This window comes from Chionomys nivalis, chromosome 1 (genome assembly GCF_950005125.1).
Source record: "Chionomys nivalis chromosome 1, mChiNiv1.1, whole genome shotgun sequence".
Taxonomy (NCBI): domain Eukaryota; kingdom Metazoa; phylum Chordata; class Mammalia; order Rodentia; family Cricetidae; genus Chionomys; species Chionomys nivalis.
This window is the reverse complement of record NC_080086.1, coordinates 21,375,672-21,447,760: the sequence shown is the minus strand read 5'-3', so window position 1 is coordinate 21,447,760 and position 72,089 is coordinate 21,375,672. Positions and strand designations below refer to the sequence as shown.

General features: G+C 43.0%; 2 protein-coding genes and 1 pseudogene across 2 annotated transcripts; all 3 read left to right on the top strand.

Annotated features, from left to right (window-relative positions):
* The first annotated feature begins 23,859 nt into the window (after positions 1-23,859).
* Positions 23,860-29,794, top strand: LOC130885902 (C-type lectin domain family 2 member E-like). The gene is made up of 5 exons (XM_057787750.1): positions 23,860-23,986; positions 24,408-24,539; positions 27,908-28,092; positions 28,643-28,749; positions 29,650-29,794. The coding sequence occupies exons 1-5, from the start codon at positions 23,860-23,862 to the stop codon at positions 29,792-29,794; spliced, it is 696 nt and encodes a 231-aa protein (XP_057643733.1).
* An 11,660-nt stretch (positions 29,795-41,454) lies between these two features.
* On the top strand, positions 41,455-57,958 carry LOC130885868 (C-type lectin domain family 2 member E-like). The gene is made up of 6 exons (XM_057787682.1): positions 41,455-41,586; positions 43,054-43,276; positions 52,967-53,098; positions 55,650-55,732; positions 56,287-56,393; positions 57,352-57,958. The coding sequence occupies exons 1-6, from the start codon at positions 41,455-41,457 to the stop codon at positions 57,494-57,496; spliced, it is 822 nt and encodes a 273-aa protein (XP_057643665.1). The 3' UTR covers positions 57,497-57,958.
* On the top strand, positions 45,039-48,530 carry LOC130876121 (kelch repeat and BTB domain-containing protein 2-like; annotated as a pseudogene).
* Positions 57,959-72,089: the final 14,131 nt, after the last annotated feature.

Sequence of the window (72,089 nt, the reverse complement as noted above, 5' to 3'; positions counted from 1 at the left end):
CTTCAATCATTTCAAGTCTTTTTATTATTGTCTCTTTTGAATCCTGAATCTCCTGACCTGCATGAGTTTCTAGTAAAGATAGTATGGTTCTTAGGAGTGCCATATTCTTCCTAAATGATAGAATATGTAAAAGAATACTGAAACCTAGTAACCAGTAAATTAAGTTATCCCCATAGTCATATAAACCTTGCATGATATAACCCATTGTTTTGATAACCAAAACAGTAAAATTTGTGTTGGAAACAAAAACTGCCATATTACCTATTATCCAGCAGGTGGGGGTGTGGCCAAGTCATGACGAAAACGGGGTCCTGTTTCAGTGTCCGCCTAGTATTTGTTAAAAACTGGGAAATGCAAGTTGCTCAACAAAGTAAATGTAATTAAATCAATTCCATACACGGAACCATAAACCCAGAATCCAGGGGTAGAGAAGAGTAACCCAGAAGCCGTGTATGCCTCCACGTGACAGAGTCACCCTAAGGGGTTGCAGATTTCATCAACCTGCAACCGCATGCTCTGGTTCATGCCACATAAGAGCTGTGCTTGCAAGGGAGATTTAAAAACGACTCAGAAAAGAGCAAACCGCACGGGCAGAGACTACGCGGGCCTGTGGAGTTTAAATTCACATGGGGAGGCAGACGATAGGGTGCATGGGGACTTGAAGTCAATCTGAGGTGTCTAAAGGGAAAATATAAGAAACTGCAGCAAGAAAAGCCACTGCGTGATAATTTATATTAAACTGCTGGCTCCATGCACAAGGCACAGGCTGCAAGGCACAGGCCGCGGCTGAGGAAGGGAGGGCTCGCGCCAAGCCAAACTCGTGGCAGGCAGCCCAGCAAGGGAAGGCAGGGTCCTAAAACCAAATGTTGGGCACCAGATAAAGGCGTAAGTCACAAACAATGCCACACCAGTTTGGAATTATGATTAATAGGGTGGTATTTATTTAAAGGGGAAAAAACTTATAGATAACCATCCCAGACAACAGCCTTCTGCACAATCAGCAAGGAGTCTAGTCGCCGGAAATGGAGCAGGAAGCAAAGAGAGAGAGAGAGGAGGGAAGTAGTCGCTTTTTTAAAGAGAGAGACCATGCCCCGATGGGCTGGTATCTCAGCAGCTATTGGCTGGAGGAGCGGAAGGATCTCCTGCAACAAGTTGTTATCTCTGATGTCACCACGGATTAGGTGTTGATTCTGATAATTTTATAAGATAAAGAAATGAGGCTGCAGCTGTAGATAACATGTTACAGGGCTCTCATAACTGCTTTGACACAGGCTCTACACAAGCTGTGAGATAACTGGACACTGTAAAATATATCTTTAGGGCTTGCTACAAATCCACTTCCTATGTATGTAGTTCCTGCCACTGCTGATCCCATTGTCACTCAGGTAGGCATGTTCTCCTTCTCCTCGGATGGGAAACCTAAAACAAAAAACAAACAAAATTTCTGCAGCATCGGCCACTGCATTCCCCCAGCAATAATATCTCACTCATGTCCACTGCTTGTTTATAGCAAGAATCACAGAAAGGCAGAGGCCATGAGGAATCACCAGCGCTAGTGTTACACCCAGTGACTTTTCCATTCTCAGGGTTGCATTTGGTGACCACACCTTTGTCACTCATCCATGTTGGACCCTGTACTGTGTGTACAAAGCATTTGACTGCAGCTCTCTGCCATGTTCACATGAAGTTCAGCCATGAGTAGCATTGCAAGGATGGTTTTCAATTCTATCTTGAAGAATCTCTCACATATATGAAAGGGGTAGAAAATGCACTTAGTAAATGATAAAGGTCTTTGGTAATGGACATTCACCATTCCAGAGAAATGGAACTATTCAAAATGGCTGTGCTCATAACAAGTGCTGTCTTGGGTGTTCTTTGATGATGAGACTTTAGAAAAGGATCCCAAGGTCCGTGGAGTCTGCTTCAGTGATAAGAGCAACTGTGCACACAGCTGTCTGACAAGTCCTGTCCAGCAGTTGTGCAGTAACTTCCTGGGGTTTCAGAGCCCTTGTGGCCATCAGCAGTTCTGGCTGCATCCCACAAGGGCAGTTATCAGCAAGGAGAGATTTCCAAGTGCTGAGAGCAGACAGCATCTTCCCCAGATGCCATCATAGGCTAAAGATCTGGATTGAAACAACACTAGGTGACTCTGACAGATGTGAATTTGCCGAGATGTGGATACTGGGGACTCCATGTAACACACAACCAGCCCCAAGGCACACCTCCAGCCCAAGGGTTTTTCTCTTTCCAGTTACATTTTCTTCACATTACTCAGCCTTTCACCTTTCACAACCACAATTCACACAATCACAGCACATGAACACAGTAGGAGGAAAAGCATTCTGAACACATACAAGTTGTTATATTCAGTGTTGTCTGTCCACATCCAAGGATGCTCTGATGACTTTCTGTGCAGGCCGATCCAGGTGGCATAATCCCCCTTTAATCTATTCAGGAAATTCTGTCAAAAACACAGAAAGCAAATACATGTGTCTTTCAGTTCCAGATGTCCCTTGAGTCTCTGTCCCACAGCCTCCTCTCCAGATGGCAGCCAGTTTGAACTGAGGGTCATCAACTGTGGAGCCTAATAACCCTCAGTTCTCAGTGGATGCATTTTCCTATCATAACCCATAACACACTGACAACCACCCATCCTTCTGTCGCCGAGAAGGGCCCTCGTTGAGTCTGTATTTACAGTTAGTAACAGTTGTTACCTAAGTTTGCAACACCTGCCAGCTCGAACAAAGACTTGCATGACCACCACGATTCTCAAACGTATATTGGGACTTGCACGTTGACTATTAGCATTACAGATGAGAATATCCTTGGAATGTCTCAGGGTTACAGCCAGATGTGTTACCATCACAAATGGCACATGCTAATGTGTGTCCCATGTCCCCCAGTACCTAGGGTGGGAATCTTCCTCATGTTTCGAGTTTAAGCTCTCTTTCTCAAGGCAATACATATTCCACAGGAACAAACAACAAACCATCTCCCGATCCTTTCTTACCAACTCCTCCAGACTGTCAAAGTGAGGAAGATGGGCCCCCAGCTCCATGCAGGAGGTCTGGCTGTACGTCCAGTTACTTGTGTGTTCAGAAAAATAAAAACATTTACTTCCAAATGCAATCCAGTCTCTTGGGCAGGTGGCATAGCCAGCTTCAGGACTTGCAATGGCCTTTTCTTCCTTTCTCACTAGAATGTGCACAGTGCAAATACATATATTAGATAAACATTTCCATGTCTTGGTTCTTGGCTAACCGTTCAATCACTGTTCTGAGGTGTGTGTTTAGACTGTACCTTTCATTACTGATTGCTAAGAGACTCCTCCTAGCATGGTGGTCTCCCATCAACAACCTTCATGTGGGACTCTAAGGAAATGTTTCTCTTGTTTGTATTTTGAGTTTGGGGACAGAATCTCTAAATGTCCCCCTGCCTGACTTGGATCTCACTCTGTAGACTGTACTTGTATGGATTTTGTAATAATCCACCTGGCTGTGCCTCCTAAGAGCAGGGACTGAAGACACCATAGCCTGAACAAAATCATAGTTCCCCCATGAGTACTCTCCCTGGTTGCTAGGATCCTACAGATGATTTCCTATGATCCTGCTTCACATCCTGCTTTTATTTAATTAATTAGATTTAAAAAATACCAATCCAAGTTCCCACTCCCTCTCTTCCTTCCATTCCCTCCACACATCCTCCCATGCCCTCAAGTCCTCAGAAATGGTAAGACACATTGCTTTGTGGAAGTTCCAAGGCCCTCCCCATTATATCTCGGCTGTGCAAGATATTAAATCCAAAGAGATTTGGTTCCCAAAAGGCCAGTACATGCAATAGGGATTAATCATGGTGTCACTGCCAGTGGCCCCTCAGTCTGCCCCAGCCATACAACTGTCAACCACATTCAGAGGGACTAATTTGGTCCTATGCTTGTTCCTTCCCAGCCCAGCTGGAGTTGGTGAGATCCCATTAGCTCAGGTAGATTGTTTCAGTGGGTGAACCCATCATGGTCTTGGAGCATGGGGGTGAGGAGAGAAGGAAAGGGGAGGGTTGAGGAGAACTTGAGGGAATCGGATAGTCAAGATCGAGGAAGGACAAACAAGAGCAAGAAAAAGTATCTTGATTGAGGAAGTCATTATAGGGTTAGCAGAAACTGACTCTAATTTCCAGAAATCCACAAGGCTGATTCCATCTAAGACCCTAAGCAATAGAGGAGAGGGGCACAATCTTGATTTCCCTCTAGTCAGACTGAGGAATATCTTAAATATCACCATGGAACTTTCATCCAGCAACTGACAGAAACAGAAACAGAAACCCACACAGGAGCACTGGATTAAGCTGCCTAAGTCCAGTTGAAGAGTGGGAGGAATGAGAACACATTCTGCTTTTGTAATGACCAAATAAAGACTCCTCACTTCTCTGAATTTAAACTATGGAGAAATACTAGCATGCAAAACAAGGCATGGTCAAATAATTTTTTGATACCAAAACTTTGATTAAGGCATTCCTATTATCATGTGCACATACATTAAATCCACATGAATGTGTGCTGGCTCTCATTAGAGGCTGTCAGAATGGCAATTATCAAGAAATCTCACAACAGATGTCAGAACTCTGCAGAAATAGGGATGCTTATTTATTGTTCATGGGAGTATAAACTGAAACATCCAGTATGGAGGCTCCTTTAAAAAGTTACAAATAGGGGGCTGGAGAGATGGCTCAGTGGTTAAGAGCACTGCTTGTTCTTCCAAAAGTCCTGAGTTCAATTTCCAGCAACCACATGATGGCTCACAGCTATCTGTAGTGATATCTAGTGCCCTCTTCTGGCTTGGAGGTATACTGAGAATACTGTATATATAATTAATAAATAAATAAATCTTTTTTTAAAAAAAAAGTTACAAATAGACCTTTGGTGACTCAGCTATGCCATTCCTGGGAATATAAGAGAGAACACTACACCATAACACAGAGACCTGCACATCCATGTCTACTGCTGCCCTGTGTACAATAGGAGCAAAATGGACCTGACCTAGATGCCCATCAAATGATGAACAGATAATGAAAATGTGGCACATGTGTAACACAGAAAGTTATCCAGTCATAAAGAAATAGAAACTTGTAGAAAAGTGGGGGATCTACAAAGTATAATATTAAATAAGGTCACACAAACTCAGCAAGAAGGAGACCCCATGCGCTCCCTCATATGCTTGCCCCAGGCTATAATGTACAATGTGAACAATTGTGAGAGTGGGCTGGAGTTACATGTAAAAGGGAGAACAAGGAAGGGTGACATAAGGTGACAAGGAAGCACAGGATTAGAGCAGAGGCCAAATTCATAAAAGGTTATAAAAAGCATTACATTTCTAGTTTCTACTTTGCTGGTTTTTTTCTACTTTATGGCTGATAAGCGTGTAAAAATGTAAATACAAAGAAAATATAAAACCATAACCAAAGCTCTATGGCTTTAGATTGGCTCTCCTAACTTGGTAGAAGTTCAGTGAGATGCACAGAGTTTGGGACTTGGTCAGTGTTTGAGTGATTATGTTAATGGAGCAGGGTGACATGTTCGTTTGTGAGTCTATAACAACAGAGTGATTGTGTGTGTGTGTGTGTAAGAATTTCTGAATTCAGGACTGATTAGAAAAAAATGACTTTTTCTTTCATAATTTTGCCTTTTTCTTCCTTTAACAGATAAGAATGACTACATGGCTCCTTGGAAGGGATTCTGAGGATAGAAATAAATGATTTGATAAGAAATATTAAATACTAGAAATACGATCACATATTTATTTTCAGTGGAGGGCAATTTGTTGTACTGTTTCCAGTTCTTATACACACTACCATGAGGCATTAATGAAAAGAACAAATGCAACAGGCCCTGAGGTGACTGTTACTTAGATCCACATGACTGTTTAGATTATACATACTAAGTCTTGTGGGCAAAAGTTTGTTTGTGTTTAGACTTGTACATTTGTCACAGACATGATTCAAGTTTATTCTATAAAACAATATCATGAATCATTAGCTATGGCAGGGAAGCTGTACAAGACTTTAGTACATTATTCTGAATAGTCTAAAACTAAAAGCTGAGGAACAGCGTATTTCTGGATCATTCTATTTAATATTTTCCAACCATAGGTGAAGATATTAACTGAAACCATGAATCATGAAGTGGTGGAGTGTTCTGTACCTTCCCCAACCATATTACTCTTCACTGCCCTCACTGCCCCTAGCTGTAGCAGCTTCCTTGAAGCTCCTACTTGGGTTTTTTCTTCTTGTGTTCTGCCTAAATTGTTCCCCCAGGATGACATGTCTCCTGCATCTCTCTAGATTGATGCTTCTTCCCAGGGATGCTGAGCCTGGCCTCCTGTGCACACCACAGCCTGTGCTGTTCCTTCACTGCATCTTCCTGCTAGACCCTAAGTTCCCAGAGAACAGGAATTTCCAGTGTGTTCTCTCTCCTGCCCTTCCCACAGTGCCTGGCTCACAGAGGTCAGTAAGTGTAACCGACAGTGTGGATGTGGACAGAATGCTGCAGGATCTGGAGAATGTCACTCACCTGACAATGACAGAGCCACAGAAAGTGCAATCACAGCTCCAGTGAGGATGATCACTGCACAGCAGCAGTGACACCCAGCAGGAGACACGGGGGAGCCGAGTCTGAGACATTTTTCTTGGAACTCTTTCTCTGTGAAACATGAATATAAGAATGCCAACTTCAAGAATTAAGGAAAATAAAAGAAACTTACAACAAAAACCCACTTTACAATCACCTACAAGTACCTGAAAGAGTGCTTCTTCCTTCATAGAAGACCTGGTCCATAAAGGATGGCCATGGTGAAAAGAAGACCAGAGATGCCAGAAACACGACTTGACCCAGGGTCTTCTAGTTACTGAACTAAGAGTAATCGACTACCTAACCTTGAGGATCCCATGGATCTCAGATCTCACTCTCATGGAAGAATGGACCACGCATCCCATGCCATGTGGGTAGATGAGCAAATGTCCACACCACGAGAGTGGATGAAATAAAATACCTGCTGGAAGAAACTGGATGCAACCTTTCTAGGGGCAAAAATGTCATCAATAGTCCAGAAGCTGAGACTTACTGTCCAGTGCCTTGTGTGTGGTGACAGCTGTGGTACACTTGAAGGAGGCATTGTGTGGATGCAGGAATGGACTAAAGTGCCCGTGGTCCACAATTCCAGGAACACACTGCTCTTCCACGAACCCCATGGCCACCTTTACGTGGCATACCGCCCATTCACAGGTCTTTCTGGCCAGAACACAAGAGTCTCAGGTAAGCCCTTCCCTGTGGAGGGAGCCCCACCCCGGGAAGTGCTCTGAGGCTTTTTCCCAGAGTCCCCCTGCCCCTGGGCTCTCACCTGTCATCTCCTGAAGTGTAACACCCGATTCTGTGTTACACCCTCGGTACAGTTCATGCGCCACTGTACCTTACGAGAGTCGGGCAAGGGCCTGGAGATTGAACACACAAAGAGACCAGGGTCATTCGAAAGGAGATCAGCTGAGTGCCAATTTATTCAGACTTGGGGAAGTCCTTAAGTACCTAACTGCTGCACAAGGACCTCCGCCCAGGCAGGTGGAAAATTACCATACCAACAAAGGCCAATGCCCTACAGCTAACCACCAGACGGGGGGGGGGGGGGGGGGGGGGGGGGGGGGGGGGGGGGGGGGGGGAGCACTGGAACAAACAGGATGCTTAGTTAGCTGACCAGAAACTGTCCTCGAGATGCACCCAGAAACAAGGGCAGACCCGGGCCCTACACTGAAGCTTGTCATTGTCCCCGTTGATGGACAAGGACAAGTCCTCAGACATGACAGCCACTGAGCCTGCTTCCGTGATCCCCCATTCACCAGGCTCTCAGGACCAACTTGACCAGGTCTCCTCCAGCAACTCCAACAGGTGTGGCGCCACAGACCACGCCTACAGCACAACCTGTCTAGTACTTCAAGGTTACTCCTCTATAAGGGAACAAACTCAGGCGGCTGCTCCCCACAGGCTGACAGATTGTGTGGTGCTGTTATCTTGAGGCCTTCATCTCACCCCTTCCCCCAGTGCCTTGTGCCACCACTCAAAGCCTCCAGCTGCCTTCTCAGGTGTGGATGGAGTGGCAGAGAGCGAGGGAGGAGCAGAGGGAAGAAATGCTCAGGAAGGAAGGCATCTGAAAGCAAAAGAGAGCAAATGTTGGGTTCAGGGGGAGTTGCGCAACAATGGAGACAGACCACCTAAGTCTAATAAACCAGAAGCAAACTTTATTCCAGATACCAGATTCCAGGAAAACCAGAAGCAAACTTAAAAATAAAAAAATAAAAAAACACCATGGAGCACAGAAGCTTATCAGCTAGCTGAGACCACAGTCAGAGATGGTGTTTATTAGGGTGTGGCAAAAGGTAAGTTTTGAACCCACCTTTTTATAGTAGGGGCACCAAGCATTAGGTCTGAACAAAGGAATTTTTATGATCTTTCCAACACTTGGGTCAATCAATGGAGATCCTAAGGGGGGGTGAGTGGGTTCTAACGTCAATGGGTAACTAGGCAGCTATCATGAATTATGTTTCAGAGGAAATTACAGTGAAAGTCACCAGTTGCAAAACAAACAAACAAACCGATGTCTTTAACAACTAGTCAAAAATGGGACTGCTAGTAATAGAAGAGGGTTAATAAATTAGAATAATTGGTTCTTAAGCTGGGAACTTAGAAGATAACAGAAAGTTTTTCACACTATCTCAGGGTAAAACTCAGATACTGACTGCCATACTTTATAACCTCCATTATCAGAGCTCATTAGTTAAACCAGGTATTTGTGCTGTGGTCGCTGTCTCTCCTGGTACCTCCAGGGAGTGTATACTGGAGCCCCATGCCTCCCCTTTGATGATGCCAGTTTCCAAAAACAGAGACAGTGCCTAACCCAGGGGTCACGTATTTCTGTCTCCTAAAGGTTAATTCAGTTCATATTTGTCGTTTATCAGGGATGGCCAGGACATTACTCTCAGTTTGCAGAGAGAAGCTCCGGCCAATAGAACAGCCAGTGTTAGGAAATTTTTTAACACGAGCTCTCTGCCAAAGCAAAATTCCCAATCAAGCCAAATTAAAGGATATCCAGGTTTAATGGGATTCCTGCACTCTCAGGTGGCCCCAAGCGGAACCAGGAAGTCAGGAATGGGGCCACAGAGGGGAGTGTTGGGGAGGGTTAGGGGGGTGGGGGGGGATGGGGGGGTTGGTGGTGGGGGGTAGGGGGTGGGGGTGGGGGTGGGGGGTGGCACGAAGGGACTTTCCCAGGGAGAAGTTGAAATATACTGGGGGAGTGGTCAAGATTTTGGCTGGCTACCTCTGGAGGCCAGAGACTGGGATTTACAGCCAGGTGTAAAATGAAATGATCTGAGAGAGGCTTCTTAAGCATCTGAGAAAATAGCTCACTGTGAATGATTGATCCTTCAAATGCTGAGAAAGCTGCTGAGAGTCTTTTCTCATTCCCCTAGACTTATAACTTTATATTTCTTTATTTCACATTCTTATTTCTGGAATCTAAATTTTTATTTTATTATTCTTGGACTCTTCACAAACTGACATATATACAAACAGAGCACTCATATGAGGTAAAAAAAAAACGGGGGGTAATTTTTGTCTTAGGTATAACAGGAATAAGAGTAAAATAAAAATAGGGAAAGGAAAAATAAGGAGACATGTAAGAGGAGCATCAGGGAAGAGGTAAAAGGAATAATATCTGAAAGAATTAGAAGGAAGACAACTGGGAAAACAAAGAAATGGGGAAACAACAGGGAAAAGGAACAGAACAGGCCAGGCAGTGCTGGTGCACACCTTACATCACAGCACCCAGGAGGCAGAAGCAGGTGAATTTCTGCGAATTCAAGGCCAGGTTGGTCTACAAATCGGTTCCAGGACAGCCATGGCTGTTACACAATGGAAACCCTGTCTTGAAATAAATAAATAAATAAATAAATAAATAAATAAATAAATAAGAGGAAAATATAATAAACTAAGCTTTGGCCCTCAGATACAGTTCCTGTATGTGTCTGGGCATCTGTTCAATAGTTTGCCTCCCCATATCTCTTCTCCAGTTTCTCTGACTTCCCGGGACACTGCTGCGGGCTGGGCCCCTTGGCAGCTGGGTTCCCTTGAGTACAGCACATCCTGCTGTATGAGGGGTTTATTTTAGGTTGCTCCCATCTATAAAACAATCTGGGGCTTTTTCAGGAGGTGATCCAATATTGGGCAAAAGGGTTAGAAGACAGGGCAAGTGTCTCAAAACAGAGAGAAGGAGATCAGAGGACATGGAGGGGTTAGTGGAGAAGTGTTGTGGGGTGGATATTGGGCGTGGCCCAAACACAGGGCTGTTATTTAATATTAGTAAGTGTTGTTAATAGGAGCGGCGGGCTATGTTCCTGGCACCCGGCTGCCCGCACGGCTAGCTTTATACCCGAAATAATTACACGGAAACTGTATTCTTTTAAACACTGCCTGGCCCATTAGTTCCAGCCTCTTATTGGCTAGAGCTTACATATTGATCTAACCCATTTCTAATAATCTGTGTAGCCCACAAGGTGGCTTACCAGGGAAGATCTTAACCTGTGGCTGTGTCGGGTGGGAGAATCATGGCGACTCATTGACTCGGCTTTTTTCTCCCAGCATTCTGTTCTGTCTACACCGCCTACCTAATTTTCTGTCCTATTAGGCCAAGCAGTTTTCTTTATAGTTAACCAATAAAAGCAACAGATAAGATACAAGACCCACCTCCATCAAGTAAGTACAGAGAGGCAGACTCTAGATGAAAGGAAGGTTAGGAAATCTCAGTGGTTGACGAGGCCCTTGAGTGAGTGTGTACTGAGCATGTGTAGGGGGTTGTGAAGTGAGGTTTTCTTACCAGGGACCAGCCTCAGCAGAGAAGTAGGTCTGGAATCTGTGGTGTCTGGAAGGCAGAATGAATACACGACCCAGGATTCTGATGCAAGCTGACAACAGGACAAGTTCATAGCTGCAGGGCAAGTTCTTCCTCTTCTGCTTCTTCTTGGTCTACTTCTGATGCTGATGCTGCTTCCCTAACCTTCAAGCTTCAGTTTTTTATTGCAAATTTTACACAAGGAAAATGATTCTTTTTTTCTAGCCACAAGTTAATCATTACCTGGGCAAAGCAGTTCACAAGAAGTAAAAAGATTCTTTGAAGTCAGAACTTCATCATTCATTATGACATTTTCCCAGTTGCCAAGCCCCATGACAGCCACTATATTCTTAAGTCTTAGATGAGTTAATCATAAAACAACTTCTGAAGCTTTCACTTCAGAGGCTAATTACTTGCAGTTACAGAAGCATAGTTCAGTGGGTTTTACTCCATTATTGTACCTTTCCCATTGTTGTTTCTCACAATTTCAGTTTTGATTTATAAGACCATAAACAGTCAACCCTAAAAGCCCTACATTCCTCATAAACTTTATTCATCATAGCCAAGTTCTTGTCTGTTTCAGTATAATTGTTTTGCCAAGTTTTATAATCAGGTCTAAAAAAATTCTGTACTTTGTCCAAATTTCCCCAATTCTTTCATCAGTTAGGTTTCCCCTCCCCCATAACCTGTTTTACAGCTTCAATGCCTGCCTGCTCTATCAGATCAGAAAGACTCATATTATCACACAGCACATCCATATTTTCAGAAGCCACTGGTGTGGAAAGAGAAAAAGAAAGTGAAGAACAAGTACACTAATATAATTGCTATAACCAGGATCATCTCTAACATTACCAAATGCATATGCAGGCACAATAGAAGCTATCCTCAGGCATGTAGGTGTTTTATCCTTGACCCTCAAGTAACAGACTCACTTAGCTGCCACTGGGTTGCCTAAGGGGAATTGCTTCCTGCATCTCAGGAACTGCTCATGGAGGGGGCTATGCTTTGCCTTCTCCTGCATTTTCATTGTCTCGGGGATAAGCAGTTCACTGTGGCCAGGGTCTAGGGGCAAATGTCCAGCCTACAGTGACTATGTCTAGCTGTTTAGAGAAATAAACCATGGGGTAATATGTGTCCCCTCCCAACTTTTGGCAAAGTGTTTTGGGGACTTGTCCTTGGTTAGTATGTGAAAAGCTAGTATGGAAGCAAGAGGACAGACTTAAGTGTGTTTATGGGGGAAAGGAGAGATGGAGGGGGGAGGGTGACTGCTCTAGGGTCACTTAGAGTCATGATAGAGAGGCTGAGCAGCAAGGGATATGTTGAGGGTCCCTATGCAGAGGAATTAAACAGGCCTGGTAATGCAAGCAGCTCACATTGGTTTGTGGGTGGGGAAGGCAAGGAGTTCCTCTAACCTGACTGTGGGAATAGTTCTCCTTCTCCTGAGAGTTGATGAAGGAGGGTCATCTGTCTATGTGTTTCTTTTATGCCAATCTGATAATTAGAGAAAGGTTAGCCATGGTCAGAAATAGCATTCAGGAAAGATAAAGGACAGAGTCATCAAGAATCTAACAACTGGTACCAATCTATGTTCTCCTTGTGCTCAATACCTCATCCTGAGGAAGGCTTATTGCTGTACCAGGGTCCTGAAAATAAATTTTAGTTACTGGATGGCCAATAAAGACTTTGTTTGTTTGAACCCATGTGTGAGTGTTCTTCTCTGGTGAATACCTTACAATACTTGGCAAGTAGATGGGAAGAAATAACCAAACTCAGTGCTAATAACAATAAATTAGAAACAAACAAAAATCATTCAAAGAATCAGTGAAACAGAGTTGGTTCTTTGAGAAAATCAGTTTAAGATGCATAAGTCCTTAGCCAAATTAACTAGAAGACACACAGATGTGATCCCAAGTAATATAATTGGAGACTAATGAAGGATATAATAACAGACAGTGTCGAAAACCAGACTAATAAGTACTACTTTAAAAACCTTTAATCCTTCAAATTAGAAAACCTAAAAGAAATGGATAAACTTGCTAATGCATATCACCTACCAAACTAAAATCAAGAGCAGACAAGCATTTAAACAGGCCTACAATCCATAGTGCAATAGAAGCAATAATTAAAACTCCACCAATTGGTAAGACCAATGGCCAGATGGATTCACAGCAGAATTTTAAACAGACTTTTAAAAAAATTAATGCCAACATTCTTCAAATTATTCCACAAAATAAAGACAGAAGGAACATTGCCTAATTCTTTTAAGGAGGCCATAATTACCCTGATATCTAAATTAGATAAAGCTGTCAAATATGAGTATTGCAGACCAAGTTTTCTTGTGAACATATATGCAAAAAAAAAAAAAAACCGCTCAATAAAATACTTGCAAACAGAATTCCAAGAGCACATCAAAAAGATCATCTGCCATGATCAAATGGTTTCATCCCAGAGATGCAGGGATCATTCAGCATACGTAAGTCAACAAATGTCACCTACCAGATATTCAGAGTGAAATAGAAAAACCACAAGACCACTTCATGTCATGAAGAAAACCCTTTTATAAAATTGTACATCCTTTCATGGTAAAAGTCCCGGAGAGACTGTGGGTACACGGGACATATGTCAACACAATAAAAGCAGATTATAGCTCGCCCACAGCCAACACCAAAGTGAATGGAGAGAAACTTGAAGCATCCACAGTAAAGTCATGAACAAGAGAAGGACGCCCATCTGTCCATACCTGGTCCATCTAGTACTTGAGCTCTTAACTAGAACAATTAGGAGAACTGAGGCAATCAGTGGATACCAACAGGCAAGAAAGAAGTAAACATATCTTTAGTTGCAAATGATATGATAATAAACATACATAATCTTAAAAATTCTACTAGAAATCCTCCTCAGATGATGAACACTTCCAGAAACAGAAGGACAAAAAATTAACTCACAGGGAACCAACTCCTTTAAATATAGCCTCAAAAAATTTAAAATATCTTGTGGTAATACTAACCAAACAAGTGAAAGACTCATATGATAAAAATCCTTAAAATGATGAATAATAAAATTGAAGAAGATATCAGAAAATGGAAAGTTCCTGCATGCTCAGGGATTGGTAGGATTGATATTATAAAAATGTCTCTTCTACATAAAGCAATCTGCAGATTCAATGCACTCTCCAATAAAATCCCAACACAATCCTTCACAAGTCTTAAAAGGACAGTTCTACCTGTATATGGAAACACAAAAGCCCAGGATAGCTAAAATTACCTGAACAATAAAAGAACTGCTGTATGTCTCACCATCTGAGACCTCAAAAATCTACTCCAGTGCTATAGTAATAAGAACAGCATGGAGTTGGCGTAAAAACAGACACATTGATCATCAGCATTGAACTGAAGACGGAGATGTAAGTCCACACAGCCATGGACACCTGATTTTTGTTAGAGAAACTATATATAGGCACGAGAAAAAAGACGGCATCTTCAACAAATAGTGCTGGTCAAACTGAATGGCTGCCTGTCAGGAAATGCAGTCTCATTCATTCTTACCACTCTGCACTAAACTCAGCTCCAACTGGATCAAAGACTGCAAAGTAAACCAGACACAGTGAACCTGGCAGGAGAGAAAGTGTTGAATAGCCTTGAGCTCATTGGCACAGGAAGAGACCTTCTGAATGGGATACTGTTAGAACAGGCACTAAATCAATAATAAATAAATGGGGCCCTATGAAATGTAGAAGCTTCTACACAGTAGAGGACACTGCCATTCAGACAACACGGCAGCCTGCAGAAATGGAAATATTTTTACCAATCGCACATCTGATATATTGCCAATTTAAAAATATGTGTTGGACTAAAAAAAGAGGACATCAAAAAAATACATAACCTAAACTATGTATGTATCTCACCAAAGATTCTTCAAAAGATGGACACAAATGGCAGAGAAACATGTAATGAAATGGTCAATATTCTTAGAGCAATGCGAATGAAAACTACATTGAGATTTCATTGTATACAAATCAGAATGTCCAAGATAAATAAACAAAAAACAGCTCCTGCTGGTGAGGTTCTGAGGTTGATACAGAGAGCATGAGTGTTTGTACACGCAGACACACAGACACAGCAACACACACACACTCATTCACGGAGTGGAGAGAGATAGAGAGATTGAGAGAGAGAGAAAGACACAGAGAAGTGGGAGGAGGGAGGGAAAGAGAGAGGAAGAGACAGGTAAGAGGGGGATATAGGAGACTTACTTTCAAATATGTAGTGTAGAGATTAGCTCAATTTAACAAATAACCAGGCTAGCTTAAAAGATAAAACAATTATATTTTCATTTATTATAAGGGGAAAACTCAGGAAACAGGAACGAGAAGTCCAAGCTAAGCTGTACCCCAAGGGAATCACACACACACACACACACACACACACACACACAGAGAGAGAGAGAGAGAGAGAGAGAGAGAGAGAGAGAGCACCTGGGTTGTATCTCATTTTTTTTGTTTATTTGTTTGTTTTTGGGTCCCATAAAGCCACACCCTAACTTGGTCCCATTTCTTAAAGATAAATTGGTTAACAAGGCTTCCCCACCAATGCAGGTATCACACTCTGTGCCCACTGAGGTTGCTTGGAGGCTCTGCTTTGCCTCTACTTCACTCCACGATCCACAGGAAGAAGGCAGGACCTGCACCACTGTCTGCTTTGGTAAAAAAAAAAGTCAAGAAAATTATATCCTGTTTCTTAAAGCACCCAGCAGTGAGAAATTCCTACAGTTGACTGCAGGAGTCACATGGCCTGAACTCATGGGCACATGGGGATAGTCCTATATGGTCTCTGTTGTGTTCAGATGTCTAGTGCCCTGCAGAGGCCGAGCAGGGGAGTCTTAGTCTCAGCTGATGGGTGCAGTCAGTCAGTGGCATTGGATCATGAGGTTGTAGCCTTCTCCAGTGAATTAATCACACATGGCTTTCTAATTTGAAAGCCTTGCTATGAGGTGAGGGCAACTTTCTGAGACAAGGCCTAGCTGTTGGAAGACACTGGAGCTGTGTTTACCTTATCCTTGGTTCCACTGTTGTTGCTCCACTTGGTAAGGACCCTGAGCAATCACGCACTAGTGTTCCTATTGAGATCTCTTCCCAGCCTGAGCTGGTCTCTGCTGGAGTCCTGCACTTAGAAGTCAGTGGCAGTGGCCCAGTGTCATGGCCCCAGCACTTTCCCGAGGATTGAATTTTGAGATATGTCATTCACCCCTGAGGAAGGTGACCTCCTTGTGCATCCTTCGTGGGAGCATTGATCTCCCGCTGTGAATGTGGTTCACCAGGGCAGAGGAAGAGCAAGAGATGCAAGAGTGGGCTGTAGGGCAAAGCAGACTTGTTCTGGTCGGGGAGCTGGCAGGACCTGTGGAGTGCATTTCCCGGAAGGAGCGCGAGGGGTCCCCCAGGCCCTCGTTTATACCTCTGTAAGTACAGTGCAGAACTCCTGAGGAGCTTATGTCATCAAGAAGGAAGCTTCAACTCCAAAAACCTCAAATAGACCCACTGCGCTTTGTGGTGGCACAGGCCGGTAGGATATGCTGATAGAGGCAGAGGCAGGAGTGTCTGAACTGAGGCCAGCATGGACTGCACATTTTTCACTCTCAAACACAGACAAACTGAGTACGTACACTTCTGGAGCTACTTTCCTTGGCAGGGACCAAACTTTATATCTTTGGTTTTAAGTTTTAATGCATAGTTAAGGTAAGATTGCCTCTCTCAGGTATACCTACAATTCCTTCTTGTAAGTACCTAGAGATTTTGGGAGGATTCCCTGCCCTCCAGCCACCACCCAATAATTCTGCTGGTCATAAATGAGGTAAATGTTCACAATGGAATCTCTTGATTTCCTTCAGGACATGGTATATATTATGCAAAACATTTCAAAAATGGAAGAACTCAAAATTTGAAGTCTGATATTACTTTTTTGATCCAGTAGAAGAAATGAACCGACTTTATCACCAGTAGGAACCCCAGAAACACTATGGCATGTAGCCATTCCCTCCTCTCGGTTATCATGGGTATACATGTGGAGCAAGACCGGAAACACACATAGAGCCCTGTGGCAGGAAGAGAGTGAGATACAATTTATAACCACACCTCATACTCCAGGCCTATTGCCTCCCGATGATGGTGGGACAAGAACTGAAGAAAGCATGCCTTTCCACGTAGTAATCTTGTCCTGCCCTTATCCTCAAATGTGAGGAGGAAAGTGTCCTAAGGTAAAGAGAGAAAAGAGACCCCTTTCCTTCTCCCAGGGGGGCAGAATACTAAAGCAAGAAAAAGACATCATAGAAATAAAACCACAGAAAGGAAAATTTCCAGTGGGTAACCACTGTGGCCTGCAGCAGTGAGTTTGTTTGAAGGGAGTTTTCCTGCTGTAGTCCAGAGGAACCTTGTGTTGCTATTTATTTAACTCTAGAAGCCCTTGCATGTCATTGAGTCATGACTGTCTACCGTGTTGCCCATGAGATGTGATGTTTATCAGTTCAATCTTCAAAACATGAGAGCTAGAAACAGCAGTTAAAGAAAAGTCTGAAGAAAGAGACCAAGCTTACCTATGACCACCCAAGATATTACCTGGGAACCTAAGGCACCTTTGTGAGTTAGTAGTTGATAAAAAGATAAAAGAATTAAAAAAGGGTTAAGACAGAAACTTGAGGACTATCTCATTGACATTTGAGAGAGAGAAAAGGAAAAAGAGGACACAGGTCAGGTGGAAGACAGTTTCCCGGACAGAGGAAGGATAAATTAGAATTTAAATTAAAATTTAAAACTGATTTAGAGTCCAGGGAAGCAGTCAGGCTGGGCAGTGGGAGTCTGCCAGCAGCTGCATGGGGTTGGACTTACTTGCATGCAGGCTTAGCAGTGGGATCAGAAAGAGACTGCATTATGGGAGGGGATCCTGGGTGTGTGTTCATGCTTTCTGTGTTAAGGGGATGGTTTGTTCTCTCAGCTTCTGTGTCTTCAAGTGTGTCTTCTCACCTTGTCTAAAGAGCAAGCAGTCCTTTTCCTTTCCTTCTCATGTCCCCATCAGTGTCCCTGAATCTCTATCCTGCCTCCTAACAATTTTCTAAATCAGAAAGCAGAGCTTTTTCTTCCCTCTTCTTTTATCTCCTCTCTCTCTCTCTCTCTCTCTCTCTCTCTCTCTCTCTCTCTCTCTCTCTCTCTCTCTCCCTCTCCCTCTCTCCCTCTCTCTCTCTCTGTTGGGAGCATAGCACTAAGGTCCTTGAGTCCACAGATCTCCAGAGAAACCAGAAATGTAAGCATACAGGATTGTCTTTCCAATGGGAAAATTGAAAATCCTGTTCTGACATCCAGAAAGCTGGGAACTGAAAATTATTAATGATTAATAGCCTGGTGATCTGTGTTATCTTTTGGGTCAAGCCATATCAAGATTTTACACCAAGACCAGAGGTGGCTAAAAATCTAAATGACCCTGATAACGAGAGGCTCTCTCTAGTACCCACAACCAGGACCAGAGCTGACTAACAGCCCAAATGATCTCTACACTATTCTTATGAATGAGACCAGGCCAGACCCTTAGTGTCTTAAGCTAGTACAGGTAGCCTATCTCTAGACCCATATTCTTAAAAGAAATGACATGTACCCTGAGTTGAGTCTCAATGTAACTATGCTTCCTTGTGCGATGGGGGTTGTATCACACCAGGAAGCTTTTTTTTTCAAACTATACTGGGCTTAAATTCATTGGGAATAAATCGCCTGTTCTTAGACTCCCTTATGTCTGATCCAGGTTGATGAAGTCAATCTGCATGGGTTTTCATTCTTATCTCTTCATGGGGTTCCCTTCCCTGGATAACACCTGCAGGGGTCCCTCCTTTCCTTATTTTCTTTCATTTTTTAAAGACATGGTATCACTTATATCTTTCTTTGGATGCTGACCCAAATCCTAAACCTGTTTCCTTTGAGTCACTTAACAATCTCCATCTCCTGAAGACTTCCCACCCCCATGCTTGCAGATTTCCATGGCTGAGCTTGACTGCTTCCCTGGTCTCTGCAAGCAGCCCTTTTACACTCTCACTAGCTCTCTCCATAATGCCCCTAACTCGGTGTTAGTAAACCAGAGTGTGATTATCACCTGGTCCAGGACTTCCCGAAAAACACCCAGGTTGCCAGGCAGTGGTGGCACAGGCCTTTAATCCCAGAAGCAGGCAGATCTCTGACAGTTCGAGGTCAGCCTAGTCTAGAAGAGCTAGCTCCAGAACAGGAACCAAAGCTACACAGAGAAACCCTGTCTCAAACAAACAAACAAACAAACAAACAACAAAACAAAAAAGGAAAAATAGAAAAGAAAAACACCCAGGTAGTTGTTGACAGCTTCCCTGTAGTTCCTAATCCATACACAGGCCATCTCTCTATTCCCTCCTCTGCTGGCCTCTTTTCTGTCTTTAATATCAAAGATGCCTTCTTTACTAACCGTCTGCACCCATCCTCCTAAGCCCCTTCGGCATTCACATGGAATGACGTAGACACTATGCCTAGCAACACACCTGGATGGTTTTGTTCTTGGGATTCTGAGACAGCCCCACTACTTTGGCCAGGTCTTACAGAAGGAACTCAGCAACCTGGACTTGACCCCTCATCTCCTTCTCCACTATGCAGACGATCTCCGCTTATGCAGCCTTCTCCACAGACAGATCTCCTACACTCCATGACCCTCTTAACTGGCCTCTGGTGACTATCAGATTTCCAGAGACAAGGACCAGATCTGCCAGCCATCAGTCACCTACATCTGTCTGTCACTCTCTGTAGTGAGGAGCTGTAGGCCATTTCCCACTGCCCAGTTCCCACACTACCAGCTTTCCCCAAAATAATTACACGGAAACTGTATTCTTTTAAACACTGCTTGACCCATTAGCTCTAGCCTCTTACTGGTTAATTCTCACATCTTGAGTAACCCATTTCTAATAATCTGTGTAGCACCACGAGGTGGTGGCTTACCAGGAAGGATCTTAACCTGCGTCCCTCTTGGAGAGGAGAGCTATAGTGTCTGCCCCACTTCCCTTCTTCCCAGCATTCTGGTCTGTCTACTCCATCCACCTATGTTCTGTCCTATCAAAGGGCCAAGGCAGTTTCTTTATTAACCAATGAAAGTAACACATAGACAGATGACCCTCCTTCATCAACTCTCAGGAGAAGGAAAACTATTCCCACAGTCACGTTAGAGGAACTCCTTGCCTTCCCCACCCACAAACCAATGTGAGCTGCTTGCATTACCAGGCCTGTTTATTCCTCTGCATAGGGACCCTCAACATATCCCTTGCTGCTCAGCCTCTCTATCATGACTCTAAGTGACCCTAGAGCAGTCACACTCGCCCTCCATCTCTCCTTTCCCCCATAAACACACTTAAGTCTATCCTCTTGCTTCCATACTAGCCTTTCACATACTAACCAAGGACAAGTCCCCAAAACACTGCCAAAAGTTGGGAGGGGACACATATTACTCCATGGTTTATTTCTCTAAACAGCTAGACATAGTCACTGTAGGCTGGACATTTGCCCCTAGACCCTGGCCACAGTGAACTGCTTATCCCTGAGACAATGAAAATGCAGGAGAAGGCAAAGCATGGCCCCCTCCACGTGGTGCAGTTCCTGAGATGCAGGAAGCAATTCCTCTTAGGCAACCCAGTGGCAGCTAAGTGAGCCTGTTACTTGAGGGTCAAGGATAAAACACCTACATGCCTGAGGATAGCTTCTATTGTGCCTGCATATGCATTTGGTAATGTTAGAGATGATCCTGGTTATAGCAATTATATTAGTGTACTTGTTCTTCACTTTCTTTTTCTCTTTCCACACCAGTGGCTTCTGAAAATATGGATGTGCTGTGTGATAATATGAGTCTTTCTGATCTGATAGAGCAGGCAGGCATTGAAGCTGTAAAACAGGTTATGGGGGAGGGGAAACCTGACTGATGAAAGAACTGGGGAAATTTGGACAAAGTACAGAATTTTTTTAGACCTGATTATAAAACTTGGCAAAACAATTATACTGAAACAGAAAAGAACTTGGCTATGATGAATAAAGTTTATGAGGAATGTAGGGCTTTTAGGGTTGACTGTTTATGGTCTTATAAATCAAAACTGAAATTGTGAGGAACAACAATGGGAAAGGTACAATAATGGAGTAAAACCCACTGAACTATGCTTCTGTAACTGCAAGTAATTAGCCTCTGAAGTGAAAGCTTCAGAAGTTGTTTTATGATTAACTCATCTAAGACTTAAGAATATAGTGGCTGTCATGGGGCTTGGCAACTGGGAAAATGTCATAATGAATGATGAAGTTCTGACTTCAAAGAATCTTTTTACTTCTTGTGAACTGCTTTGCCCAGGTAATGATTAACTTGTGGCTAGAAAAAAAGAATCATTTTCCTTGTGTAAAATTTGCAATAAAAAACTGAAGCTTGAAGGTTAGGGAAGCAGCATCAGCATCAGAAGTAGACCAAGAAGAAGCAGAAGAGGAAGAACTTGCCCTGCAGCTATGAACTTGTCCTGTTGTCAGCTTGCATCAGAATCCTGGGTCGTGTATTCATTCTGCCTTCCAGACACCACAGATTCCAGACCCACTTCTCTGCTGAGGCTGGTCCCTGGTAAGAAAACCTCACTTCACAACCCCCTACACATGCTCAGTACACACTCACTCAAGGGCCTCGTCAACCACTGAGATTTCCTAACCTTCCTTTCATCTAGAGTCTGCCTCTCTGTACTTACTTGATGGAGGTGGGTCTTGTATCTTATCTGTTGCTTTTATTGGTTAACTATAAAGAAAACTGCTTGGCCTAATAGGACAGAAAATTAGGTAGGCGGTGTAGAGAGAACAGAATGCTGGGAGAAAAAAGCCGAGTCAGGGAGTCGCCATGATTCTCCCACCCGACACAGCCACAGGTTAAGATCTTCCCTGGTAAGCCACCTCGTGGGCTACACAGATTATTAGAAATGGGTTAGATCAATATGTAAGCTCTAGCCAATAAGAGGCTGGAACTAATGGGCCAGGCAGTGTTTAAAAGAATACAGTTTCCGTGTAATTATTTCGGGTATAAAGCTAGCCGTGCGGGCAGCCGGGTGCCAGGAACATAGCCTGCCGCTCCTATTAACAACACTTACTAATATTAAATAACAGCCCTGTGTTTGGGCCACGCCCAATATCCACCCCACAACACTTCTCCACTAACCCCTCCATGTCCTCTGATCTCCTTCCCTCTGTTTTGAGACACTTGCCCTGTCTTCTAACCCTTTTGCCCATATATTGGATCACCTCCTGAAAAAGCCCCAGATTGTTTTATAGATGGGAGCAACCTAAAATAAACCCCTCACACAGCAGGATGTGCTGTACTCAAGGGAACCCAGCTGCCAAGGGGCCCAGCCCCCAACAGTCTCCCGGGAAGTCAGAGAAACTGGAGAAGAGATATGGGGAGGCAAACTATTGAACAGATGCCCAGACACACACAGGAACTGTATCTGAGGGCCAAAGCTTAGTTTATTATATTTTCCTCTTATTTATTTATTTATTTATTTATTTATTTATTTATTTATTTATTTCAAGACAGCATTTCCATTGTGTAACAGCCATGGCTGTCCTGGAACCGATTTGTAGACCAACCTGGCCTTGAATTCACAGAAATTCACCTGCTTCTGCCTCCTGGGTGCTGTGATGTAAGATGTGCACCAGCACTGCCTGGCCTGTTCTGTTCCTTTTCCCTGTTGTTTCCCCATTTCTTTGTTTTCCCAGTTGTCTTCCTTCTAATTCTTTCAGATATTATTCCTTTTACCTCTTCCCTGATGCTCCTCTTACATGTCTCCTCATTTTTCCTTTCCCTATTTTTATTTTACTCTTATTCCTGTTATACCTAAGACAAAAATTACCCCCCATTTTTTTTTACCTCATATGAGTGCTCTGTTTGTATATATGTCAGTTTGTGAAGAGTCCAAGAATAATAAAATAAAAATTTAGATTCCAGAAATAAGAATGTGAAATAAAGAAATATAAAGTTATAAGTCTAGGGGAGTGAGAAAAGACTCTCAGCAGCTTTCTCAGCATTTGAAGGATCAATCATTCACAGTGAGTTATTTTCTCAGATGCTTAAGAAGCCTCTCTCAGATCATTTCATTTTACAACTGGCTGTAAATCCCAGTCTCTGACCTCCAGAGGTAGCCAGCCAAAATCTTGACCACTCCCCCAGTATATTTCAACTTCTCCCTGGGAAAGTCCCTTCGTGGCACCCCCCACCCCCACCCCCCCCCCATCCCCCAGCCCCCCACTCCCCACCCCCCTGCTGAATGGGGGATCACAGAAGCAGGCTCAGTGGCTGTCATGTCTGAGGACTTGTCCTTGTCCATCAACGGGGACAATGACAAGCTTCAGTGTAGGGCCCGGGTCTGCCCTTGTTTCTGGGTGCATCTCGAGGACAGTTTCTGGTCAGCTAACTAAGCATCCTGTTTGTTCCCGTGCTCTTCCTGCCCCCCCCCGCCCCCCCCAGCCTGGTGATTAGCTGTAGGGCATTGGCCTTTGTTGGTATGGTAATTTTCCATCTGCCTGGGCGGAGGTCCTTGTGCAGCAGTTAGGTACTTAAGGACTTCCCCAAGTCTGAATAAATTGGCATTCAGCTGATCTCCTTTCGAATGACCCTGGTCTCTTTGTGTGTTCAATCTCCAGGCCCTTGCCCGACTCTCGTAAGGTACAGTGGCGCATGAACTGTACCGAGGGTGTAACACAGAATCGGGTGTTACACTTCAGGAGATGACAGGTGAGAGCCCAGGGGCAGGGGGACTCTGGGAAAAAGCCTCAGAGCACTTCCCGGGGTGGGGCTCCCTCCACAGGGAAGGGCTTACCTGAGACTCTTGTGTTCTGGCCAGAAAGACCTGTGAATGGGCGGTATGCCACGTAAAGGTGGCCATGGGGTTCGTGGAAGAGCAGTGTGTTCCTGGAATTGTGGACCACGGGCACTTTAGTCCATTCCTGCATCCACACAATGCCTCCTTCAAGTGTACCACAGCTGTCACCACACACAAGGCACTGGACAGTAAGTCTCAGCTTCTGGACTATTGATGACATTTTTGCCCCTAGAAAGGTTGCATCCAGTTTCTTCCAGCAGGTATTTTATTTCATCCACTCTCGTGGTGTGGACATTTGCTCATCTACCCACATGGCATGGGATGCGTGGTCCATTCTTCCATGAGAGTGAGATCTGAGATCCATGGGATCCTCAAGGTTAGGTAGTCGATTACTCTTAGTTCAGTAACTAGAAGACCCTGGGTCAAGTCGTGTTTCTGGCATCTCTGGTCTTCTTTTCACCATGGCCATCCTTTATGGACCAGGTCTTCTATGAAGGAAGAAGCATTCTTTCAGGTACTTGTAGGTGATTGTAAAGTGGGTTTTTGTTGTAAGTTTCTTTTATTTTCCTTAATTCTTGAAGTTGGCATTCTTATATTCATGTTTCACAGAGAAAGAGTTCCAAGGACAAAGTCTCAGATTCGTCTCCTTCATGTCTCCTGCTGGGCTTTACTGCTGCTATGCAGTGATCATCGTCCTCACTGGAGCTCTGATTGCACTTTCTATTGTTCTGTCATTGTCAGGTGAGTGACATCTCCAGATCCTGCAGCATTCTGTCCACATCCACACTGTCGGTTACACTTACTGACCTCTGTGAGCCAGGCACTGTGGGAAGGGCAGGAGAGAGAACACACTGGAAATTCCTGTTCTCTGGGAACTTAGGGTCTAGCAGGAAGATGCAGTGAAGGAACAGCACAGGCTGTGGTGTGCACAGGAGGTCAGGCTCAGCATCCCTGGGAAGAAGAATCAATCTAGAGAGATGCAGGAGACATGTCATCCTGGGGGAACAATTTAGGCAGAACACAAGAAGAAAAAAACCCAAGTAGGAGCTTCAAGGAAGCTGCTACAGCTAGGGGCAGTGAGGGCAGTGAAGAGTAATATGGTTGGGGAAGGTACAGAACACTCCACCACTTCATGATTCATGGTTTCAGTTAATATCTTCACCTATGGTCTGAAAATATTAAATAGAATGATCCAGAAATACGCTGTTCCTCAGCTTTTAGTTTTAGACTATTCAGAATAATGTGCTAAAGTCTTGTACAGCTTCCCTGCCATAGCTAATGATTCATGATATTGTTTTATAAAATCAACTTTAATCATGTCAGTGACTAATGTACAAGTCTAAACACAAACAAACTTTTGCCCACAAGACTTAGTATGTATAATCTAAACAGTCATGTGGATCTAAGTAACAGTCACCTCAGGGCCTGTTGCATTTGTTCTTTTCATTAATGCCTCATGGTAGTGAGTATAAGAACTGGAAACAGTACAACAAATTGCCCTCCACTGAAAATAAATATGTGATCGTATTTCTAGTATTTAATATTTCTTATCAAATCATTTATTTCTATCCCCAGAATCCCTTCCAAGGAGCCATGTAGTCATTCTTATCTGTTAAAGGAAGAAAAAGGCAAAGTTATGAAAGAAAAAGTCATTTTTTCTAATCAGTCCTGCATTCAGAAATTCTTACACACACACACAATCACTCTGTTGTTATGGACTCACAAACGAACACGTCACCCTGCTCCATTAACTTAATCACTCAAACACTGACCAAGTCCCAAGCCCTGTGCATCTCACTGAACTTCTACCCAGTTAGGAGAGCCAATCTAAAGCCACAGAGCTTTGGTTATGGTTTTATATTTTCTTTGTATTTACATTTTTACACGCTTATCAGCCACAAAGTAGAAAAAACCCAGCAAAGTTGAAACTAGAAATGTAATGCTTTTTATAACCTTTTATGAATTTGGCCTCTGCTCTAATCCTGGGCTTCCTTGTCACCTTATGTCACCCTTCCTTGTTCTCCCTTTTACATGTAACTCCATGCCCACTCTCACAGCTGTTCACACTGTACATTATAGCCTGGGGCAAGCATATGAGGGAGCACATGGGGTCTCCTTCTTGCTGAGTTTGTGTGACCTTATTTAGTATTATACTTTGTACACCCCCCACTTTTCTACAAGTTTCTATTTCTTTATGACTGGATAACTTTCTGTGTTACACATGCACCACATTTTCATTATGTGTTCCTCAGTTGATGGACATCTAGGTCAGGTCTATTTTGCTCCTATTGTACACAGGGCAGCAGTAGACACGGATGTGCAGGTCTCTGTGTTATGGTGTAGTGTTCTCTCATATATTCCCAGGAGTGGCATAGCTGAGTCACCAAAGGTCTATTTGTAACTTTTTTTTTTAAAAAAAGATTTATTTATTTATTTATTTATTAATTATATATACAGTATTCTCAGTATACCTCCAGGCCAGAAGAGGGCACTAGATATCACTACAGATAGCTGTGAGCCATCATGTGGTTGCTGGAAATTGAACTCAGGACCTTTGGAAGAACAAGCAGTGCTCTTAGCCACTGAGCCATCTCTCCAGCCCCCTATTTGTAACTTTTTAAAGGACCCTCCATACTGGATGTTTCAGTTTATACTCCCATGAACAATAAATAAGCGTCCCTATTTCTGCAGAGTTCTGACATCTGTTGTGAGATTTCTTGATAATTGCCATTCTGACAGCCTCTAATGAGAGCCAGCACACATTCATGTGGATTTAATGTATGTGCACATGATAACAGGAATGCCTTAATCAAAGTTTTGGTATCAAAAAATTATTTGACCATGCCTTGTTTTGCATGCTAGTATTTCTCCATAGTTTAAATTCAGAGAAGTGAGGAGTCTTTATTTGGTCATTACAAAAGCAGGATGTGTTCTCATTCCTCCCACTCTTCAACTGGACTCAGGCAGCTTAATCCAGTGCTCCTGTGTGGGTTTCTGTTTCTGTTTCTGTCAGTTGCTGGATGAAAGTTCTATGGTGATATTTAAGATATTCCTCAGTCTGACTAGAGGGAAATCAAGATTGTGCCCCTCTCCTCTATTGCTTAGGGTCTTAGATGGAATCAGCCTTGTGGATTTCTGGAAATTAGAGTCAGTTTCTGCTAACCCTATAATGACTTCCTCAATCAAGATACTTTTCCTTGCTCTCGTCTGTCCTTCCTCGATCTTGACTATCCGATTCCCTCAAGTTCTCCTCAACCCTCCCCTTTCCTTCTCACCTTACCCCCATGCTCCAAGACCATGAGTTCACCCACTGAAACAATCTACTGAGCTAATGGGATCTCACCAACTCCAGCTGGGCTGGGAAGGAACAAGCATAGGACCAAATTAGTCCCTCTGAATGTGGTTGACAGTTGTATGGCTAGGGCAGACTGAGGGGCCACTGGCAGTGACACCATGATTAATCCCTATTGCATGTACTGGCCTTTTGGGAACCAAATCTCTTTGGATTTAATATCTTGCACAGCCGAGATATAGTAGGGAGAGCCTTGGAACTTCCACAAAGCAATGTGTCTTACCATTTCTGAGGACTTGAGGGCATGGGAGGATGTGTGGAGGGAATGGAAGGAAGAGAGGGAGTGGGAACTTGGATTGGTATTTTTTAAATCTAATTAATTAAATAAAAGCAGGATGTGAAGCAGGATCATAGGAAATCATCTGTAGGATCCTAGCAATCAGGGAGAGTACTCATGGGGGAACTATGATTTTGTTCAGGCTATGGTGTCTTCAGTCCCTGCTGTTAGGAGGCACAGCCAGGTGGATTATTACAAAACCCATACAAGTACAGTCTACAGAGTGAGATCCAAGTCAGGCAGGGGGACATGTAGAGATTCTGTCCCCAAACTCAAAATACAAACAAGAGAAACATTTCCTTAGAGTCCCACATGAAGCTTGTTGATGGGAGACCACCATGCTAAGAAGAGTCTCTTAGCAATCAGTAATGAAAGGTACAGTCTAAACACACACCTCAAAACAGTGATTGAACGGTTAGCCAAGAACCAAGACATGGAAATGTTTATCTATGATATGTATTTGCACTGTGCACATTCTAGTGAGAAAGGAAGAAAAGGCCATTGCAAGTCCTGAAGCTGGCTATGCCACGTGCCCAAGAGACTGGATTGCATTTGGAAGTAAATGTTTTTATTTTTCTGAACACACAAGTAACTGGACATCCAGCCAGACCTCCTGCATGGAGCTGGGGGCCCATCTTACTCACTTTGACAGTCTGGAGGAGTTGGTAAGAAAGGATCGGGAGTTGGTTTGTTGTTTGTTCCTGTGGAATATGTATTGCCTTGAGAAAGAGAGCTTAAACTCAAAACATGAGGAAGATTCCCACCCTAGGTACTGGGGGACATGGGACACACATTAGCATGTGCCATTTGTGATGGTAACACATCTGGCTGTAGCCCTGAGACATTCCAAGGATATTCTCATCTGTAATGCTAATAGTCAACGTGCAAGGCCCAATATACGTTTGAGAATCTTGGTGGTCATGCAAGTCTTTGTCGGAGCTGGCAGGTGTTGCAAACTTAAGGTGACAACTGTTACTAACTGTAAATACAGACTCAACGAGGGCCCTTCTCGGCGACAGAAGGATGGGTGGTTGTCAGTGTGTTATGGGTTATGATAGGAAAATGCATCTACTGAGAACTGAGGGTTATTAGGCTCCACAGTTGATGACCCCCAGTTCAAACCAGCTGCCATCTGGAGAGGAGGCTGTAGGACAGAGACTCAAAGCTCATCTGGAACTGAAAGACACATGTATTTGCTTTCTGTGTTTTTGACAGAATTTCCTGAATAGATTAAAGGGGGATTCTGCTGCCTGGATCGGCCTGCACAGAGAGTCATCAGAGCAGCCTTGGATGTGGACAGACAACACTGAATATAACAACTTGTATGTGTTCAGAATGCTTTTCCTCCTACTGTGTTCATGTGCTGTGATTGTGTGAATTGTGGTTGTGAAAGGTGAAAGGCTGAGTAATGTGAAGAAAATGTAACTGGAAAGAGAAAAACCCTTGGGTTTGAGGTGTGCCTTGGGTCTGATTGTGTGTTACATGGAGTCCCCAGTATCCACAACCTGGTAAATTCACATCTGTCAGAGTCACCTAGTGTTGTTTCACTCCAAATCTTTATCCTGATGATGGCATCTGGGGAAGATGCTGTCTGCTCTCAGCACTTGGAAATCTCTCCTTGCTGCTAACTGCCCTTGTGGGATGCAGACAGAACTGCTGATGACCACTAAGGGGTCTGAAACCCCAGGAAGTCACCACACAACTGCTGGACAGGACTTGTCAGATAGCTGTGTGCACAGTTGCTCTTATCACTGAAGCAGACTCCTCGGACATTGGGATCCTTCTCTAAAGTCTCATCATCAAAGAACACCCAAGACAGCACTTGTTATGAGCATAGCCATTTTGAATAGTCCCATTTCTCTGGAATGGTGAATGTCCGTTACTAAAGACCTTTAGCATTTACTTCAAGATAGAATTGAAAACTACCTTTGGATGCTACCCATGGCTGAATGAAGATCATGTGAACATGGCAGAGAGCACCAGTCAAATGCTTTGAACACACAGTACAGGGTCCAATGTAGATGAGTGACAAAGGTGTGCTCACCAAATGGGACCCTGAGAGTGGAAAAGTCTCTGAGTGTAACACTAGCGCTGGTGATTCCTCATGGCCTCTGCCTTTCTGTGATTCATGCTATAAACAAGCAGTGAACACGAGTGAGATATCATTGCTGGGGGAATGCAGTGGCCGACTCTGCAGACATTTTGTTTGTTTTTTGTTTTAGGATTCCCATCCGAGGAGAAGGAGAACATGCCTACCTGAGTGACAATGGGATCAGCAGTGGCAGGGACTACACACATAGGAAGTGGATTTGTAGCAAGCCCTACAGCTATGCTTTACAGTGTCCAGTCATCTCACAGCTTGTGTAGAGACTGTGTCAAAGCAGTTATGAGAGCTCTGTAACATGTCATCTACAGTTGCAGCCTCATTTCTTTATCTTATAAAATTATCAAAATCAGCACCTAATCCGTGGTGACATCAGAGATAACATTATCAGAGAGGACTATACCTACAGGTATTTGGAGGACTGTGGGTGATTCTAAATTAAATAAGTGTTTGCTATGGGTTTGTACTCATATCATAAACGTGAATTACAATCATAAAATCCAGTAAAATAACATTTCTCTGTGTTCTATTCATAGTTCATTTAGTTCCCCTTTTGTTTCAATCCATTTAATTTCAGATAAACAGTGTGACACTATTTCTCAAATAAATAAATAAATTTTTGTCCTATGGAAATTACTTTGTGTTAGAAGTTTCAATTATCTTATTTACAGTACATACTAATCCCAAGCCTGGGGGAGAAAGATCACTTACTCAAATCTTCAAGATCAAATTAATTAATTAAAGCATGCTTTTTTATTTGTGTACACGAACTGCCTCCCCTGAGATGGGGTTTGAGATGTCAGCATGGGAGGTGAGGGAGACAAGATTTTTATAAAGTCCAGGGTGGGGAGTTTCCAAATAGTGATCATGACAGGTGGAAGAGGTGGGGTTACAGGAGCAGAACATAGATTAGTTTGGTCAGTGAATAAAGTGAGGACATGACCATTCCAAGGTAGATTTGAGGAGCAGGTTTTATTGTAGATATGAGGAAGAGCATCAGAGGCATCTGGAAGAGTCCACAGTGGGGAGAGGAAGGAGTAGACCTAACCTGGCCAGCAGATTCCACTTGGCCTTGAGAGAATAAAGAGCAGAGGAGAGTGAGAGAGGAGGACCAAGAGAGGAGGATAAAGAGAGAGCATGGCCAAACTGGCAGGGTTATGTAAGAATGAGAGGCTGAAAGGGAAGCCATGAGCTGGAGCTTAGAGTAGGGGTCAGGGAATGAGCAGCTGAGGGAGTCACAGGTTCTGAGTAAGCCTGGAGGCCAGCATGCATTTTGGGATGGTAGTAGCATGGAAGTCTGTCATTCGTCCTGAGTTTCTTCTGGACCTGAGTGTTGGATTATTTGAATTGGAGTTTTCTATGTTGTTTGGTTTGTTTGAAGTGTGTGTGTGTTTGTGTGTGTGTTTAGTTTGTGTGTGTGTGTGTTTAGCTTTCTAGTCTATTTTATCAGGTGAATTGCAGTCTGTTGAGTTAAAGGAAGTTGGTGTGGACTATGCTCCTTATGTCCCAGAACAAAGGAAACTCTACCAGCACAGCTCTCAATGTGCACAGATAAGGAAGTTCCCTGTGGGCTGGAGCCTGGGGTTTTCAGATCCAGTGTGGTTCAAAGGGAAGGTGGGGAGGGGAGGTGCAGTGGATGTTGAACCCCACTCCAGCAAGTTCTCTGGTATTTTTGTCTTGTGGTAAATTATAAAAAGGAAAAATCTTGTGAGATTTCTGCTTCAGTCTACAGAAAGGAACCTGTTTTCTGGATTTTGAACACGGTCTGTTTCACTCTTTTATTTTATTGCTTTATTCCCACTGTTTTTACTTTATTTTTTTTTGAGCACTTGCTTATTTTAGTAAAGAATATTGGGTATCCTAGAAAACAGTGCTCATACAAAGCAAAGAGTCAAGTTCTTGAGGACTGTGGGTGATTTTCATGTAGGCAAAATATTCTGTAGCTGAAACCATTCTTTCATTCCTCTTGCCATAACTCCCAGTTCTTTGATAGAAGCCAGCGCTGACACAATATATCATACCATTTTATCTGGTGTGTATATACTTAAGAATTTTCTTTATAAACACTTTGGATTTAAATTTTAAAGAAATAGTAAAGAAAGCAAACAAGAACAGCTCCATACGTGGGTAAGAAACAAATAACTTTCAGGAGAGAAACAGTCAAATGGGTTTTACTGGGGACATTGAAATTAAGAGTGGCACATTACCTGATTAAAGATGAGAGACGCTGTGAAAATTCTAATGCTCTGAATACAAACGACGTCTTTGTTTAATGTATAACTGGAAGGAAGGAGGGAAGACAGAGAAGCCTGTTAAGTCAAACACATCCATTCAACCATGAGGAGCAATGAGAGTCACATGACAGCAAGCAGCAAGCTGAGTCCAGAGAAGAAGTGAAAAAGTCTGGCTTTAGCCAGTATCCTAAAGAGAAAGAGAATCAGAACACGGAGAAGCTCAGATCTTCTGATTTAGTTCTGAAAAGCCAACGAGCTTCACACACTGCTTGGTGCAGCTCCACAGGTGACCACAGAGTGGAGTTCCAGGAAAGGAAAAGCACATTAACTCAGTAAAGATAATGTGTCCCCTCTGCCAGCTCTTTAGCATGGCTTTAGGTGGATCAGCCTTGCTGAGGGGTGGGCTCTTGCTCAATTATTGACAGGCCCAGAAGGACTTGCTCTTTGCTTATTTGCTTTCCTCATGCTAGCGGGTCCATTCCTACACTGGCATTAGAGCAGTGTTTCTCAACCCATGGGTCTCTACTCCTTTGGGTGTAACATATCAGATATCTTGCTTATTGGATATTTACATTAAGATTCATAATAGTAGCAAAATTACAGTCATAAAAGTAGTACAGTTACAAAGTAGTAAAATGTAAAGAATTTTAGGATTGGGGATCACCGCAACATGAAAAACTGTATTAAAGCTCCCCGCATTAGGAAGGTTGAGAACCACTGCATTAAAGCCTACTTCTTCGGGATTCCAGCATCTACAGAAGACCATCTGAGACATCCAGTCTCATAGATTGAGAAACTTCTGGATTCTTGGATTTTATGTTCATAGGCAGCCATTGCTGGACTAGCTGGATTACAGCCTGTAAGTCATTCTAATAAATACCCTTTCTATAAACAAAGAAGATTCATTCTATAAGTTCTTTTGCTGTAGACATCCCTGAAAAATACAGTGACATATGATGAAAAGGCAGGACAGGATGCAGGCAAAGAGTCATGAAAAAAGTTATGGAGAAAATGGTTTAATTGATTTTTTCTTATTTAGTGGTGAGTAAGTTCATAAACATGCAATTGACAGTGAAATTCTAAAACCATAACCAAAGCTCCATGACTTCAGAATGGCTGTTCCAACTCTGTGGAAGTGCAATGAGATACCTAGGTTTGGGGATGTGCTAAGTTTCTGAGACTAGTGAAATGTGCCAATCTTGTGTTTTTTGTCTCTAAAAAGTCCCTGCTCACTCAGCTTGTGAATGATTCTAGACTTACACTCCCATCTGTGTGGGACCTTGGCCAAGTCTGTGTGGCTCAATAAAAACTTTGAGATCATAAAGTGTCAACCTGGCCCCCTCGTCTGTGGTGAGAGTACCCCATTTGCAACAGGATGAGGGGTCTCTGACCTCCAACCTAGGCTTCATTGTATGTGCACTTCTGAAAGTGGTCAGTGCAGTCCAGCGCCAGACCTGAGGAATGGGAGAAGTTTTGTCCAAGGACAGAACAGCTATGCTGGGGTCCAGCTTTCACCTTGGATTCAAAGGTGTGGGTCCAGTCCCTCATCGGAGGGGCTTCTGCACTAAGGGCTGTGCTTTTGGCCTTAACCCAGTCCTTCACTGTGAGAAGGACAAACCCCTCCCTGTGGACACAGACAGTTGCTATTCCCTTGTCATAGCCATGTCCATGGAGCCCTTAATAGAGAGAGGGGGCTCTCACCTCACACTGAGTATAAATAAATAAGAACAACAAAAATATACTGTCCATGTGAGACGTCATATGTCTGCCGAGAGCGGTAGCTATTGTGTAGTGTAAAAGACCCCAAAAGGGAATCCCCAAAGGTCTATGGATCAAAGCAGCAAATGTAGCTGCTCTGAAAGTGGCTCTGGAAGCAGAGCAGCCTTTCCATATCTTGAATACCCTGCCTGAACCTTAATTTCTCTAGAGCCCAATCTATATACAAAGAGACCAAGTGGGCAGAAAGAAAAGATACTCAACAGGAGACAAATGGATGGTGTTTCTTTCTGAATGAGGGACCTGAACTCCCTGCCTTTATCAGAGGACAGATGGTCCAGATGGTCACCAGACTCTACCCGGCTGCCCATCTGCGGGCATCTATAACTGCTGAATGACTCAGGTCCAGATATTATTCCCAGATTGTGGTCTCTCCTCTCCCGGTGATGGAGGAAGGTCATTGGTTAAATAATAAAGAAACTGCTTGGCCCTCATAGGTTAGAACATAGGTGGGTGGAGTAAACAGAACAGAATGCTGGGAGGAAGAGGAAGTGAGCTCAGATGCAGGGCAGCTCCTCTCAGGCAGACGCGATGAAGCAAGTCGCCAGGTCAGACATGCTGAATATTTCCCGGTAAGACTGGTGCTACACAAATTATTAGAGATGGGTTGATCGGGATATGAGAATTAGCCAGTAAGGGCTAGAGCTAATGGGCCAAGCAGTGTTTAAAAGAATTCAGTTTGTGTGTTGTTATTTTGGGGCATAAGCTAGCCAGGCAGTCATGAGCTGGGCTGTGGGAAGAGGCCCACAGCTCCTACTACATCCCGGTGTCCAACAACAGTTTGGTATTCCTTGCCAACGTTTTCCAATATCTGGCTAAGGTTCTAAATGTCGATTGGAAACTACATATAGGACACAAAGCTCAGGGAAGACAGGAAGAATAAATAGAAAGGAAACATGATCTAGGTATGTTCTTGAGACTGGCGAATACGGTACCAATCTCCTGCCTTTTGCTCTTATGCGAGAGAGATGTAACCCGTATAAAGAAGCCCCTAAGACAGAAATGACTAATCATTCCTTCCCTATGTCCATCCATGTCCTGCGACAGCCATAGGGACCATTCATCAGACAGTTTGCCAGGCTGCATGTTTGCCTGGAACCTGCCCACAAGTTCCAACCTGGCAACCTTGTGTGAGTAAAGAGATCCTGACACAGAGCCTTGAGCAAATATGGAAAGTCTCATATCCTGTGGCCCTCACACTGCTACAGCATCACTGGTGTCCCCTGTGCACACAGCACACCCAGCATAGGTAGACTACAGATCATAAGGACAGAGGGGTCATCAGCAGGTCCTCTGATTCCCTAAAGATAAGACTGACATGGGCTGCATAATTATGTTTGTTCTGTTTTCTCTTTTTTTTGTCTCCAGTGAAAAGACCCCAACCCTCTGTAAGCCAGAAACTTATTTATGGAGATTAAGACGACTGGAATCAGGCAGTTCATAGACAGTCTAACCCTTGAGGCCCAGCCACCCACTGTCCTGATACATTTCTGTAAAATATTTCGCCTAGATTCTATTGGGGGATGGTTTGATTCATCATGAAGAGCAGCGACAACCCTGGGACTGTTGTGGGTCCACTGGTGAAGAAAAAGGGCCATGATCTATCCAGTACCCTGCCTGCCTGACTCCACCCCTCAGCCCCAAGATCCCAAATGCCAGGCAAATAACATCTTGCTTGATGGCACTGAGAAACTGGTCCTCCTGGGAGCACACTAGTGGCTTCATTGTCCTAGAAATAAAACTGTTGTGGATTATTATTATTATTATTATTTCATTATGTTTATCATGTAGCTTTTCTGTATTTGGAAATGTTTTCACATACAAACACCCTCGTGTTTCAAAGGAGTACAGAATTAAGCATGTACTATGCTGTTCACGTTTGTGGCTTAGGAGCCACAGCCCTAGGTGTGTGGTATTGGCTGTGCTGGGGTAGCTGTGTGAGTGCACTCTGTGCTGCTTGCTCAAAGACAAAAACACCCACAAATGTACTTCTAGAAATCAGCCCTCATTGTTCCCAGGCTCTCAGATGCCTGTAAAATGCCAAGGGTGGCACTAAGAAAGTCAACACGAATGTCTCTCTGTCCATGAAAGCAGCATCCATCTCCTGGGGAAAAGTTAAATCATCCTGACTTCCACTACTCTCAGACACTCTCTGTATGGCTTGGCCCCTGGGGACAGAACTGTCACCTTTGACCCCTGCTGTGGGGGGAGCCAAGTCCCACTTGATTGTGACTTTTGCTTCCTTACCTTGATAAATCCCCACCCGTTCCTGCCTCTGGCATACAGCCCAAGATCCAAGAAAAAACATTGAGATTTAAGCATAAACCAAAAATGCAGGACTGCCATGTGTCAAAAACGAGCTGAAACTCTTCCTAAGTCAAGGATCTTAAGCAAGAGCAATATATCCTTCAGGGAAATGCAGTCGCTTGAGAGTACACTAGACCTGCATTTGGTTTCTAATGTTTGTACAGCTGTATGCCAAATTTGATTCAAATAAAGATTTAAATAAAATCTGAGCTGCACATTGAAAGTATTGTGAAAATGACCTGCTTGGGCCTGACTGGAAGCTCCTCCATGGCGCACTTCTGCCCTCTGCTGCTGGATGGTGTTTCCAACAGCTCATTCTCCCTGTGATCCATTTCTGATTTTTCCTTCCTCAATGCTGGTGATGTTGTTTTAATCCAAAATGGACCTGAAGCTTTCATTCACAAGTGAACAGTCTCTAATGAGACTTGGGGCTCGAATCTGTAGCCACGAGATTAAAAGATTAGGATGTCCAGTTAGATTCCTTAACCAGGGCTGTTCTCACAATTAAAGAGGATTGAACTTCCTCTTTATTAGACAAGCAGGAATCTGGTTTTTTTTTTTATTGTTGTTCTGATAATTAGAGAATGTTTAGCCATGGTCAGAAATAACATTCAGGAAAGATAAAGGCCAGAGACACCAAAAATCTAAGAACTGGTACCAATCTATGTTCTCCTTCTCTACTTAAGGCTATGACTGGGCAATTAATCCTTTTGCTTCCTCCAACTCTCAGTATAGGACTATGCTTGCTCAACTATCTACTCCACTATGGAAAATAGAATAAATTCTGTTGACACATGGTCCTAAGGAGACAAAATTAATCCTCTGCACCCAGGCAAATCCATGATTTGACAAATGCCCAAAGATCAAGGGGATCTACAGGAATGTATAAGGTCCCAGAACTTATCAGGTCACTAAGCCTTAGCTCAACAGACACCATGATGGAAGTACCATTCAGGTCTTGGAACCCAACATGTAGGCAGCAATTCCTGTGAAAATGAGAGCATACAATCCATCAAAGTCCATACTTCTGGGAAGTCTATAATGTACTACCTTGGTTTTTGACTTCTGTAGTTTGCTTGTGGCTACCCATTCTTGCAAGTGGCTAAGTGGGGTGAGTGAACCCAGTCGGTGAGGGTTTGTGTGTAGTAATAAGAGTAGCGGGTTTCATCCCAGAGATGCAGGGATCATTCAGCATACATAAGTCAATAAATGTCACCTACCAGATATATAGAGTGAAATAGAAAAACCACACGACCATTTCATGTGATGAAGAAAACCCTTTGATAAAACTGAACATTCTTTCATCGTGAAAGTCTTGGAGAAACTGTGGGTACACGGGACATATGTCAACACAACAAAGGCAGATTATATCTTGCCCACAGCCAGAACCAAAGTGAATGGGGAGAAACTTGAAGCATCCACAGTAAAGTCATGAACAAGAGAAGGACGCCCATCTGTCCATATTTAGTTCATCTAGTACTTGAGCTCTTAGCTAGGACAATGGGGAGAACTGAGGCAATCAGTGGATACCAACGGGCAAGAAAGAAGTAAACATATCTTTAGTTGCAAATGATATGATAATAAACATACGTAATCTTAAGAATTCTACTAGAAATCCTCCTCAGATGATGCACACTTCCAGCAGTAGTGTTAACTCACAGGGAAAAAACTCCTTTAAATATAGCCTCTGTAGCCGCCTCGACGGGTTACTCTGTCTAGGGTTTGTAACCCGCCTGGCTGGCCAGTTATTCCAGGGTCACGGAGAGGCACCACCTGAAAGACATAGGCTGATAAGCAGGAAGGAGGCTAAGCGTATTTGTCAAAGCCTCCGTTTATTAGAGTCATGGTTACAGCTTATATAGCCCCTGGATGAGGACCTTGGGGGGCTGGGGCATGGGACCTTGCCACGTGGTCCACGCCCATCACGTCCAAGAGGTTACGATGGGTCAGGTCAAGATTCCTTGGTCAGGAAGTCACAAGGTGACACACCTAGTTCTCTAGATAGTTTGGAATGTGAGGCAGGTTCTGCTAACAGATAGCTCTCTATTAACAGTTAATTTGGGTGTGAGATAGGCTTGGTCAATAAAACTATTCTCAATACAATTGAGAAGTAGAGCTCTCTGCAAAAACTCCTCACGGCGGTGCTTCCTGTAAATTTTGGGGGGACACGGCTCCTGACATATCCCCCTTCCTTTTATAAAAGCAGGCATCTATCAAGTGGAGGGCACCAGGTCAGAGTCTAACCCTGGTGTCAGATCTAAATGAGAAGGGACTGGGACAAGGAAGGACCCTTCTCTCGAATGGTGGAGCAATTTTTCTCTCCTGGGAACAGAGGGGTGCCTTATGAGTAACATTAGTTCCTTAGAGGTCCTCAAATAAAAGGTATTTAGCAAGACCTAAAGTAAGCAGGTCTTTGACCACAGGGCACCCTGTCTTAGGCCATGTGGAGGGCGATCCTCGTGCCTGGCACCATGCCTTGTTGAGCCGGTTTTTACAACCTCTGTATGGTGTGCTATTTAGGCGAGGGTCCACACTAACTCCCGTCATTGGGCCCCTGTATCTATCATTAATGAAAAGTCTACGAGGAGCTCCTCAAATAAAAGATATAATGATATAATTTTGGCACCAATAGCTCCATCTTCCAGACAAGAAGAAAGGGCGTTTTTCAAACCCAGTATTCACCTTTAGTCCGGCCTAAGGTATATCTTCCTTCCTAAATGCCTACTCCACAATAAGATTACGAGTGCTGCCTGCCAAACATTAGGGCAGTGTAAAGGGGATCAAAATCTAAAATTTTTAACATATGCATTAAACCCAAACATTTTACAGCATGTGTCAAACCTTTCCCAACATCTATAAGCAGTTACAAATATCATTAGGTCAATTTTAGTAAGAGTACATACAATGACAGACATTTTTGTTATCAAATATCACCAGTTCCAGTCTCTGAGCAACAGTCAAAACCCCAATCTTCCCCCTTCTTAAGTAAAGAGGGGTTAATATTTTAATTAAAATGAGTTTTTGTGTCCCAAAGTTTAAAACAGTCAGATGTTTAGTCTGCACCTGAGGCAGGTTCTGCTAACAGATAGCTCTCTATTAACAGTTAATTTGGGTGTGAGATAGGCTTGGTCAATAAAACTATTCTCAATACAATTGAGAAGTAGAGCTCTCTACAAAAACTCCTCACGGCGGTGCTTCCTGTAAATTTTGGGGGGACACGGCTCCTGACAAGCCTCAAAAAATTTAAAATATCTTGTGGCAACTCTAACCAAACAAGTGAAAGACTCATATGATAAAAATCCTTAAAATACTGAATAATAAAATTCAAGAAGGTATCAGAAAATGGAAAATTCTTGAATGCTCATGGATTGGTAGGATTGATATTATAAAAATGTCTCTTCTACATAAAGCAATCTGCAGATTCAATGCACTCCCCATCAAAATCCCAAGTCTTGAAAGGACAGTTCTAGCTGTATATGGAAACACAAAAGCCCAGGATAGCTAAAACGACCTGAATAATAAAAGAACTGCCGTATGTCTCACCATCTGAGACCTCAAAAATCTACTCCAGTGCTATAGTAATAAGAACAGCATGGAGTTGGCGTAAAAACAGAGACATTGATCATCAACATTGAGCTGAAGACGGGGATGTAAATCCACACACCTATGGACACCTGTTTTTTGATAGAGAAATCATACATAGGCATGAGAAAAAAAGACAGCATCTTCAACAAATAGTGCTGATCAAACTGAATGGCTGCCTGTCAGGAAATGCAGTCTCATTCATTCTTACCACTCTGCACTAAACTCAGTTCCAACTGGATCAAAGACTGCAAAGTAAACCAGACACAGTGAACCTGGCAGGAGAGAAAGTGTTGAATAGCCTTGAGCTCATTGGCACAGGAAGAGACTTTCTGAACAGGATCCTGTTAGAACAGCCACTAAATCAATAAGAAATAAATGGGGCCCCATGAAACTGAGAAACTTCTGCACAGTAGTGGACACTGCCATTCAGACAATATGGCAGCCTGCAGAAATGGAAATATTTTTACCAATCACACATCTGACATATTGCCAATTTTAAAATATGTGTTGGACTAAATAAAGACGACATCAAAAAATACATAACCCAAATTAAAAAGTGTTGTATACATCTCACAAAAGATTTTTCAAAAGATGGACACAAATGGCTGAGAAACACATAAAGAAATGGTCAATATCCTTAGTTATTAGAGCAACGCAAATGAAAACTACATTGAGATTTCATTGTATATAAATCAGAATGTCCAAGATAAATAAACAAAAAACATCCTGTTGGTGAGGTTCTGAGGTTGATACGGACAGCATGCATGTTTTCACACAAAACACACGCACACACTTATCCACGGTGTGGAGAGAGATAGATAGATAGAGACAGAGAGACAGAGACAGAGACAGAGAGAGACAGAGACAGAGACAGAGAGAGACAGAGACAAAGAGGTGGGAGGAGGGAGGAAAAGAGGGAGGAAGAGACAGAGAGGGAGGAGGGGGATATTGGAGACTTTCTTTCAAATGTATAGTGTAGAGGTTAGCTCAGTTTAACAAATAACCAGGCTAGCCTAAAAGATAAAACAACTATATTTTTATTTATTATAAGGGGAAAACTCAGGGAACAGGAAGGAGAAGTCTAAGCTAAGATGTACCCCAAGGAAATCTCAGAGTGAGAGCACCTGGGATATATATATCCTGTTTTTTTTTTTTTTTGTATATTTGTTTTTGGGTCCCAGAAAGCCACACCCTAACTTGGTCCCACCTCTTAAAGATAAATTGGTTAACAAGGCTTCCCCACCAATATAGGAATCACACAATGTGCCCACTGAAGTTGCTTGGAGGCTCTGCTTTGCCTCTATTTCACTCCACAATCCACAGGAAGATGGTAGGACCTGCACCGCTGTCTGCTTTGGTAAAGAAAGTCAAGGAAATTACACCCTAGTTCTTAAAACACCCAGCAGTGAGACATTCCTACAGTTGACTGCAGGAGTCACATGACCTGAATTCATGGGCACAAGGGATAGTCTTATATGGCCTCTGTTGTGTTCAGAAATCCTGTGTCTTTCAGAGACTGAGCAGGGGATGCTCCTTCTCAGGCGATGGATGCAGCCTGTGAGGGGGATTTGAACATGAGCTCAGCCTCCGCCAAAGAGTTAATCCGCACATGGCTTGCTCTGAGGTGACGGCAGTTTTCCGAGATGAGGCGTAGTTGTTGGAAGACACTGGAGCTGTGTCAACCTTATCCTTGGTACCGCTGTTGTCCCTCCACTGGGTAAGGATCGTGAGCATTCACGCACTAGTGTCCCTGTTCAAATCTCTTCCCAACCTGAGCTGGCCTCTCCTAGAGTCCTGCTCTCAGAAATCAGTGACAAGCATCCCAGTGTTGTGACCCCAGCAGTTTCTCGAGGATTGAGTTTTGAGACCTGTGATTCACCCCCGAGGAAGGCGACCTCCGTGTGCAGGCCACCTTCGTCTGAGCACTGTTCTCCCGCTGTGAATGTGGGGCCCAGAGCAGAGGAAGAGCAAGAGAGCACAGGGATACAAGTGTGGGCTGTGGGGCACAGCTGGCAGGCCTTATGGAGCGCGTTTCCCAAAAGGAGCGCGAGGGGGCGCCCAGCACCTTGCTCAACCTCTTCAAGTACAGTGAGCAGCTGATGTCATCAAGAAGCTTCAACTCCAAAAATCGTGCTTTGTGGTGGCACAGGCCGGTAGGATATGCTGCTAGAGGCAGAGGCAGGAGTGTGTGAACTGAGGTCAGCCTGGACTGCACATTTTTCACGCTACTTTCACTTTTCTCCTTTGAGTTGTAGGAGCCAGCCATGATAAGCTAAATATGAACAGATCCCCCAAAAGAAGCTCTTAACTTCCAACCATTATCACCTGCCAGAATAAGACTCAGCCATCGGTAAATTTAATAGAGGCCTGAGTCTCAGTAGTTTACCCTGAAGCAATACCTGGTTGCAGGAAGGACCGAAGGACCACAAACTGAGATTACCAGAGCACAATCCAAGAACAGATGATCCAAAGGAAATGCCTAACTTTCTAATCCCTGTAGATAGGATTACCTACACTCACCAGGACAGCCCTCGACAAATGTCAGCCAATCAGGGGTCCTGAACCTCAGAAACCCCTCTCCCCCACCTTCACTACTACAAAACCCAACTCTAACTGAGCTCGGGGCTCTCTGCTTATTCCCATACGTTGGACATGTAGTGAAAACAAATTTCCAATTGGCAAAAAATAAAGGCTCTTTGCTTTTACATAAGGAACTTGGTCTTCATTTTGGTTTTTGGGGAACTTTGCGTATTTGGGCATAACACGAGTAAGAAAAGATTAAAAGATTATAAAAAGATTTAGGCCAAGAGGTGGTAGTGCAATCCTTTAATCTCAGCAATTAGGGATCAGAGGTAGGTGGACTTCTGTGAATTCGAGACCAGCCTCATCTATGGAGTGTGTTCCAGGACAGCCAGGGCTGTTAAACAGAGAAAACCTGTCTGGAAAAACAAAACAAAACAGAGAGAAAGAAAGAGGAAGAGAGAAGGAGAGGGAGAGAAAGTAAACGTGCCACTCATAATGCTTGAAACAAATACTACAGCCAGACCCTACAACTTTGTTGGCACTGGAATATTGTCATCCAGTTTTGCTTGTTGAAATCATTTTAGTCGTGCAGGGGCTGGCCCACACGCCGCTCTTCCTGAGTCCAAGTCCTATCACCGGGGTGTGCTCAGGAGACTTCCTTCTGGAGAGCTCGGCAGGACCTGAACTGAGGTGGTCAGGTGAGGAACTTGTCTGCATGGACTCTTATCTAGGTTTACATATTTACATTTTTTCCCTTCCCATTTTACTAAAAAGCGATCTTCTTAGGCCGAGAAAGCTGAACTGTGAAGATGACAAATGACAGGGCGCTTGAAAGGATCCCAAGGCTCCTGACAAAAAACTCACTTAACAGTCAAGGTGGTTATTCAGGTGGATTCTACACCTCAGCCCCTGGAATTCACTTACACAACCGCTCCCCGGGAGCGATTTGCATATTGCTTGCCTGCTTGTTGTTGGGGGTAGAGAAATTTTGATCCTTGCTTTGGGTTCAGGTTGAGGTTGGGGCGGGGCGGCGTGGCCTGACCAGAAGCTGGAGTCCTAATGGGAGTCTCCGCCCCGGGACCGCCCTTGTTCCCAAGGATACAACAGATCAGAGGTGGTGCCAGAGAGTGAGAGTTGATCCCGAGAGCCTCGTGAGTGACGGAGTGGGGAGCCAGGCACTGCGGTCTTCATGTCTGAGGACTCCGGCGGCCTGTCGACGCCTGTTGTGCCTGAGCAACGACGACGAGCTGCAGGAGGTGATAGGTGAGAACCTGCCCGCGACCATCAACGGGGACGACGAAGAGCAGCGTTTGGTAGAAGGTAAGATCCGAGGGGCTACGTGCAGGCACTCTGGGCACAAGCCTCAGGCACAGGGCGTGCACCTGGGGCGGGGCTCCTTCCGGGAAAGACTTACCTGAGACAGACACATCCTGGGCAGAATGGGCGGCAGGCCTGGTTAAGGTGGCAGTGGGCTTCGTGGGCAGAGCAGTGTGTCCCTAGGATTGTGGACCATGGGCTCTTTAGTCCATTCCTGCCTCCACACAGTGCACCGCAACGACTCTAGAGAAACTTAAAAGGAGCGTCAGCTAACCATCAGTTTTCCCTACATACAATAGCGTCCTGTAATTTCTTTTCACAAGTTTGTTTCTTCAAGGTGGCTCCGGGGGCCTGTGATTAATTCTATAAGCCATATGACCAAGGAACTCTGGCCTACCTTGGGTGCAGGGACAAAATTTTCTTGATAATCAGCCTGTTTTTCCAGGGGCAGAATTCATGGGTCGATAGTGCATTAAACTTCCTTCTTAGTTTCCGTCCTTGGCAAATCTCACCTCTAACAAAGGGGAAGCTGACTTTTAGTCTCTTTTTGATTTTTTTGTATCTCTTATTGGAACACTTGGCCAAATAACCGAAACCATTTTCCTAACCATCTTTATTGTCCTAACCAAGAAGGTCCAATTAAATCATTGATTTAACTAATAATCCTTGTGTTCATAAAATCAAATCATCAGTGATCTCATAAAGATCATCAAGTAAACTGATCAGTGAGGAGTGGAATTTAATGACGCCAAGGCCAGATACACGCTTTGCTGAACAGCCTTTCTGAGTTTGTGTAGCAAAGTAGGTGTCCGGATTCCTAGAGGACTGGTTGGAGTAACCTGGGCATGCTCAGGCATGTCGCTGCCATCCAGTTCCCCTAAAGTGCCCCTGGTCACACCTCCCCTCCTCCTTTTCTGGGCTCCCACAGTAGACCCCCCCCCCCCCCCCGCGCGCACCTTGCGTGCTTTTTCATCCCTAACCTCCAGGCTGTCAGAAATTCTCCCCTTTCCTTAGGACACAGGTCTTAAAGGATTCTGTGGCACCAGGGAACAATCTCTGTCCTACTTTACCTAGTGCTGCATCCCAGGATTTTCAGTAGGTCGGGGATGGGAGATTGATCCCACCTCCAAATCCATCTTCAGTTTCAGGTTATGGTGAATGATGGGAAAAGGACATTGCAGATTGCTGTTTTAAAACCGTATACTCTCATTTTGGAAAGTTTCCATTTCATTCTTTGAATCTCTTTCCCTTTAATTTAAAACTTTTAAAATTCATTTTACATGTATATGTGTTTTGCCTGTTTGTCTGTGCACCACATGCATGCCTGGTGCCCACAGATATCAGAAGACGGTGTTGAATCCCCTGGACCTGGACTTAGGCAATTGTGAGCCACTGTGTGGGTGCTGGAAATGAACCGAGTCCTCTCTCTAAAAGGGCAGCAAATGCTCTTCATTGTTGAGACATGGCTATATCCCTACTTTAATATTTTTGTAGAGTATTTCTTGAAAAATGGAGTTCACAATTATTGTTAGATCAATGGTCTAATGGCAGCCTCAGGAGATCAGGCTAAGTTCCTCTAGGTGGACAGGCCCCTGACGTGGTAGAACTACTGTTCTGGGAGGTGGGGGACAAACTGAAGAGGAAAGCCTTCTAACCAGGCCTCCCTTGAATCCCTGAGCCCTAGCCCGTGCCATCTAGTGTACACCTAAAGTGCCCCCAGCTCTTACCCAGGATTCTCAAAAAGACTGAAGAACCCACCGTCCTTATGGTAGAGCAGCAGGTCTCCGTCTGCTTTGCTGTCCCCAGCTTTGAGTTGTGGCTAGGCCCTCAGGTACCACCAAGTCACTTATTCCTCAAAGTAGCCCAAACACCTACTATTCTGGGAGAAATTACAAAAGTAAAGATTTCCTTCCTTCTTCGGACTTTTCTATGGACTGAAAACTGCAGCCAAGTTTTCATGGCAATGGGCAGAAGTCCATAAAGCAACTGACTTAGGTGAAAGTTGGGGTCCCAGCTCTCTCGAACTCACTACAGCCTCTCTGACGCTTTCACCTCCTCTGACTAATACCTAAAGGGAAAGCTCATGAACAATACTACTGTTTTTCAGCTAAACCAAGTACTTCTGAGGGATTAGGGGCCAGATAAATACCATGAAGGCCTTAAGAGAGCCCATGACTAAGCAATAAAGATGGAGAACTTCCAAGATGGTAGCTTCTTCATCACCTTCCAGACCTGAGACCAAGCCTAGGGCTGCTTAAAACAAAGGCCTGGCAAGCTCCCTCTCCTGCCAATGGGGCCCCCTGCTGGTGAAAGACTGAACAGCCCATGGTCAGAGTAGGATCTGTGTTTTGATTGACACATTAAAATTAACACGTTCATTGTTTCATTATGATGAATATATTAGGAATCACCCCAGCTATTTTTAGAAACACCGTGTTATTGTGAACTGTACTCATCCTACTGAGCCTTTTAACACCAGATCTGACACCACTTTATTTTAAATATTGTCTACTTCCTCTCTACCTCCCCAAGAGATATTTGTACTTGATTGTGTATTATCACACTGTTCACAATAACCAGCACATGGAACCAACCTGCATCTATCAGTGAATAAATGGGGAAAATTGTGGTCCATCCTCCCAAATATAATGCAGCAATAAGAGACGATGGGGTGATGCCTTTGGTGCTATCATGGGTGGACCTGGGTGACAGGTTGAGAGAAATCAGTCAGGCATGGAAAGCCTAACACCGCTCATCAGGCAGAACTAGCTAAAATCAGACAGGAGTTTATATTATTATTTTCTTGGATTTGGAAAGATTTTTCTTTTTAAAACATGATGCAAAACTAGAAATCACAAGGAAACCTATAAATTTAGAAGATGAAAGCACAACACAGTCAAACATTATACAAAGAAGTTGTGAAAAGCTGGCAGGAAACGTGTTGAAAGGTGAGAAGAGGAAGCAAGTTGTGGCAGTTGGGGTTTCTTTTCAAAGTGAGCTGGAAGGAGACTTTTCTGTGGCCCACTGCCTTTAAGCTTGCTTAAGCTTAGTATAGGAACAGGAACTTCTGAGTCAGAAGCCTTGGGGACATTTGCGCTGGTAAAGTGGTGTAAGAACTAGGCAAATGTACAGGGCGTGGTGGGCCAGATGAAGATGGGTGCAGCCCTGGGCACCTGGGAGCTGCCAGAAAGGCTGCAGAAGTGGATTAGGGCATGGTGGGCGCAGGCGGTAGGCCAAGATGGCCCAACTCAGGTGCATGGAAGGGAGCTAGTGCCTTGGGTTTCCCCAGATCCAGGCCCCCTGCTGTGCGTGCATCCCTGCAATGCAGCCTGGTGGAGTGACATGTTCTGCAGAAAGCCTGCTGAACGTAAGATGTTGCAACAAAATCTACCTCTTGTATTTTTCCCTTTTATTCATGAGCTGCACAGTTTCAGATTTGAGCAGGATGTCTGGAGACTCTGTTGAAAACTCTAGCGCAGGATGACCTAGCAAAGACTGTAAGCCTCTAACAAGATTCTCCAGGATTGTGTCAGTTCTGGCTGAGTGCTACACATAGCAGCAAATGGACTCCCTCCTTTATTTCTGAAGTATTCCTTTGACCTTCCATTATGACCTACTTTTCTAATCTGTTCTGGGAGATATTAGTGGAACACAGTCATATCCACTCAAGAGGAAAGGCAGATTAATACATAGTATGCTGCGTCCTTGTTGGAACAGTTGAACCTGTTTTACCAATAGCAGTTGTTTAGTGACATACTGTTAATTGTTGAGGGCACTGAGTTCCCTCGTCATAAAATGGTTCTTGTGACACGTGGATTCTCTTTCAGGGCCATGTTCATGAGTAGACTAAGTGAAAGCAGGCAAAGGCACGTCTGCCTGAGGAATGTGGGTGTGGCAACTAACGCACACACGGGGAACTTGGCAGAAAATGACAGCACTGTAGAGCAGCTCTAGCAAACAGCTTGCTTCCTACAGGTAGAGGATGTATTATAGCGTTGTCGAGAATACTTAATTAAAAAATGAATAGAGAACTGTATTCGGTTGATGAGTTTAGCTGATCTCTTGACTGTGAAGAGCTAAAGCAGAGTGCTGAAAGAACGGTGGAGCAAGAGTTCACTGCTGTGTCCACCAGAAGCCTTCATACAGCTTCCCCACAACCTCCTGATAGACATTCTTAGCAGTGACAACTGCCCCATGACATCCTGATGGACATTCTCAGCATCATCAGAAACCCTTGTAGTCTTTACTCTTCTGTCTGTTATAGCCCTCGGCAGAAAAGGTTTCCAAGTTATGCACCCTGCCAGCTGATTTGCCTAAGGTTGGGGCAATTGTAACCCGTGATAATGATATTTACATAGCAGGGGGCCAGGTACCCTTGAAAAACACAAAAACAAATTACAGTGAGACAAGCAAACTGCAGACTGCCTTCAGAACTGTGTTGCTTTTACTTGTTTGATGCACAACAAAATGCCTGGTTTCCAAAGACACCAATGCTCTTCCTCACGAAGCCACCCTTGCTTTGCTGTGAAGACTATATCTATGCAATTGGAGGAGACAGTGTTGGTGGAGAACTTAATCGGAGGACTGTAGAAAGATACAACACTGAGAAGAATGAGTGGACAGTGGGGAGCCCCTTCCCGTGTGCTTGGCAGTAGAGAGCAGCCCTTGTGGTTCATGACTGCATTTATGTGATGACAATGAACCTCAGGTACTGTTACTTTCTGAAATCTGACTTGTGAGTAGAGATGGCCGTGGGGCAGACTAGCAGATCTTTTGCTTCAGATGAAGCTTTTGGCGATAAAATTTTCTCCATTGGAGGGTTGCATATTGCTACCAGTTCTGGCATAAGACTCCCCTCTGGCACTGTAGATGGGTCTTCAGTAACTGGAAACTTAGGATGTGAATAAAAACGAAAGGGAGATGGCGGCCAACATCCCTGCTAAAAGGTACTCTGATTCCTGTGTTAGAGCTGTTGTGATTTCAAATTCTCTTTGTGTGTTTATGTGAGAAACCCATTTAAATGAATGAACTAAATATGTCACCTCCAGTTTGATTTGGGACTTGATTGGTGGTCTCTGGCAGCACATATCTGAACGTGTACTGTGAGACCTAGGGAGAGATTTTCGATGCACTGCGGGGAAATATCCATCCTGTCTTAAAAAATCTCCATGGAAGCCACCAGCTTACTTTTTGTTCACCAGATGGAACTGAGGAGTTTGAACTGGACGGAGAAATGGTTGCACTTCCCCCTGTATAGGGGAGTTGAGGGGGTGCACATGCGAGATTAGTGATATCCTTTGCTAAACCGGAGGATATAAAAGGACTAAGTATGAGTACATAAAAATCTATCTCTGATACATTTTAATTTTATGGCCTACTTACTATTTGCATCAGTATAATATGTATCTGTTATACAGAAAGATATGCTTCTGTAATATGAAATGGGTTATTTGATAATTGAGAGACTTTGATGTGTATCATGTGAGCATAAGAGTCTGAATTATCTAACGTGTTAGCCCTGTGTATGTACAGTCCAGAACTTCACTTTTTTTTTTTTTTTTTTTTTTGATTTTTTGAGACAGGGTTTCTCTGCGGTTTTGGAGCCTGTCCTGGAACTAGCTCTTGTAGACCAGGCTGGTCTCGAACTCGCAGAGATCCGCCTGCCTCTGCCTCCCAAGTGCTGGGATTAAAGGCGTGCGCCACCACCACCCGGCCAGAACTTCACTTTTAAAAGGAATTTCCTGTTGCTAGTGTGGTATACCAAAATTGTGCTGAGGTTATTTTAGTATATGTATTGATAATCTCATACTTCTCAATTTCTGGAATATAGTTTTTTCTAGCATAATTCAGCTGCACTTAACACTAATGTTCATGTCAGTCTAGAGATGTCTTTCAAATGCTATATTGTTGAGGAAGATCTTCTCTATGTCTATGGTATCACACAGGGAAGCTGTGACTGCAGGACCAGTCTCACGCTTCTACTAGGTGCATGCATTCCCTTCCCACTGACTGTACTTGTCCATCTAGAATACAGGTTGTTCAGTCAGCTGGCCACTTACTAGGTGTGGACCTGTAAGTGAGCTTGAAAATGAATTGCTAGTCCCTCATTGTGCTGGTCTATGTGGAACTTTAATCAGTAAATGTCTCCACTTTCTATTTTACAGTAATGTTGGCTCATGCATATAACCACCTGCTGCCAATGTAGTTCTCCATCTTAAAAAGGTTTAGACTGAATTAACCAGGTCATTACATCTTAGTTTAATAACTAGCATTACTGTACAGTGATTGTGTATAGGTATCTCTTAGGTGGTATTTTTTTAACCTGATGTGTGTATGTTTGAGGGGTGGAGGTAGGAAGGTGAGCCATGCAGGAATTGTGTGCACTGAGTGTGCAGGAGAACAAACTAGGATTGCTCTGGCATTAATATCAGGAACCACTAGCAGCTGTGGGGCGCCATCAATGCAACGTGAGCACAGGTGCCTCGTGACAAACATTGCTGGCATGTGCAAATGCTCTGGCACTGTATTTTGAATGACATTAATTTATTAAATAAATTGTATATAATCAGTTAAAAATTAACTAGGCAAGTGCAGGCTTGTGTCCAACTTGTTTCTTGTGTTTAGAGGGTTTGTTTACCTTGTCATCAGCTTGGGGAATGATTGAATGATTGTAAATGTTCCATTTTTTTACAGTGATCCTTAAAACTGCTACAAATATTCACATAAAGGTTTCTTTTTCTTTTTTCTTGTACCTTAAATGCAGGCTTTCCTTTTCAGCCTGAAGTATGTTGGTAGGATGGGGGCACATCACCATATTGTACACTTCCTGGACAAACAGCTTCATAGTGACTGCGTAAGTTTGCCTTTCTAAAAGAAAGGCGTTAAATTCACATCAACATTCTAATTAATCAACCTCCTGTTATTTAGACAGTGATTTTACTCTTGAACCTAAGAGGATTTTGCCCAAAACAAGTTCACAAACATTCTCCCCACTTTATAAAATTTCAGTGACTTTACAACATTGAGCTTTGTGCTCAGGTCTACAATCCTGTTTTTAGCAGACATACAACAGGTTGTTTCAGTAGCACATACTGGATGGAGTGACCTATTCTTTCCTGTCTAAAAGCCACTCATCTCTGTTAAATATCTGTTGACCACGAGTGTTTGGTATCATTTCTGGAGCCTTTTTTTTCCCTGCTGAATTGTCCTAGTGTCTTTTGCTAGTACCAGACTATCTTTGTTCCTGTTCTCATAAATCATGAGATTAGGCATGAATTCGACCCTTCTTCAGAATCATTTTTGGCTCTTCTAGTTTCTTTTTAATTTTCATAAGTTTGATGCTATGATTTTTTTTTTCTGAAAGCACTCTCACACCCCATCCCCGGAAGTGAAACTGTGTTGCGTACATAAACTTATTCAGGATTTGTTGACACATGAGCAATAGTGAGTGCTTTATTTATTTTATTATATAGCATTTACTTATATTGTTGTGTTTTGAATAAAACTTGGGAGTCAGATAATAGAGTAAAAACTGTTGGGGATCTTCCCTGGACCTGCCCTCTCTGTACCCTGCCAAAAGGAAACCTGCCGAGTAGCAGCTCCACCCCTGAGGATATTTAAGGTCTGGCCCATATAATTCCCCATGTGGCTTGTCTTCTTTCCTGGACTACCTGGCTATGTTTTGTTCAGAATAAACCTGGGCTTAGTACTTTGTCCTGATCTGACTTATTGTATCAGCGGAGTTATTCACTACTGTGTTATTTGTACTTACCAGAAAACCTGATTGATCAGAGAAACAATGTAGAAGCAACCAGTGAATTTCTCTCTCTTCTTTCCTTATCCAAATGGGCTCATGAATCTTTCTCGGTCCTTCCAATATCTCTCTATTTATATCTTTGCTCCTTCAAGACTTCAACTACTAATTCTGGTCTGCTAGTTGCCTGCTACACCCCTGATTCAATGTTAAACATTATTGGCAGTCTTGGAATGCCAGTGTGCACAAATATCCCGCAACAATTATGTGCCTTGATTTCTTTCCTTTTTTTATTTTTAAAAAATTATGCATATGGGTGTTTTACCTGCATAAATATCTGTGCATCACATGCATTCCTAGTGCCCACCAAAGTTAGGAAAGGATGTCAGATTTCTGAAACTGGAATTCTAGATAATTGTAAGCCACTGTGTGGGTTCTGGAATCAAACCCAAGTTCTCTGCAAAAAAAAACTTAACCACTGAGCTGACTCTCCAGCCTTGTCTTGATTTATTCATAATTTTAAATGTAGTTTTTGATTATGAACTTTTTAGATTTATATGTTATGGGTTTTGTCATTATTGTAAATGGTGTTGTTTTAGACATTAATTCCCCTTGGACAGGAAAATGCAGCTAAATTCACCATGCTGACATTGTGTCATACATTTTTGTAGACTCATTTTTTACATCCAGTAGTCTTTTGTAGATTTGTTAAAATTTTTATGGTAGAACCATGTCATCTGTGATGAGAAACACTTCATCTGTTTCTAAGATGTGTAAACCTTCTTTCTTTCTTTAAGGGTACCCTTCCCCCTCTTAGGACTGGAGGGGTAGGGAGGAGGGTGAGTGTGGAAGTGGGAGGATGGGAGGAAGTGGAAATTTTGAATGGTATTATTTATAAAGTAATAAAAATCTTTTAAAAAGCATCTTATTTTATGTATATGGTTCTTTTGCCTGCACCTTTGTTCAACACATGAAGGCCTGGTACCTATAGAGGGTGATGAGTCCCCTGGAACTGGAGTTGACACAGTTGTAAGTTACCTTGTGAGTGCTGGGAATTGAACCTGTGTCCTCTGGAAGAGTAGCAAGTGATGTTAACTCCTGAGGCATTCTCTAGTCTCATGACCCTGTTTCTTTGCCCTGGCTGGACCTCCTGTGAAATCATCCTGGAGTAGAGAGCAGAAATTTTACTCCTGCTCCTGAATGCTGGGAAAGCATTCATAACTGCACCCTTGGGAATGAAACAGACTGCAGTTGTATTTATTGTTTTGTGTTTAATTGATGATAACTTTTGTCGGGTTGAGGAAGTTGCTCTAATTCCTATTTTCTTTCTTTTTTTTTTTTTTTTTTGTTTTTGGTTTTTCGAGACAGGGTTTCTCTGTGGTTTTGGAGCCTGTCCTGGAACTAGCTCTTGTAGACCAGGCTGGTCTCGAACTCACAGAGATCCGCCTGCCTCTGCCTCCCGAGTGCTGGGATTAAAGGCGTGCGCCACCACCGCCCGGCTACTAATTCCTATTTTCATGTAATTTTGCTGTGCATTGATATTTCTATTTTTCCTCTTTTCTTGGTGTGTTAATTGGTCTAATTACACTGAGTTTTCCCTAATGTTTCTGTTACTCCTAACCGGAGCACTTTCTGGAGAGAAATCCAGCCGATTGTTGGTGCTGTCTTTCACTGTGATCCTCACTCCTTTAGGTTTCTGCTCTTTCGTGATTCACCACCAGTTTTAGTAACTAGAAGACCCCTGGGAAGTTGTGTTTCTGGCATCTCTAGTCTTCTTTCCACCATGGCCATCCTTTATGGACCAGGGCCTTCTTTGAAAGGGGTTTGCAGCACTCTTTCAGATACTTGTAGGCAATTGTAAAGTGGATGTCTGTGCTAAGTTTCTTTATTTTTTCTTAAGAAATTCTCCAAGTTGGCATTCTTATGTTTATATTTTACAGGTAAAAAGCTCCAAGAAAAATGTCTCAGACTCGGCTCCCCCGTGTCTCCTGCTGGGCTTTACTGCTGCTATGCAGTGATCACCATCCTCACTGCAGTTGTGATTGCACTTTCTATTGCTCTGTCATTGTCAGGTGAGTGACATCTCCAGATCCTGCAGCATTCTGTCCACATCCACACTGTCAGTTACATTTTGTTGTAAGGAGCGCGGGACTCCTTTGCTCTGTCTGGCACAGCTAGCTTATACCCGAAATAATCACACAAAAATTGTATTAATTAAATCACTGCTTGGCTCATTATCTCTAGCCTCTTATTGCCTAACTTTTATATCTTCCTTTAATTCATTTTCATTAATCTGAATCACCACAAGGTCATGGCTTACTGTGAAAGATTCAGCATGTCTGACCTGGTAGCTCCATGGTGGCTCTCTCTTTCTGCTTTCTTTCTCCCAGAATTCAGTTCTGTCGACTCCACCTACCTACATTCTGCCCTATCAAAAGACCAAGGCAGTTTCTTTATTCAATCAATGAAAGCAACACATAAACAGAAGGACCTCCTACACCAACACTTACTGAGCACTGTGAGCCAGGCACTGTGGGAAGGGCTAAGAGAAAACACACTGGAAATTCCTGTTCTCTGGGAACTTGGTAGGAATTTTCAGAAAAAGCTGTGGTGTGCACAGGAGGCCAGACTCAGCATCTCTAGGAAGATGTCATTTAGCAACCTCTAGACAGAGTTGCAGAAGACATATGTCTACCTGGGGAACGATTCAATGCAGACGACAAGGAAAGGAAAACCCAAAGGAGGAGCCTCAAGGAAGCTGCTGCAGCTAGGGGCACTGAAGGCAGTAAAGAGTAATACGATTGGGGAAGGTACAGGATATCTCATCCCAACCATGACTCATGGTTTCCATTAATGTCTTCTACCATGGTCTTAAAATACTAAATAGAATGTTCCAGAAATATGTGATTCCCAAGGTTTTAGTTTTAGACAGTTCGAAGTAATGTGATAAAATCTTGTACATCTTTCCTGCCATAGCTGGAGTAAATGTTCCATGATATTGTTGTATAAAATCAACTTAGGGTAGTGGTGTGCATGTCTTTAGTCCCAGCTCTTGGGAGACAGAGGCAGGCCGATCTCTGTGAGTTTGAGGCCAGCCTGGCCTCTCAGAGCTAGTTCCACGACAGATTCCAAAGCTACAGAGAAACCCTGTCTAGATAAACAAAATAAAATCAACTTTAACCACGTCAGTGAATAATACACAAGTCTAAACATGGAAAAAATTTGCCAGTAAGACTTAGTCAGCGTAACCTATACTATTATGTATCTCTGCAAACACTCAGATGAAAAGAAGTGGCTGTCGCCCTCAGTGCCTTTTGCATTTGTCCCTGTCATTAAAGCCTGGTGATACTTATTATTGGAACAGGGAACATCTACAGCAAATCTACCTCCACCAAAAATAAGTGTGTGATGTCTAATATTTAATATTTCTTGTGAAATCATTTATGTCTAGGCTCAGTAGCCCTTCAAAGAGCCATGCAGTCATTTTTATGTGTTAAAGGAAGAAAAAGGCAAAGTTACGAAAGAAAAATATTTGCTGTTTTTCTAAGCAACCCTCTGAAAGTTTGCACATTCAGAGCTTACACACACACACAATCACTCTATTGTGATAGACTCACAAATGAACACATCACACTGCTCCATTAGCATAGCCACTCCAATACTGGCCAAGTCTCAAATCCTGTGAATCTCACTGAACTTCCACCCAGTTAGAAAAACCATTCTGAAGCCATGGAACTTTGGTTATGGTTTTAGACTTTCACTGTATCTTTATAGCTCTATTCATGGCTTATGTGCCCTTGCTCAGCACCTTACATCATCCTTCCTTATTCTCCTGTCTACGTGTTACACTGTGCCCTCATTCACAGCTGTTCACACTGTGTATCCCAGGCTGGGACAAGCATATGAGGGAGTGCATGGGGTCTCTCTTCTTCTGAGCTTGTATGACATTGTTTAATATTATCCTTTGTAGATCCCCCACTTTTTTTTTTACAAGTTTTAATTTTTCTTTATTTCTGAATAACTTTCTACTTTATCCATACATTACATTTTCATTATCTGTTCATCTTTGATGGGCTTCTTGGTCAGGTTCTTTTGTTACTATTGTACATGGGCAGCAGTATACATGAATGTGCAGTATACATGGATCTGTGTTACGATGTGTGTTCTCTCATATATGCCCAAGAGTGGCATAGCTGAGTCACGAAAGGTCTGTTTGTAACTTTTGAAAGGAGCCTCCATACTGCATGTATCAGTTTATACTCCCACCAGCAATAAATAAGTGTCCCTATTTCTGCAGAGTTCTGACATCTGCAGTGAGATTTCTTGATAATTGCCATTCTGACAGCCTCTAATGAGCACTAGCATATATTCATCTGGATTTAATGTATGTGTACATAATAACAAAATCTTCAATCAAAGTTTTGGTATAAAAAAACCTATTTGATCATGCCATGTTTATATGTTTGTATTTATCCATAGTTAAATCCAGAGAAGTGAGGAGTATTCTTTATTTTGTCATTACAAAAACAGGAAAGACAAAACAGGTCTCAATCAAAAATACCTATGCTACTTGCCCAAGAAACTGGATTGGATTTAGAAATAAATGTTTTTATTTTTCTGAAGACTTGGGAAACCAGACATTCAGCCAGAACTACTGCATTGCACTAAAGGCCCAACTAGCTCGATTTGACAACCAAGAGGAACTGGTAAGAAATGATCAAAGTAGATTTGTTGTTTGTTCTGTTGAATATTTACTGCCTTGAGATAGGTACCTTAAGGCTGCAGCATGAAGAAGGATTCCACCCCAGGTATACAGGGGACATGGGGAGCACATATTAGTATGTGCCATTTGTGATAGTAACCCATCTGGCTGTCACCCTGAGATACTCCAATGACATTTTTTCTTGTAATGCTAATAGTCAACCTGCATGGCCAGAAATATATTTGACTGAGAAACATGGTAGTGATGTAAGTCTTTGTTCGAGCTGGCAGGTGTTGCAAACTTAAGGTGACAACTGTTAATAATTGTAAATACAGGCTTAACAAGGGACTTTCTAGGCCACAGAAGGAAGGGTGGTTGTTAGTTTACTGTGGATTATGGCTATAAAATATAGCCACTGAAAACTGAGAGTTATTTAGTCTCCAGAGTCAATGACCCTCAGTTCAAACCTGCTACCATGCCGAGAGGAGGCTGTAGTTTGGAGACACTCAATGGTATCTGATGTCGAGAGACATATATTTGTTTTCTGTGTTATGACAGAGTTTCCTGAAGAGATACAAAGGACCTTCTGACCACTGGATCGGTCTGCACAGAGAGTCATCACACCACCCTTGGATGTGGACAGACAACACCGAATATAACAACTCGTATGTTTTCAGACTTCTTTTCTTCTTCTGTGTTCATGTATTGTGATGTGTGTGAGTTATGGCTATGAGAGAAAAAAGGCTGAGTCATGTGAAGCCAACTGTACTGGTATGAGAGAAAAATAAACCCTTGGGCTGGAGGTGTGCCTTGGCATTGTTTGTGTGTTAATGCAACAGCCAGTCCCCAGTAACTCCACATCCCAGCAAATTTACATCTGTCAGAGTCACCTAGTGATATTTCACTCCAAATCTTTAGCCTGATGATGGCATCTGGGGTAGATACTGTCTGCTGTCAGCACTTGGAAATCTCTCCGTGCTGATAACTGCCCTTGTGGGATGCAGACAGAATTGCTAATGGCCACTAAGGGCTCTGAATCCCCAGGAAGCCACACACAACTGGTGTACAGGACTTGTCAGATAGCTGTGTGCACAGCTGCACCTGACACAAGAGTAGAGACTCCAGGAGCATTGGGAACATTCTCTAAAGTCTCATCATCAAAGAGCACCCAGGACAGCATTTGGATGTGAGCATAGCCATTTTGAACAGACCCATTTTACTGGAACAGTGAATGTCTATCATTAAAAAACCTTTAGCAATTTACTAAGTGCATTTTCTCCCCCTTTCATACATGTGAGAAATTCTTCAAGATAGAATTGAAAACAACCCTTGCGATGCTACCCATGGTTGAATGAAGTTCATGTGAACAAGGCAGACAGCACCAGTCAAATGCTTTGTACACACAGTACAGCGTCCAACATGGATGAATGACAAAGGTGTGGCCACCAAATGGAACCCTGAGAATGCAAATGTCACTGGGTGTAACACTAGTGCTGGTGATTCCTCATGGCCTCTGCCTTTCTGTGATTCATGCTATAAACAAGCCCTGGACACGAGTGAGATATCATTGATGGGGGAATACAGTGGCCGGCCCTGCAGATCTTTGTTTGTTCTTTGTTTTAGGTTTCCCACCCGAGGAGAAGGACCGCATGCCTACCTGAGTGACAGAGGGATCAGCAGTGGCAGGAACTACATACGTAGGAGGTGGATTTGTAGCAAACCCACCAGCTATGCTTTACAGTGTCCAGGAGTCTCACAGCTTGTGTAGAGAGTGTGTCAAAGTGATCATGAGAGATCTGTAGCATGTTATCTACGATTACAGTTTCATTTCTTTAACTTATGAAGTTATCAAAATTAACTCACAATCTTTGCTAACATCAGAGATAAAAACTATGATAGAGGGTACTTGGGAGACTATGGGTTATTTTAAATTAAATTAAATAAGTGTTTATATTGGTTTGTACTCACATCATAAACCTGAATACAATCACATCATTCATTAAAATAACATTACTCTGTGTTTTATTCATAGTTCATTTAGTGCCCCCTTTGTTTCAATCCATTCTATTTCAGATTTTATTTCACTATTTCTCAAATATGTAAATACTTTTAATATTGAAATTACTTTGTGTTTAGCAGTTTTAATTATCTTATTTACAGTACATGTTACCCAAATACTGGGGGAGAAATATCACTGACCCAAATCTTCATGACCAAATTAATCAATTAAAGCAGGCTTAGTTATTTGTGTACATGTATTGCCTCCCCTGAGGTGGGGTTTGAGAGGTCAACATGGGAGGTGAGAGAGGCAGGATTTTTATAAAGCTCAGGGTAAGGAGTTTCTAAATGGTGGACATGACAGGTGAAAAAGGTGCGGTTACAGGAGCAGAACATAAATTACACAAGAGTCCAACACAGGCTCCTGAAAGAGAGACATGACTGAAAAACAGGGCATATCAATGTAGTCATTAGCAACAGGGAGTCAAAAGGTGGAAAATTGGTGGTCATGTAACCTTGTAAAACAAAGGTAGGGTTACAAGGTGGTTATAAACAATGTTTGGAAACAAAGACACGATTGCCATTCCTGGAACAGACAGTACAGAACCATTTGTAGCTAGGTTTACAGGTGGGAATAGTCCAATCAATGAAAAGCGAGGTTTAATCATACACAGGTATGAACCTATTTTGTCTTTGTTATAAGATGGCTTTTAAGCTTAAGATGGAGGCAGGCTGATTCTTCCTACACTTCATCCCCTATCTCAGTTCCCCTTCTTATCTGTGATTCCATTTCTCTGATAGACAAAAAGTTTCATGTGCTTCCTGAGTGGCTGTTCTACTCCAACGGGTGAAGTTAACAAGCCACCTGACAAGTGGGATCCAGTTATAAGTGGGCTTATTGGGAACAGCCGAGGACTGAGAACAGAAATTCTTACTCTTTAGTTTCAATTTCTGTCTTCCTGTAGCTGAGAGGTCAGTGCTACAGAGACAGCCAAGTCTTCCTTGTGCTTGCTGAAGTCAGAGTCATCACAGAAGAGCTCCTGCAGAAGGGATGAATAGGTGTGCATTGAATGCAATCTGAATCAAAGTGAAAGGGCAAGAGGAGCCTCACAGAGGAATCACAGAGGAGCTGAAGCTTATGAAAGTTAGTTTGTCACAGTGGGTCTCTCCCTGCAGTAGAGGAGATGCTTGGGGGCCTCTCATATAGTAGTAATTCTTTTGGACTATGTCGTGCTTAAGTATAACCGGGCAAGAGAAATGGACAGCGAATTAATTATGAGGCCCGAGTCATAGCTTTTGTTTGATCAATGAATAAAGTGAGGACATGACCATTTCCAGGTAGGTTTGAGGGGAAGGTTTTATTGTAGATATGAGGAAGAGCACCAGAGACACCTGGAAGAGTCCACAGTGGGGAGAGAAAGGAGTAGACCTAACCTGGCCAGCAGATTCAACTTGGTCTTGAGAGAATAAAGAGCAGAGGAGAGTGAGAGAGGAGGATCAAGAGGAAGATAAAGAGAGAGCATGGCCAAAATGGCAGGGTTATGTAGGATTGAGAGGCTGAGAAAAGAAAGCCAAGGAGCTGGAGTTTAGAGTAAGAGCCAGGGAGAGAGGAGCTGAGAGGAGTCACCGGTCCTGGGTGAGAGGGAGGCCAGCGTGCATTGTGGGATGGTAATAGTGTGAAAGTCTGTCATTTGTCTTGAGTTTCTTCTGGAGCAGAGAGTTGGTTCATTTGAGTTGGGGTTTTCTTTATTTTTTGGTGTCTTTGCAGTGTGTGTGTTTGTGTGTGTTTATTTGTGTGTTTCTGTGTGTGTGTGTTTCACTTTCTAGTCTACTCTTTACGGTAATATGCACTCTGATGAGTTACAGGAAGTTGCTGTGGACCATGCTCCTTATGTCCCAGAACAAAGGAAATTCTAACAGCACAGCTCTCAATGTGCACAGCTAAAGAACTTCCCTGTGGGCTGGGGCCTGGGGTTTTCAGATCCAGTGTGATTCAAAGGGAAGGTGGGGAGGGGAGGTGCAGTGGAGGTTAAACCCCACTCCAGCAAGTTCTCTGGCATTTCTGGTTTGCGGTAAATTTTGGAAAAGAAAAATCTTCTGGGATTTGTGTTTCAGTCTACAGAAAAAAACCTGTCTTCTGGATTTTGAAAACGGTCTGTTTCACTCTTTTTTATTACTTTATTCCCACTGTCCTTACTTTAATTTTTCTTTGTGCACTTGCTTGTTTTAGTAAAGAATATTCGGTATCCTGGAAAACAGTGCTCATACAAAGCAAAGAGGCAAGTTTGTGAGGAATGTGGATGATTTTCATGTAAGTAAAATATTCTGTAGCTGATACCATGTTCTTTTATTACTCTTGTTAAAACTCCCAGTTCTTTGAGAGAAGTCAGTGCTGACAAAATATATCATACCATTTAATCTAGTGTGTATATACTTAATATTTTCCTTTATAAACACCTTGAATTTAAATTTTAAAGAAATAGTAAGAAAAACAAGTGAGAACAGCTCCATATATGGGTAAAGAAACAACTTTCAGGGGTGAAACAGCCTTCAGGTTATTACTGGGACATTGATAGTAAGAGAGGCACATTGCCTGATTAAAGATGAGAGACTCTGTGAGAATTCTAATGCTCTGAATACAAAGGACGTCTTTGTTTAATGTATAACTGAAAGGAAGGAGGGAAGACAAAGAGAAATAGCCTGTTAAGTCAAACACCATGAGGAGCAACGAGAGTCACATGGCAGCAAGCAGCAAGGTGGGTCCAGAGAAAAAAAATTTGAAAAAGTCTGGCTTTGGCCAGTGTCCTAAAGAGACAGAGAATCAAAGCATGGAGAAGCTCAGATCTTCTGATTTAGAACTCAGAAAAGCCAGCGAGATTCACAGACTGCTTGGCTGCAGCTCCACAGGTGACCACAGAGTGGAGTTCCAGAAAAGGAAAAGCACATTATCTCAGTAGAGAAAGATTGTCTCCTGCAGCCTCTTTAGCAGGGCTTTAGGTGGATCAGCCCTGCTGAGGGGTGGGCTCTTGGTGACATGATTGACAGGCACAGCAGGGCTTGCTGTTTGCCTGCTTCCTTTCTTCATTCTAGCAGGTCCATTCCTACACTGGCATTAGAGCAGCGTTTCTCAACCTGTGGGTCTCTACTTCTTTGGGGGTCACATCTCAGACATCCTGCTTATTAGATATTTACATTATGATTCATAACAAGCAAAATTATAGTCACGAAGTAGTACAGTTATGAAGTAGTAAAATGTAAAGAAGTTTAGGATTGGGGGTCACCACAACATGAGAAACTGTATTAAAGGCTCACAACATTAGGGATGTTGAGAACCACTGCATTAGAGCCTACTTCTTTGGGATTCCAGCATCTACAGAAGACCATCTGAGACATCCAGTCTCATAGATTGAACAACTTCTGGATTCTTGGACTTTCTGTCCATAGGCAGCTATTATTTGACTAGCTGGATCACAGCCTGCAAGTCATTATAATAAATACTCTTCCTATAGACAGAGAAGATTAATTCTATAAGTTAAGATTAATTCTGTTACTGTAGAGAATCCTGAAAAATACAGTGACATATGGTGACAAGGAAGGACAGGATGCAGGCAAAGGGCCTATGAGTCATGAAAAAAGTTATGAAGAAAATCGTTTTTTCTGTTCTCAGCTCTGCCATAGGATTTTCTTATTTAGTGGTGAGTCAGTTCATAAACATGCAATTGACAGTGAAATTCTAAAACCATAACCAAAGCTCCATGACTTCAGAATGGCTGTTCCAACCGAGTAGAAGTGCAATGAGATATAAAAGTTTGGACTTGCTAAGTGTTTGAGGCTAGTGGAATGTGCCAATCTTGTGGTTTTTGTCTTTAAAATGTCTCTGCTCACTCAGCTTGTGAATGATTCTAGACTTATACTCCCAAGAGTGTGGGACCCTGGCCAAGTCTGTGTGGCTCAATAAATATTTGAAGTTCACAAAGCGTCCTCCTGGCCCCCTCATTTGGGGTGAGAGTACACTGTTTGCAACATGATGAGGGGTCTCTGACCTCCCACCTGGGTTCCGTGGCCTCTGCATGTCTGAAAGTGGTCAGTGCAGTCCAACACCAGACCTGAGGAATGAGAGAAGTTTTGTTCAAGGACAGAACAGCTATGCTGGGGCCCAGATTTCAGCTTGGATTCCAAGGTTTGGGTCCAGTCCCTCACCTGAGGGGCTTCTGCATAAAATGCTGTGCTTCTGCCCTTAACCCAGCCCTTCATTGTGAGAAGGGCAAAGCCCTTCCAGTGGACACAGACAGCTGCTATTCCCTTGTCATAGCCATGTCCATGGGACCCTTAATAGAGAGAGGGGGCTCTCACCTCACAATGAGCATAAATAAATAAATAAATAAATAAATAAATAAATAAATAAATATTTTGGCAATGTAAGATGTCATATGTCTGCCAAGAGACGTAGCCATTGTGTAGTATAAAAGACCTCAAAAGGGAATCCCCAAAGGTCCATGGAACAAAAAAAAAAGCAAATATGGCTGCCCTAAGAGTGGCTCTGGAAGCATAGTGGCCTCTCCAGATCTTGGTTACCCTGCCTGAACCTTAATTTCTCTAGATCCTAATCTATATGCAAAGAGACCAAGTGGACAAAAAGAAAAGATACTCAACAGAAGACAAATGGATTGTGTTTCTTTCTGAATGAGGGACCTGTACTCCCTACCTTTATCAGAGGACATCAGATTCTACGGGCTACCCATATGTGGGCATCTATAACTGCTGAGTGCCTCAGGTACAGATATTATTCCAAGATTGAGGTTTCCTAGACCTCTTTCTGGCCTGGTCTTCCTTGCCAACATTTTCCTAAATCTGGCTAAGGTCCTAAATGTTGATTGGAAACTACATATAGGTCACAAAGCTCAGGGAAGACAGGAAAAATAACTAGAAAGGAAACATGATCTAGGCATGTTCAGTTCTCTACTCTACCTACCTACATTCTGCCCTATCAAAAGGCCAAGGCAGTTTCTTTATTCAATCAATGAAAGCAACACATAAACAGAAGGACCTCCTACACCAATTCTTACTGAGCACTGTGAGCCAGGCACTGTGGGAAGGGCTAAGAGAAAACACACTGGAAATTCCTGTTCTCTGGGAACTTGGTAGAAATTAGCAGAAAAAGCTGTGGTGTGCACAGGAGGCCAGACTCAGCATCTCTAGGAAGATGTCATTTAGCAACCTCTAGACAGAGTTGCAGAAGACATATGTCTACCTGGGGAATGATTTAATGCAGACGACAAGGAAAGGAAAATCCGAAGGAGGAGCCTCAAGGAAGCTGCTGTAGCTAGGGGCACTGAAGGCAGTAAAGAGTAATACGATTGGGGAAGGTACAGGATATCTCATCCCAACCATGACTCATGGTTTCCATTAATGTATTCTACCATGGTCTTAAAATACTAAATAGAATATTCCAGAAATATGTGATTCCCAAGCTTTTAGACTGTTCTAAATAATGTGATAAAATCTTGTACAACTTTCCTGCCATAGCTGGAATAAATGTTCCATGGTACTGTTTTATAAAATCCACTTTGGGCAGTTGTTGTGCATGCCTTCGATTCCAGCTCTCGGGAGACAGAAGCACGCGAATCTCTGTGAGTTCAAGGCCAGTCTGGTCTCCAAAAGCTAGTTCCAGGACAGGTTCCAAAGCTACAGAGAAACCCTGTCTCGATAAACAAAATTAAATCAACTTTAACCATGTCAGTGAATCATACACAAGTCTAAACATGGACAAAATTTGCCAGTAAGACTTAGTCAGTGTAACCTATACTATTATGTATCTCTGCAAAGACTAGAAAAGAAGTGGCTGTCACCCTCAGTGTTTGTCCCCGTCATTAAAGCCTCTTGGTACTGAGTATTGGAACAAGGAACATCTACAGCAAATCTACCTCCACCAAAAATAAGTGTGTTATGTCTAGTATTTAATATTTCTTATGAAATCATTTATGTCTAGGCTCAGTAGCTCTTCAAAAGAGCCATTTTTATGTGTTAAAGGAAGAAGAAGGCAAAGTTATAAAAAAATTTGTTGGTTTTCTAAGCAATTCTCTGAAAGCTTGCACATTCAGAGCTCACACACGCACATGCATATACACACATACACACACAATCACTCTATTGTGATAGACTCACAAATTAACACATCACACTGCTCCATTAGCATAGCCACTACAACACTGGCCAACTCTCAAATTCTGTGAATCTCACTGAACTTCCACCAGTTAGAAAAGCCACTCTGGAGCCTTGGAGCTCTGGTTATAGTTTTAGACTTTCACTATATTTACATTTTATACACTTATTGACCACAATGAGAAAAAACATTAGCAATGCTGAAACTAGAAAAACAATGCTCTTTATAGCCCTATTCATGGCTTATGTGCCCTTGCTGCATCCTGTCCTCATTCATCACCTTATATCACCCTTTTCTGTTCTCCTTTCTACTTGTTACACCATGCCCACACTCACAGCTGTTCACACTGTGTATCACAGGCTGAGACAAGCATATGAGGGAGTGCATGGGGTCTATCTTCTTCTGAGCTTGTGTGACATTATTTAATATTATACTATATAGATCCCCCACTTTTCTACAAGGTTCAATTTTGTCATGTCTGGATAACATTGTGATTTACACATGTAGCACATTTTCATTATCTGTGCATCAGTTGATGGACATCTAGGTCAGGTCCATTTTGCTACTATTGTACATGGGGCAGCAGAAGACATGGATGTGCAGGTCTCTGTGCTATGATGTAGTGTTCTCTCATATATGCCCAGGAGTGGCATAGCTGAGTCACAAAAGGTCTCTTTGTAACTTTTTAAAGGAGTTTTCATACTGGATGCATCAGTTTATAGTCCCACCAGCAATAAATTAGTGCCCCTAATTCTGCAGAGTTCTGACATCTGCTGTGAGATTTCTTGATAATTGCCATTCTGACAGCCTCTAATGAGAGCCAGTATATATTCATATGGATTTAATGTATGTGTATATGATAACAGGGAGGCCTTAATCAAAGTTTGGTATCAAAAAACCTATTTGACCATGCCATATTTGTATGTTGCTATTTGTCCATAGTTAAATCCAGAGAAATTCTCTTTATTTTGTCATTACAAAAGCAGGAAAGACAGAACAGGTCTCAAGCAACAATACCTATGCTTCTTGACCAAGAAAATGGATTGGATTTGGAAATAAATGTTTTTATTTTTCTGAAGACACAAGAAACCATACATTCAGCCAGAACTACTGCATTGCACAGAGGCCCAACTAGCTCGATTTGACAACCAAGAGGAACTGGTAAGAAATAATCAAAGTAGGTTTATTGTTTGTTCTGTTTAATATTTACTGCCTTGAGATAGGGACCTTAAGGCTGCAGCATGAGGGATTCCACCCCAGGCATACAGGGGACAGGGGGACACATATTAGTATGTGCCATTTGTGATAGTAACCCATCTGGCTGTCACCCTGAGATACTCCAAAGACATTCTCTCCTGTAATGCTAATAGTCAACCTGCATGGCCAGACATATATTTGATAGAGAAACATGGTAGTCATGTAAGTCTTTGCCTGAGCTGGAGAGTGTTGCAAACTTAAGGAGACAACTGTTAATAATTGTAAATACAGGCTTAAAAAGGGACTTTCTCAGCCACAGAAGGATGGGTTGTTGTTAGTGTACTGTGGATTATGGCTGGAAAATATATCCACTGAGAACTGAGAGTTATTTAGAATCCAAAGTCAATGACCCTCACTTCAAACCTGCTGCCATGCTGAGAGGAGGCTGTAGTTTGGAGACACTCAATGATATCTGATGTTGAGAGACACATATATTTGTTTTCTGTGTTTTATGACAAAATTTCCTGAAGAGATACAAAGGACCTTCTGACCCCTGGATCGGCCTGCACAGAGAGTCATCACACCACCCTTGGATGTGGACAGACAACACCGAATATAACAACTTGTATGTTTTCAGACTTCTTTTCTTCTTCTGTGTTCATGTATTGTGATGTGTGTGAGTTGTGGCTATGAGAGAAAAAAGGCTGAGTCATGTGAAGCCAACTGTACTGGTATGGAAGAAAAATAAACCCTCGGGCTGGAGGTGAGCCTTGGTGCTGGTTGTGTGTTAATGCAACAGCCAGTCCCCAGTAATCCACATCCCAGCAAATTTACATCTGTCAGAGTCACCTAGTGTTGTTTCACTCCAAATCTTTAGCCTGATGATGGCATCTGGGGTAGACGCTGTCTGCTCTCAGCACTTGGAAATCTTTCTTTGCTTATAACTGCCCTTGTGGGATGTATGCAGAACTGCTGATGGCCACTAAGGGCTCTGAAACCCCAGGAAGCCACTGCACAACTGCTGGACAGGACTTGTCAGACAGCTGTGTGCACAACTGTACCTGTCACAGGAGTAGAGACTCCAGGAACATTGGGAACATTCTCTAAAGTTTCATCATCAAAGAGCACCTAGGACAGCATTTGGATGTGAGCATAGCCATTTTGAATAGACTCATTTCACTGGAACAGTGAACGTCCATCATTAAAAATCCTTTAGCAATTTCCTAAGTTCACTTTCTCCCCCTTTCATACATGTGAGAAATTCTTCAAGATAGAATCGAAAACTACCCTTGGATGCTACCATGGCTGAATGAAGTTCATGTGAACATGGCAGAGAGCACCAGTCAAATACTTTGTACACACAGTACAGGGTCCAACATGGATGAGTGACAAAGGTGTGGTCACCAAATGGAACCCTGAGAATGGAAAAGTCACTGGTGATTCCTCATAGACTCTGCCTTTCTGTGATCTGTACTATAAACAAGCAGTGGCCGACTCTGCAGAAATTCTGTTTGTTTTTTTGTTTTAGGTTTCCCACCCAAGAAGAAGGAAAACATACCTACCTGAGTGACAGTGGGATCAGCAGTGGCAGGAACTACATACGTAGGAGGTGGATCTATAGCAAGCCCTACAGCTATGCTTTACAGTGTCCAGGTGTCTCACAGCTTGTGTAAAACTGTGTCAAAGTGATCATGAGAGATCTGTAGCGTGTTGTCTACAATTACAGCTTCATATCTTTATTTTATATAATTATCAAAATCAATTCCCAATCTGTGGTGACATCAAAGAAGAAAATTATCATAGACCACTATACTTACGGGTACTTGGGAGACTCTGGGTGATTCTAAATTAAATAAGTGTTTCGTATTGGTTGACACTCATAGCCTAAACCTGAATTACAATCATATCGGTATTAGTGACCTTCACTTTTATAACCAGACATGAAAATTTTTTCATTAACTCTTCCTTTGAATGACTGTTACATTAAAAAAAAAATGGAGGATCCAGGCAGTGATGGCACATGACCTTAATCCCAGAACTGGGAGGCAGAGGCATGCGGACCTCTGTGAGTTTGAGGTCAGCGTGATCTACAGACCAAGTGCCAGGACAGGCTCCAAAGCTATACAGAGAAACCCTGTCTCACCCTCCCTGCAAACAAACAAACAAAAAATGAAGGGAGGACAAGATTGAGTTAAGATGGGTAAAACACAGGGCTCCTGCAGGGGGCTAGAAGGGGAGGCAGAGGAGTGGAGTCTCTGGGAATCCTGCTGCAGGCTGCATCACAGGTCTGCAGTCACCAAGGAGGAGCCTCAGACATGGATGCCACAGCTGCTGCAACCCAAGGCAGAGCTGGAGTGAGGCCCTGCTATTAGAAAGTCAGGGAAGAGTGGCAGAGAGAATGGCTCTATCTCCAGTAAGTGTGCCCTGGCACATCTGTAACTTCTGTTATCAGAACCTTTTAAAAAATATTTGAAGATTGATTCAAGATGTAGGGTGGCTTGTAGGGTGGGTTTTTGTTGTTGTTGTTTTTTTCTCCACCTGGAGCCACCACTGCTGTGCAGCTGCCCTCAGCCTGCAGGTGTGATGGTCATACCTAAAGTGCCTTCACTGAGGGCACAGAGATATGCAGAGACCTGGAGCTCCAGTGGATTCTGTCCCCAGACACCCTGCCCAGCCAAAAGATCTTTTTGTCTCTGGTCAACAAGAGCATATCCCAGACTGGTGTTAGTGGTAGCGTACAATCACCCTGGCTCTGAGGAACATCAGTATGTCCATGATGGAGACCTGTTCATTTTTTGGATTGGACCTCAAGAAACGTAGCACTGGCAGCTTGGTAAACAGCAGTCTGAATCTACCACAGGCTCTGCACTTTAATACACCTCATAACCACCCTGTTTGTGAGGAGTGCAGGGATGTCCAAGGAGAGTAGTGTATTTTCTGGTTTGGGCCATCTCAAAAGACTTCCATGGTGTGTGCTGCCACCACATGCCATGCTGCTGTACATGGTGCATGCTACAGCTGGGGCTGTTCCGGTTTCCATGGTTATGTCTACCTCGGTAGGTCCTGTGGAGGCCACAAGATGTGAGCCTGTTTCCACCTTGTCTGATGGTTAGAGAGTTGTAGGTTGCTCAAAGTAGCTGACAGGCATATTTGCATGTTCCAACTCAGCATGTGATTACTTAATTGTTTTGACATTAAGATAGCCCATACAAGTAGGTCCATTCAATCCTGACAGGTGGTCAGGATATGCAAATGTACTTCTGCTCCTTCTTTTATGACTATGAGGTCACCTGGGCAGTTGCTGTCTTCAGGATTCATGGTCCAAGGCAGCTTCACTGCTTAAACAACAAAATGCTAATGATTTGATGTCTCAAAGTGTTAAAGGAATTAACTGTTTAGAGTTGTCCTTTCTATCAAGTATACAAAGGTTTTGTTTTTTTTTTTTTTTTTTTTTTTTTTTTTTGGTTTTTCGAGACAGGGTTTCTCTGTGGTTTTGGAGCCTGTCCTGGAACTAGCTCTTGTAGACCAGGCTGGTCTCGAACTCACAGAGATCCGCCTGCCCCTGCCTCCCAAGTGCTGGGATTAAAGGCGTGAGCCACCACCACCCGGCTACAAAGTTTTTTCTTACATTCTCTCTCCACCTCCCTACCCCCATTTGTATTGGGTATAAAAACTTTGGGAAAAATAAAAGTGGGTTATTTCAGTATTCACTGAAATACCCTCCTGTACTTTTCTATGGCTTCTGTATTATTATTTTTCATGTGTCTTCATATTCTTATATTTGGAACCCCCATGCCCCTACCCTGGCTAGAGGTATTTTTGTTGAAGCTGGACCATGACAAATCTGTGTTGATACCCATGGACCATGCTGTTTCTGGAGACCATATGGGTGTTCTTGGTCTGTTCACGGCTATGTTGATATTAGTGGTCTGTGCTGTCCCCTGAGGCCATGTTAGTGTCTGTAGACTGAGATGCTGCTAGGGGCCACATGGATACCATGACTCGTGTTATCACCAGGGGCTCTGTGGGCTTCTGTGGTCTGTGCTACCACTGGAGGCCATGCTGATGTTCATGGCTCGGGCCATGGTCTGTACTGCCTCTTCAAGCCTTGTTAACATCCCTTGCCCACAATGCCACCAGAGGCCATGCAAGATTATCTCATTTACGAAAATAGCATTTTTCAGTGTTCTGTTCTTAGTTCATTTAGCATCCCCTCTTTTTTTCAATCCACTTTATTTCAGATAAACAGCATGACACTTTCTAAAATAAATGATTCCTTCCTCATATTGAAATTAGTTTGCATTTAGCATTTTTAATTATCTTATTTACAGTACAGGTTAATCTTAGATATTGGAGGAGAAAGATCACTGACCCAAATCTTCATGACCAAATTAATCAAAGCATGCTTTTTTTTATTTGTGTTCATGGGGTGTCTCCCCCTCAGGTGAGGATTGAGTGGTAAGAATTGGTGGTGAGGGAGACAAGATTTTTATGAAGCTCAATGATACGGGGTGTAGTTGGAGGCCACTTGTTTGTTTCCTGACTGCCCAGACCTGAAATAATCACACAGAAACTATTATTACAGCACTGCTTGGCCTATTAGCTCATGCTTCTTATTGGCTAGCTCTTATATCTTAAATGAACCCATTTCTACCGGGAAGTGGTGGCACACATCTTTAATCCCAGCACTCAGGAGACAGAGGCAGGTGGATCTCTGCGTGTTCAAGGCCAGCCTGTCTACAAGAGCTAGTTCCAAGATAGCTTCCAAAGCTGCATAGAAACCCTTTCTCAAAAAACAACAATAACAAAAAAATACCCCAATTTTATTAATCTGTGTATTGCCTTGTGGCTATGGCCTACCAGTAAGGTTCTGTCTAGTATGCAGCATCTGTCTCCATGCCAAAGATGGAGGCAGGCTGATTCTTCCTATGCCTCATCCCATGTCTCAAATCCCCCTGCTATCTGTGATTCTATTTCTCTATGAGACAAAGAGCTTCATGTGCTTCCTGAGCACTCCAATGGGTGAAGTTAACAAGCCACCTGACAAGTGGGATCCAGTTATAAGTGGGCTTATTGGGAACAGCCTAGAATCGAGAGCAGAAATTCTTCTCTAGTTTCAACTTCTGTCTTCCTGTAGCTGAGACTCCGCTCAGGGATTAGTGCTGCAGAGACTGCCAAGTCTTCTGGGTGCTTGCTGAAGACAAAGCCATTACAGAGCTCCTGCAGGAGGGATAAATAGGTATGTATTTAATGCAATCAAACTGAAAGAGCAGAGAGGAGATTCACAGAGGAATCACAGAGAAGGTGAACCTCATTAATGTTAGTTTGCCTAGCAGCTCGCTCTCTGTAGAAGAGGAGATGCTTGGAGCCTCTGTTATGTTAGTAACTCTATTGGAGTATGCCATACTTAAGTATAACTGAAGAAGAGGAAATGGATAGGGAATAAATGACAAGTACTGAGTCATAGCTTTTATTTTGTCAGTGAATAAAGTGAGGACATGACCATTTCCCTGTAGGTTTGAGGGGAAGGTTTTATTGTAGATATGAGGAAGAGCAGCCAGAGGCATCTGGAAGAATCCACAGTGGGGAGAGAAAGGAGTAGACCTAACCTGGCCAGCAGATTCAACTTGGCCTTGAGAGAATAAAGAGCAGAGGAGAGTGAGAGAAGAAGACCAAGAGAGGAGAATAAAGAGAGAGCATGGCCAAACTGGCAGCGTAATGTAGGAAAGAGAGGCTGGGAAAGGGAAGCCAATGAGCTGGAGTTTAGAGTAGGGGCCAGAGAGAGAGGAGATGAGAGGAGTCATAGGTCCTGAGTGAGCCTGGAGGCCAGCATGCATTGTGGGATGGTTGTAGCATGGAAGTCAGTCATTTGTGTGTGTGTGTGTGTGTGTGTGTGTATGTGTGCATGTGTCTGTGTTTAGCTTTCTAGTCCACTCTTGATCTGGTAATTTGAACTCTGGAGAGTTACAGGAAGTTGCTGTAGACCATGCTTCTCATGACCCAGAAGAAAGGAAACTCTAAGAGCACAGCTCTCCATGTTCACAGCTAAGGAAGTTCCCTGTGGGCTGGGGCCTGTGGTTTTCAGATCCAGTGTGGTTCAAAGGGAAGGTGGGGAGGGGAGATGGAGTGTAAGCTGGACCCCAACTCCAGCAAATAATATTACCTAGACCTAAAATGACAAAGGTTTCATACTCCTTCTCATTTATGAATGTTAGTTTTGAATATTTAGATTTGTGTCTTAAAACAAGTACCCACAGATTGTAGGAAACTAGTAAGAGACATAAAGCAAGTATATTTTATGATTTCTCTTTGTATTCATTTATTAAATAAATCATTTAGTTATTACAGTCTCCTTAATAATAAAAAAATTCAAACATATCATAGACATGAGCTAAAAGGACCTTACAAATTTTTTTTTTTTTTTTTTTTGGTTTTTCGAGACAGGGTTTCTCTGTGGTTTTGGAGCCTGTCCTGGAACTAGCTCTTGTAGACCAGGCTGGTCTCAAACTCACAGAGATCCGCCTGCCTCTGCCTCCCGAGTGCTGGGATTAAAGGCATGCGCCACCACCGCCCGGCCCAGATATATTATTACATATAATATATATATATTATTACATATATATTAATACAGCATAAGAACCCCAGTTTTCTCTAGTCCTCAAAAGATATATGTTTAAGTACCAGTGAGATGACTCAAAATTTAGGGCACATACTGCTTTAGAAAAGTCTTTATATATTAAAAAAATTCCTGAAGGAAATGCCAGAAATAGCTCTATAGAAAATGCTATGTTCAAATTCTAATGCTACTTTATTAAGCAAAATTTAAAACATTGATTCAAATAAAATAAAAATTTTATTTTACATAATTTGGAAAATTTTAGGCAAGATTTTCAATCTAAAAACAACAAAATAGCTATGTAATTATGCTTTTGTATCAGGAATAAAACACAAAGTATTTTCATTCTTGAGGATTATGATGTTTGTAATTTACTTTTAAAAAGAA

Excerpts from the sequence above, each read along its gene's own strand:
- LOC130885902 (XM_057787750.1), top strand. The coding sequence starts at position 23,860 with ATGGGGTTCGTGGAAGAGCAGTGTGTTCCTGGAATTGTGGACCACGGG. Across the intron at positions 23,987-24,407 it reads CACACACAAGGCACTGGACA|AGAAAGAGTTCCAAGGACAA; the intron begins GTAAGTCTCAGC and ends CATGTTTCACAG. Across the intron at positions 28,750-29,649 it reads AACACTGAATATAACAACTT|GATTCCCATCCGAGGAGAAG; the intron begins GTATGTGTTCAG and ends TTTTTGTTTTAG.
- LOC130885868 (XM_057787682.1), top strand. The coding sequence starts at position 41,455 with ATGGAGCGCGTTTCCCAAAAGGAGCGCGAGGGGGCGCCCAGCACCTTG. Across the intron at positions 41,587-43,053 it reads CTTTGTGGTGGCACAGGCCG|GATACAACAGATCAGAGGTG; the intron begins GTAGGATATGCT and ends CTTGTTCCCAAG. Across the intron at positions 56,394-57,351 it reads AACACCGAATATAACAACTC|GTTTCCCACCCGAGGAGAAG; the intron begins GTATGTTTTCAG and ends TCTTTGTTTTAG.